The sequence below is a fragment of the Lathyrus oleraceus genome, chromosome 1 (genome assembly GCF_024323335.1).
Source record: "Lathyrus oleraceus cultivar Zhongwan6 chromosome 1, CAAS_Psat_ZW6_1.0, whole genome shotgun sequence".
NCBI classification, from domain to species: domain Eukaryota; kingdom Viridiplantae; phylum Streptophyta; class Magnoliopsida; order Fabales; family Fabaceae; genus Lathyrus; species Lathyrus oleraceus.
In genome coordinates this window covers 172,667,283-172,739,371 of record NC_066579.1, presented here as the reverse complement: position 1 = coordinate 172,739,371, position 72,089 = coordinate 172,667,283, and the positions used below count along the sequence as shown (strand labels likewise).

The window sequence follows — 72,089 nt, the reverse complement described above, 5'->3', positions numbered from 1 at the left end:
AGCTGACGACGTGCCAAAACGGGGTTGTAACTAATCCCACCACATGTACCAAGAAGAGGTACATTGGAGAATTCACCATAAGAGTCGATAATCTACACACCATCGTATACACGGTTGTACCAAAAGATATCATCATTAGTGAGAGACATAAGTCTCATGGACCACCGTAGACATCCCTTGTTCTCCTTGAAGGCGACCGTCTGCGGTAAGTGAGAAATAAACCACATATACAACAGAGGCAAACAGCACACAATGGCACCACCACCCTTTGCATTCCTCATATGCAAAGAAAAATAAGTGTCACCCAACAGAGTCGGAACGGGATTAAGAGTAGAGAAAATCCTAATAGCGTTCACATCCACAAACTTGTCGATGTTGGGGAATAACACTAACCCATAGATGAGAAGTACAAATATGGCCTCAAAGGCATCCTCAATCATGGCCTTCCCATACATAGTAGCTTGAGTAATGAGGAACTCAGAAGGGAGACCTTGAATTCCACCTTTGGTAGTCATATGAGCACCAACCAGAGATTCATCTATATGCAACATATCAGCTATCTCTAGAGAAGTAGGAATACTCTCCAAGCCACTGAACGACAACTGGTCTAGGATGGGTATACCCACAAGGTAGGCATACTCCTCAAGCGTAGGCAAAAGTTGAAAATCCGGAAACGTGAAGCAACGGTACAAGGGATCATAGAACTGCGCCAATACACTCATCAACTCTTCATCCACCTGAGTAGTCAGAAGAGGAAGAAGCTTCCCAAAACGAGCCTTGAAACCCAAAGGATCTAATACATATGATGTCAAATTCCTTAGCTCTTTCAAATCAGGTTGTCTGAAGTTGTACTTCTTTGTATTCCTTCTTTGTCTTTCCATGTCTGAAAATTTGCAAATAGACCTCTTAAGTTCCTTGAAAATTTCTTATTGTTTTGATGATATGGATGCAGATGGGTGCATGAATGCATGAATGAAACAATCACACTCAAGGATCAAGCAAAGCACACCAAACAAAGGTCCTGGGATGGATCATATCATCTTTAATATCAATCATCCATTTTGGTGGATTATGGTTTACACCTTATCAACACCCAAGTTCCATTGATATTAAGGATATATGAACGGATCAACCATGAATCAAGGGTTTGTTGCAAGTCACGAGCATGGAGTCTCGGTTGAGAACCACCCAAAGGGAGTATACTAGGGTTTAACTTGCCAATCATGTTCTACAAGAGGTTCCCATAGTCATCATCCCATCTTTCGGATATTATCAGAGAAATGACTACTCGTATTCCAAAAATATTCTCAAGAGAGACTCTTATGAGTGTAGTATCGCGTAACAATCGTATCAAATCTGACACTTGAACGACTTTCGCACTACATCCTAAAAATAGGCCAAGATGGGCTTGGTATACTAAGGTCCTTGGCTTCTAAGGTCTACATTGGAAAGAGTAATGTCTAACCACAACTACTTGTGTGACATTATTGATCCCAACATGACCTCCACCAAGTGAATGGACTTGCAAGTCAACTTGCTAAGGAATAACTCCACACAAGTCAACAAGACTATGCCATTCTCCTATCCTAAGTGCACTCAAGTTCGGGTATAGAACTCATCTCACAAAGATCAACAAGCATACAAGGAATTAATATTCAAGCAATTCAATCATTACATACAATACAGTAATCCCAAATTGCACAAAAAATATGTCACAAAATAATATACAATACAATACAACAAAATATGAAAAGTAGGCAAAACCCACTAGGCTAATGAATCCCCAGCAGAGTCGCCACTTTTCTATAGCGGGGTATTCGTTACCATTAGAGATATTGACTAAATCCAAGGTAAACCATACAAGTCGAGTCGCCACCGGACTTCTATTTATCCAAAGGAATGGTTAGAAAGCGAACAAAAACCTAAAAGTTTTGTTAAATCAAAAACTAGTAAAAATGTCAGAGATCTGGGTAAGGGGGTTGGTTATGCAATGGGAAGGTTTTAAGCACCCAAAACATCCTAGGTACTCCTAGGGAGCCCTTTTCATACTGGTTGTAAGGTTGGTATTTTGTGAAAAATTGTTTGTGCAAACATGATTGAAGAGATGAGAAAAGAATCTACAAGTTTATTTACATTTTGTGTTTGGATGGATAAACCCATTGCCTACGTACCATCTTAAAAAATATTAGAATCAAAACCTCGTAGTTCAGGGTAAAAATCTCAAAACAAGTTGGTGAATTGATTGGTCCAAAACCCTTAAGGTCTTTTGTTATCCAAGGGAGAAAACTCAACCTAAAAAAAACCACAAATCCACCATGTGAGGATAGCTTCAACATGCTAGTGAGGGGTTAACCCTATAATAAGCATGGAAGACTCATTGTCCATCACTAAGGATGTAGGTGAGTATTATATCTACCTCAAGGAAAACTCAAACCTAACAGCTAGAGGTTATAAAAGAATTTGATTAAAAGAGTGGTCATTGAAACCATAAAAAGGCATTTGAATGGGTTATATTTACCAATGAAAAGTATGTACAAAATATGGTCAAAGTTGATTTAAGAGTTCAATTCAAAATAAGTGTTATGAAAAGGAAGTTTGAAAATCAAAAGCATAATGCTTAGGTTTCTAATGTTTGAAAACAAATGTTAATGTTTGCACAAAAGTTTTGGCTTGGGTTAGAGTGGAGGGAAGAAGAAGAATGGCTAAAGTCCTAATCATACAAGAGATAAGGGATAAGAAACAAGACCACAAATGGAGTTCCTCTCTTGAGATCATATTGATGATCCAAGTAGCTCCCATCCTTTGGAATGTGCAAGCAAAATAATAGTAAGCTCAAGCAATCAAGCACACAATCAATTAAGCTCTTGGAAAGTTCCTCAATGGCTCTTAGATCTCTCTCTCTCTTAGAAGCTCATGGCAATGGTTCCTCACTTTGGCTCAATTTGGAATTCCTAGCACAAGAACACACACATCAAAAAGTTCTATCATCAAACAAAGAATGAACAAGAAGGAGTTTAGAAATTGGTCCTTTCAAAGTCCTCTTCAACATTTATAGCACTCTAAAGGCCCAATGCCTAGTTGCTCTTTGACTTTCATAGCACTCCAAAGGCTCAATGCCTAGTTGCTCTTTGACTCCACATTTGCATAGGGAAGGTCCTAAAGTCTAAGTCCAATTGTTCATTTCTTTGCATTTGGTCCACAACAAACAAAACAAAATACAAACACAATGGTATATACACAATTATGTGCTCAAGTGAGCAAAAGGCAAATTGCATTAACATAAACATGTGCTCAAGTGAGCAAAGGAAAAGTCAAATGAATAATATGTACAAGTGAGCAAGGTCAAACCATAAAACACAGAAGTGAGATGAAGATTGGAAATCAAGAAATAAACAAAATATTTTTGGCATTTTTAATATTTGAAAATAAACTTGAATTAAAATATTAAAGAAAGGTCAAACTTCAAATTCACTTCAAATCAACTTTGAAAAGTCCAAGTGAATTATCCCAAGTTCAACAAGGTCAAACGAAGTTTGACAAAAAATTTCAGCATTTTTAAAAGTCAGAAACTATTTTTAATCAATTAAAAATGAAGAAAAATAACCTAATTGAACTAAAATCTCAAATAAATCTCAAATCAATTAATAAATTGATGAGAATATTTTTCATAGATCTATCATCATTCAAAAAGGTTGAGAAAATATTTTTGTATTTTTTGAATATCAAAAACTATTTAAAATGAATTAAAAATTACCAGAAAAGAGAAAATTATTAAAAAATAGCAAATGATAAAATAAAATAAAAATTAAAAATCATTTTTAGAAACTAGAAATTAAAAGAGAAATAATGCAATTGGTCCCATATTTTTTTGACCAATAATAAAAGAGATATGAATTTTTGAAAATGAGATGGAATTAAAAAATAAAAATGGAAAATTCAGAAATTAGAAAAAACCACATGCGTTGGATGGATCCTTATTAATTGACGTGGAGGATCTAATGGCAATGAGCTACGCGCGTACCATATTCCAAGGTCAATGAGAAACATAATGAATTAAATAAAGTCATAAGATCTGATGGCTATGATATAAACTGGAGATCAGATTCAAGGGCTCACAATTGATCTGGCAATGAGACGGTGGCCAGCGCCACCGTCTTCTCCGGTGAGCTCCGGTGAAGATAAAAAAACACAGAGTTTCAAATGCTAACTAAAATGAACGATCCAGGCACCATTCGAAAGGTGAAGTGATGTACATCACTCCTATGCCACTCACTTCCACTCTAGATTCCTATTAAGAGAGAAATCAGAGATGGAAGTTTGGTGGTGTTCAACTGAACTTGCTTGATTCCAACAATTAAACACACAATAATGATGCCTCTATAGAGAGGACTTCAGACAACACAAGATCAAGGCAAATGGAGCAATGTATGATAAGATTCGAAGCAAAATTCAGTGGAGCAAAACCTTTGGATTGTGAAGAATTGAGTCACTCTCTTTGGTTCCTTTTGCAAAGAGAAGCTTCAATAGATCAAATGATGAAGGTCTAGGAACTTTAGATCTGAAAATTCAACCAAATGCAATTGAATTTCAGATCTGAATTTTTGGAGAAAAATGGAGTTGTTCCTTTAGGTATGGTTAGGGATTCAATCTTGCAGCAATTCAGGCGCCTTCAGGTTGGAGAATTGTGAAGGTAAGGCATGGTATTTATAGATGGAAAGAGCTGAATGCATGAGCTAACTCGTGTGCGTGACCAATGGATTTTGCATTGCATGGGCTTGTGTGAGCATGTGGAAGGCCCAATGAAGGCTGAAATAACTTGTTGAGTTCATGTGAAATGCAAATGGACGTGTACATTAAGTGTAATCAGCTCATGCATGGCAATTGAAATAACTTTCACAAAATGCACTTAATTCTTCATGTCTTCGAAAATGGTGCTTCCAAACTCCAAATGTTACCTTATGAGTAATGGTTAGAAAGTTTGTTGCATAAGGAACAAATGCTATGTTGATCAAAATTCCAATTGGGCCTTGAAAATTAGTGAAATTTGAGCTTGAAGTGTAGGGTGCAAAACATGCATATGTGAAGTTTCCAAATTTGGCCAATGTTCAAGCCCTTCTGTCTCAATGATGCAAGCTCCAAATGATAAAATATTCAACTAAAAGTTGTATATCTTTTCAAGACAATCAATTTGGACTTACATTTTGCATCAGTTGGAGTTTTAGTGAATAAGTTATGGGCACTTGAAGTTGGACTTTTTCACATTTCAATGCATTTGGTCCAAAGTGACCTATAATGTTTTGCATTATCACATGTATTTCTTTTAAGATTTTGCAATTTTTCTCAACATAACATTTGAAGTATACACAATAATATTTCGAATGAATTAAGTCTCATCCCAAAATCATGAAAAATGAATGAGTTATGTTCTTGGTAAGTTGACCCACAATTAGGGTTTCAATCAAAATGACCTATAATGTCTTGGAATGGAAGATGATCTTCCAAGCTTCAAATAAAATTTTGATGAACATGAAAGTTGTTCATATTGTCCTTCAGAATATTTTTTATCTTGGGATCATCTTCATTTTACCAACACATAAAAAGTTAGGTCTCAGTGCATTTCAAGATAGTCAGATGAATTGACTGATCAATTTCTCAAGTCCACAACTCATATCTTGATGAATTGAAGATTGAGGGCACTCAAGTAAGTTCAAATATTCATGAAATGATGAACTAAATAACTTCCCTTGATTGTATTTGACCATGGGTTGAGGTTGCTTCAAGAGCAAGGCACAGTTGATGATCAGATTAATTAGGGTTTCCTTGGGAAACAAACCTCAAACCCCTTGACTTGCTTTGATCAAAATGATTAATTGAGATACTTGGGAGGCATATTTGATGGATGAGAGCTTTGGGAACCATTTCCATGCTTGCTTTCATCTCCTTTTGACCATATCACTGCACAAAGGATCTCCTAGAAGCTTTGGATCTTGTGACTACTCAAGCTACAAACAAGAAATGTTAGTGACATATTTTTGTGATTTTGGTTAGTAAATAAAATGAGAAAAGCAATAATATACAATTCAAGAATGCTTGGTGATCTCAAACCAACTCACAAGAGGTCCCGCCCAAAGGTAAGGAGCCAAGATGCTCATGATCCTTGAGGCTTTGCAAATGCAATGCTATGATGCCATGAGGGATCTTGGGGCCAAAATTGGGGTCTTACAATTAGCACCTAAATTTTTATTGCTCGGGCTCAGATAGTTGTGACTTCTACATAAGTCCAATTACGATTGCTTAACATAGAGCTAAATTTTGACCCTAAAGGCATAATATTCTAGTAAGTGAGATTGTAAGTCTCTCATCTTTCATGGTATTATGTGGAAACTTGGGATTTTTCCCTTCCTTTGGAAGATGTCTTGGTTCAAGGATTCATGCTTGTGAATAGATGGTTGAGTGTTCTCCAAAGAATGACTTAACCAATTGAAAAGAAAAACACCACTAACATCTAATCAACTAACATTTGACTAACTTGTATTAATATTGCTCTTAAATTCAAGTCATTCACTTTCTGCAATTTAAAATTCAAGTCATTTACTTTATGCAATTTAAAATTCAAGTCATTTACCATTCATTTGTCCTTTACATAGCATTTAATTTGTTTATGTTTATGTCATTTTCACTTTGCTCATTTGAGCCTTATATTGTGATTGTATATATTTGGTTGTGTACTTTGTTTGTATTTGGCTTAAGACCTTAAAATACTTAATAAACCACAAAATACCTAAAAAATATTTGTGTGTACTGTTGGATTTGATATGAGCTTTTGGACTTAGAATTAGCTAACATTCCATATGCAAAAGGACTTGGCCAATGCCAATATTTATGGGACCAAGTTATTGTGATTTGAGCTTTCATCTGATGCAAGTATTGGGATCCACTTGAGTTTATCTGCCACATGGTCTTGATGTAACTGTTATTTTGATCTCATGATACACCTTATTCTGAGCAAAAATCAAGAAGTATTTCATCTGATACATGAGAAGACTGTCAGTTATGGATCTGCTTGCTTGGATGTGGTCATCTTTATTTGATACCTTGCTCTTCATATTACTAATTTATTGCTGATTATTGCCTGAGTCAAAGTCCAAAGGGAAAGTGGGTTTTCTATATGACATTCTTGTCTGTTGGATTGCATCCCATTGGTAAGATCTTTTCAAGTCTTAACTTTTAATTTTATGCTTAGGATTAGTCTCTTCATCTCCTCCCACTTCTTAAATTTCAAAATCTTTCCCCCTTTTTAAAAAATTTCTTTGCTTGTGATTTCAAGACTTAGACTTTATTGCAAATTAGAAACTTTGGCCTTATGTCATTGCCTTTTTAAACTCTTTTCCGTTATCAAACTTGTAAATGAACTTAACTATATTGACTTAAAAATTTCAAAAGACAAAATGAACTAACACTCATTCAAACTTTTGGGCCTTTAATGCCTCTTTTAAATTTGAATTTTGATTAAAATCAATCCACTCATTTTGAAATTGATACCACGAACTACGATGTTTTGATCCATCATTTTTATGTTGGTACGTAGGCACAAGTCTAAAGGTCTTGTCAAACACAAAAAATATAATTAATGAATTCTTTTCTTATCCCCACACTCTATTTATTGCAAACATCTTTTATACCAAAAACACATACACACATAAAAAAGGGCTCCCTAGGAGTACCTAGGACACTTTGGGTGCTAACGTCTTCCCTCTGTGTAACCAACCCCCTTACCTGTAATCTCTGGCATTTTATTAGTTTTGATTTAAAAAGTTCTTATCTTTGGGTTTAGTTCGTACTTTTCCCTTTTTTCTTTGGAAACAATAAAAGCACGGTGGCGACTCTGGTTTTATTGGCGTTAAGTTTATCCATAGCTTAATGGTCAAGAATTTACCGCTATAAGCGGAAATTGATCTCTTTTTTTAGGAAACAGGCAACCACCTGTTTTGTTACGTTGGCGTAAGAAGCGACTTATACCCATTTGGTAAAATAATCAATTTCTACTAGAATGAAGCAATGGCCGTTAGAGGTTTTAGGCTTTATGGCACCAAGCATGTCAATGCCCCACATTGAGAAAGGCCAGGGTGATGTCAAGACATTCATTAGCGTTGGCGGCACATGCACTTTGTCAGCATAAATTTGACACTTGTTACATTTTCTAGCATAGTTGAAACAATCATACTCCATGGTCAACCAATAATAACCAGCTCTCAAAATCTTTTTAGCCATGGCATGCCGATTGGCATGAGTCCCAAAAGATCCTTCGTGAATCTCTTTCATTAACAAGTCTGCTTCATGTCTATCCGCGCATCTGAGCAAAACTATGTCGTGGTTTCTCATGTATAACACATCATTGCTTAGGAAGAATTTGGATGATAACTTCCTCAGAATCTTTTTATCCATGGTTGTAGCATTTGCTGGATACTCTTGATTTTGTAGGTAGTGTCTGATGTCATGAAACCAAGTTTTTCCATTGGTTTCCTTTTCAACCAATTGACAATAGATTGGCTCAGTTTTACGCTCTATTTGGATGAACGGTGCTTCATTATGAAATCTAACTTGGTACATTGAGGCTAACATATCCAGAGCGTTAGCTACTTTATTTTATGTCCTTGGGATATGACGGAAAGTGACTTCATCAAAGTATTTTATCAATTCCACTATGTATGCACGATATGGGATCAACTTGGTATCAAGGGTTCCCCATTCACCTTTGACTTTGTAGATTACCAGGGTTGAGTTTCCACACACATCAAGGATCTTAATTTGGAGGTCAATTGCAGCTTCAATTCCCAGGATGCACGCCTCGTATTCTTCTATATTGTTTGTGCTTTCAAAACACAACCTTATTGTGAAAGGAGTATAGCCACCATTTGGATTCATCAAAATAACTCCCACACCATGACCCATGTAATTGGAGGAACCATCAAACATTAGTTTCCATCGAGATCCTGATTCAGGTCCTTCGTCAGGGCTTGGGATCTCATAATCTTTTATAGCCATAATATCTTCATCAGGAAACTCAAACTTTAATGACTCATAGTCTTCAACAGGTTGGTGTTCAAGGTAGTCAGACAACACACTTCCTTTTATGGCCTTCTGGGTTACATATTGAATGTCATACTGAGACAACAACGTTTTCCAACGGGAAAGTCTTTCGGTTAAAGCAGGCTTTTCAAAAATGTACTTTATTGGATCCATCTTGGAAATCAACAAAGTTGTATGACATATCATATATTGCCTGAGACATTTGGCGACCCATGCTAGAGCGCAACAAGTCTTCTCCAAGTAATATCTGGTTTCATAATCGGTAAACTTTTTGCTCAAGTAATATATAGCATGCTCCTTTCGGCCAGTTTTGTCGTGTTGTCCTAGCACGCATCCCATAGACTCTTCAAGCGCAGTCAAATACATAAAGAGAGGCTTCCCTTGAACATGTGGAATCAGGATAGGAGGCTCTTGCAAGTAATTTCTTATTTTCTCAAAAGCTCCTTGACAGTTAGGATTCCATTCAACTGCTTGATCTTTGCGAAGCAACTTGAAGATGGGATCACACATATTAGTCGTATGAGAGATAAACCTGGAGATGTAGTTCAAACGTCCAAGGAAACCTCTGACTTCTTTTTCGATACGTGGAGCAGGCATTTCTTGTATTGCTCTAACTTTGTCTGGATCTACCTTAATTCCTTTCTGACTAACGATGAAGCCAAGTAATTTTCCGGATCGAACACCAAATGTGCATTTAGCAGGGTTTAAACGTACTCGGAACTTTCTAAGGCGCTCAAACAACTTCTGCAAGTGGTTCATATGGTCCTCTTCATTTTGAGATTTAGAGATCATGTCATCGACATAAACCTCAATCTCTTTGTGCATCATATCATGGAAGAGAGTGATTATCGCTCTTTGGTAGGTTGCCCCCTGCATTCTTGAGACCGAAGGGCATGACCTTGTAGAAATATGTTCCCCAAGGGGTGATGAACGTGGTCTTTTCCATATCATCAGGATCCATCTTGATCTGATTGTAGCCTAAGAATCCATCCATAAAGGAGAAGACAACAAATTTAGCAGTGTTGTCTACCAGAGTGTCAATGTGTAGTAGAGGGAAGTCGTCATTTGGACTAGTCAACTTGTCTACCAGCATCAAATTTTCTTTTGACCTCTTCACGGATCTTCAGAGCCATGTCTCGTATTGTTCTTCGGAGTTTCTGCTTCACTAGAGGGTATTCTGGTTGAAGTGGAAGCTTGTGCACAATAATATCAGTGTCTAGACCTGGCATATCCTGGTATGATCATGCGAACACATCTGCAAACTCTTGCAACAGCTTGACCGGTCTTTCTTTGATGCTTGCCCCAAGCATGGCTCCAATATTGACTTATTTCTTCTCTTCCTATGTTCCATGGTTGATTATCTCCACCGGCTATTGATATGGATGGAGGGCTTTGGACTCGTGCTTGAGCAGCCTTTCCAATTCATCGGGGATATCACAATCTTCCTCGCCCTCTTCTTCTGCTTGGTAGATAGGGAACTCAAAGTTATGAGAGGGAGTAGAGTCATTGTATTCAATGGGTTTATTGATTATTCTACATGTTTTTGAATGATTTCTTTTTATTAAAAGTGGAAAAAATGCAAAAGGAAAATGTTTTTTTTTGTAGTTTTTGAAAATATTGCCATTTTTTGAAAAGAAAACAATAAAACTAACAACGAGAATTTAACAAAATGCCTTTTATTCATCATGATGATTTTGAAAATGAAAAGAGGCCCTACAACATGATTTGTTACTCTTGGGAAGAGCTAAGTATTTAGAAACCAAAGGAAAACAACAATTACTTTGATATAGGAATGACTTCAGGAATTTCAATTGTTTCCCAATTGGTCAAAGTTGCTTCACACTGATACACCAGATTTGTCATGTCTTCATCTTCACTGTCCACTTCAACTATGTTGACTTGATCACCATAGACATGACCTGCATTGAGGAATACTTCTTGAGTGCTTCGCATACGATCCTTTGTAGGTACTAAAGAAAAATTGCGATCCAAAACGCAACGGATTTTTTTTTCCTTTAATGATCCTTACGAATGGGTATGATCAATGATAAAAACCGTTACCTTTTGTGGCGATTAAAACCTTTGATGCAGATCTAAGGAGTGATCACAAGCGTTGAATGGTGATAACGCCTCTACTCAGTCTACACGAACGGGTTCCTTCAATCTCAGTGTTAGATGCTATAAATGAAGGCTTTGAGTGAGTAAGAGAGAGAGAGAGAGAGAGAGAGAGAGAGAGATGAAATTTCATCAAGTCAAATGCTTCTACACAAGGGTTCTATTTATAGAACCACTTGTGTGGGTTGCAAGCTAAAAATCCCGCTTAAGTGTATGTGGCTCATATCTTATGGTATACCGAAAATCACTTAAGCGTGTGGTACCTTACCATATTTCATATTTTACTTTAGTTCACTGTACCTTACGATGTTCTACAATTCACTTAAGTGCATCGTACCTCACGGTGTTCCTTAGTTACTTTGTCTCTCATCAATCCGTCCTTTTGTGTGTGACCCTGTAGGTTTTCGCGATATTGACAATTATATTAAATCACGTATTTAACATAATAAATAGTGAGTGGTATCTAGCAACACATCACTGCTACCCAAGACACGAAAATGTCATGTGATGTGACAAATCCCTTTTTGCGATAATATTTATGTGTACAATTACCCTTTTTTCCCTTATGTCTATATTGAACACAAGGCATAAACCGTGTCATCCTTGTCCAATTCAATATTGGGCCCTTAGACATTTATCCTATTACACAGGATGGGCAAATTCCATCTAGGTCACTCATGTCCCTCAACATGCTTCGTGGAGTACCCATCAACTGTCTTTATGGTCATCCACTTACGGACAATGTTTGATCAGTAATAAAGCACTCGACTCTACATCTAGGGTCCATAGTGGTTTCAAATCGAAGGGTGGTATACACCATTATCACCATGAGAATAAATTATGACACTTTGCATAACATTCTATGTAGTATTCTCATAGCGGGTCAATCCAGTATAAATATTACTCCTAATATTCATACCTATGTTTAAAACTTGATAACTCCTTATCCATGATCCATGAGATGTGATCATTAGTCTATATACATAATAGTCTTAATGCTTTAATGTTATCCTACTTCACAACAAAGCTCGATTACGGATACTTTAAGAATAATGTGCTTATGTTTAATGGGATCTCATGATCAAGTCACACTTGATACATTAAACGGACTAGTTATTCTAGGGATTTTATTAAACAAACATAATAAATAAAAAGCCTTTGATTATCAATAAATAATTCGATACAGGTACCAAAAGTATTGGCCTCTAGGGCTTACACCAACAATCTCCCACTAGCACTAGAGCCAATCAGGCATACCCATAATACTTATAGATCTAGTATGGCCATCATGCTTCTACTGTACAAGAGGCTTTGTCAGTGGGTCAACAATATTGTCAAGTGTAGGTACTCTATATATTTCCACATCTCCTCTATATATTATCTCTCGAATGAGGTGATAACGCCTGAGTATGTGTTTGGATTATTTGTGAGATTTAGGCTCCTTAGCTTGTGTGATAACACCATTGTTAGCACAATAGAGATCAATGGGATCCATAATGCTAGGAACTAGGACAAGTTCACTAATGAACTTTTTGATCCAAACAACTTCCTTTGCTTCACTTAAGGCAACAATATACTCGGCCTCGGTTGTAAAATCAGCAACTGTATCTTGCTTTGAACTTTTCTAGCTCACAGCGCCGCTGTTTAAGCATAACACATAACCATATTGCATCTAAAGTCATACTTATCAGTCTAGAAGCTAGCATCAGTGTATCCAAGAATGAGTCCTTAGTCCTTCTCAAATACTTAAGGATATTCTTGACAGCTACCCAATGAGCATCGCCGGGATCAGACTGGTACCTACTCGTTGCACTTAAAGCATACGAGACACCTAGTCGAGTACATAATATGGCATACATGATAAATCATATTGCAGATGCATATGGAATCTTATTCATGCGATCCCTTTCTTCCTTAGTTGAAGGGGATTGTATTTTTGATAAACACATGCCATGTTGCATAAGTATGAATCCTTTCTTGAAATCATGCATATTAAAGTGTCTCAGCACTTTATCTATGTATGTATTATGACTTAGGCTAAGCATTTTTTGTGATATATCTCTAGATCCTGATTCCTAATATATAAGTTGTTTCACCTAGGTCCTTCACAGAAAAACATTTTCCCAACCAAGTTTTTACTTGTTGCAGGGTAGGGACATCATTTCCAATGAGTAATATGTCATCTACATATAATACCAAGAAGACGATCATGCTCCCACTAACCTTCTTGTAGACACAAGGCTCATCTTCATTCTTGATGAATCCATATTGTTTTATTGTTTCATCAAAACGAAGATTCCAGCTTCTGGAAGCTTGCTTCAATCCATAGATTGATCTCTATAACTTGCATATCTTTTGGGCTTCTTCTGGTATGTCGAATCCCCCAGGTTGTGTCATGTACACATCCTCAAGAAGATTCCCATTAAAGAAAGCAGTTTTAACATCCATCTGCTATATTTCATAATCATGATATGCATCAATAGCAAGTAAAATACGAACAAATTTAAGCATTGCAACTGGTGAAAAGGTTCCATCATAGTCAACCCCATGAATTTGTTTATATCCTTTTGCAACCAATATTGCCTTATAGGTATGTACCTTACCATCCATGTTAGTCTTCTTTTTGAAGACCCACTTGCATCCTATAGGTTAACTCCTACAGGAGGCTCTGCCAAGGTCCAAACCTGGTTTGTGTACATGGAATCCATTTCAGATTTCATGGCTTCTAGCCACTTCTCAGACTCAGGACCAGTTATGGCCTCTTAGTAGGTCACAAAATCATCTTGATCCATGAGTAATACATCACCTTAATCAGTTATGAGATATCCATATCTCTCAGGTAGGTGACATATCCTGCCTGACCTACGTTGGTCTTGTTCTACTTGAGCAGGTTGATCTTCCATAACTAATTATGTTTCCTGCTTTAATTCCTCCATAGGTGTATCAATGCTTTGTTATTATTGAATTTATTCAAGCTCTACTTTCCTCCCACTGATTCCTTTGGAAATAAATTCCGTTTCTATGAAGACTCCAGTGCGAGTGACAAACACATTTCCCTCAGAAGGATTGTAGAAGTAATACCCTCTTGTTTCTTTAGGATACCCCACAAATAAGCATTTGTCAGATTTGGGCTCAAGCTTAGTTGAAATTTGTCGTTTCACATAAACTTCGCAACCCCAAATCTTCATGTAAGACATATGTGGTTTCTTACCACTCCATATCTCATATGGTGTCTTCTCAACCTTTTTGGGTGGAACATGGTTAAGTGTGCAAGCTGTTGTCAATAGTGCATGTCCCCAAAAGGAGTTTGGAAGATCGGTGTGACTCATCATGGATCGGACCATGTCTAACAAGGTTTGGTTTCTTCTCTTAGATACACCGTTCCATTGGGGTTTTCCATGGGGAGTAAGTTGGGATAGAATCCCACACTCTTTCAGATGATCTTTAAACTCTAGGCTTAAATATTCACCACCTCGATCTAATATAAGAGTTTTAATATTCTTACCTAGTTGGTTTTGTACTTCATTCTTGAATTCCTTTATTTTTTCAAAGGACTCTGATTTGTGTTTCATTAAATACAAATAACCATATCTACTGAAATCATCAGTAAATGTGATGAAGTACTGAAAGCCTCCTCTGGTTGGTATGTTCAGTGGTCCACATACATCAGTATGTATGAGGGCCAAAATATCATTAGCTCTTTCACCTTTTCCTATGAATGGAGACTTTTTCATCTTTCCAATTAAACAAGATCTGCATGTCTCATATGATTCATAATCAAAAGAGTCCAAGAGTCAATCTTTATGGAGTTTGGAAATGTGTTTCTCATTTATGTGGCCTAATCGACAATGCCAAAGGTAAGTTGAATTTAACTCATTAGGTTTCATCCTTTTAGTATTAATGTTATAAATAGGCATTTCAAGATCAAGGACATATAGTCCATTGTTCATTTGTGCAGTAGCATAGAATATATCATTCAAATAAATGGAGCAACAATTGTTCTTTATTATGAATGAAAAACCAAACTTGTCCAAACAAGAAACAAAAATAATATTCCTACTAATTACAGGTACATAATAACAGTTCTCTAACTGAATTATTAAACCACTAGGTAAAGTCAATACATAAGTTCCTACGGCTAAAGCAGCAACCTTTGCTCCATTGCCAACTCGTAGGTCAACTTCACCTTTTGCCAAATCTCTACTCCTTTTTAGCCCCTGCACATTGGTATAAATGTGAGAACCGCATCCAGTATCTAATACCCATGATGTAGAAGTAGATAGATTAATTTCAATAATAAAAATACCGGAAGTTGAAGTCTCTACTCCATTCTTCTTATCTTCCAAGTACTTCGGGTAGTTTCTCTTCCAATGTCCAGTCTTACCACAATGGAAGCAGGTGTCATCCTTTGTTATACCTCCACTAGGCTTCAAATCAGGAGCAATGGGTTTGGGTTTGACAACTTCCTTGCCTTTCCCTTTACCACCCTGCTTGGTGGGCCATTTGTTCTGTTTCTTTCCATTTGCGATCATCAAAATGGACTTCCCTTTTGACTTCAGATTCTGCTCATCAGTTCTTAACATGCCTAGCAGTTCTGGAAGAGTTTTGTCCATATCATTCATGTTGAAATTAAGGACAAATTGAATGAAGCTCTCTGACAATGATTACAAGATCAAATCAGTCGCAAGTTCCTTTCCGAGGGGAAAACCCAACCTCTCAAGGTTCTCCACATACCCAATCATCTTGAGCACATGGGGACCTACAGGGGCTCCCTCAGCTAACTTACCTTGAAAAAGGGATTTTGAAACTTCAAACCTTTGATGCCCTACTTGCTCTTGATAAATCATCTTCAGGTGTCCAATCATATCGAACGTTGTCATGTTCTCATGTTACTTTTGCAACTCCAAGTTCATGGTATCTAGCATGAGGCAAGCAGGTTCATTGGCATCATCGACATTCTTCTTATAAGCATCTCTTTTTGCCTTAGGTGCAGAACTAGGAGGTTTCTCTTTAGGAACAGGTTCCTCCAAGACATACTTCTTTTTATCATGCTTGAGGATAATCCTCAGATTTTGGTGTCAATCCATAAAATTTGTCCCAGACAATTTTTATTTATCAAGGATTGATCGTAAAATATTGTTAGAGGTGTTTGTTGTCATGGTAATCTACATGAAAAATATGAAAATATAAGTATCATTAAAATAACATATTTAATTAGGCCTTTAATTAAATATGCTCCCACTATTTTACTCAAAACAAATGACCCTCACCATTTGATTCGAAAAATAGCCTTGGAATATTTTCTAGTGGGTCAAGATCCACATTACACTTTGTTTTAAATCCGCTTAGGCGGATTACACAAAACTAGGTTATTTAGGTAGGAGTTCCTTCCAATTGTATCTAATACAACTTTCAAATATTTTAGTTGGGTGAATAACTCCTTATTTTAATCCATCATATGGATCATTTCCAACTCTTGCTTATAAACATATATAATCTTATTATAATTTGTATAGTTAAAAGTTTGACCCATTATTTTAGCAATTGGATATTACAATTATCACATCGCATCTTACTAATATAGAACATGCACCTCGCTTAGGCGAAACCTACATTATTCAATATTAGTCTTGATGAGTGCTAAAACTTGGAAAGCACAAACCTAATATTTAATTTGAGGGAATTTGCAATTATTTTGATCTCACCAGCTTATTTATCATATCAATCGTCTCTCACATGCATCAACATACATTCACATGCATCAACATACATACAAAATGAAACAGTTATGGCCCCTAGCGCAATTGTTCTCCCAAGCCAATGAGAGAACCTAAGCTAACCTAATAATGATATAAGCTTCTCCAAGCAAGATCTTAAAGGTTGTCCTCCTTTGATATTGTATTCTTCTCTTTCTTCATAACATTACATTACATAAAAGAAACTCGTTTTACATACGAGGGAATGAGATGAGAAAAGAAGTTACATTAAGAGACTAAAAGAGAGGCATGATACGCAGGCCGTATTTTAAAATCCCAAAAAGAAAATAAAGGAAAACTAAGGCCATAACTAATACTTTAAAGCACAACTCTTGTGTAGTCACAACCCTAATCACATAACTCTTTGACAGCATAACCCTTGTACCGTCATGAACCATAATGCAGCAATTTCATATCGTCAAACACACCTCGATTGATAATTCAGTATGATTGATCAACATGTCATTGCTTCACCATACTAATGTCGGATTCCGAAGCAAATGACCATTGGTCGCTCAAAGGAATGGCAATCATTAAGTGTTTGAATGAACGAAATAGAAACAGTATATCATATATACCATATTACGCATAAGAATTACTTATATCATATATATAAATTGATCGATCTCATTTGTGAAACCTATGGACGATCGATGTATCGCTGCTTCACCATACTAACATCGGATTCCGAAGCATAGTCAACATCAATCATCCAAATCATACACACATGATGCCAAATTTAATTACTCGTTTATTATTTAATTCATTCTTTCTTTTAATCGTATTAATACAGAAAATATATAAAATAACCAGCTATCAGATGCATGGTTTCATAAGTGGCTCTGATACCACTGAAGGAAAATAGCGATCAAAACACAGTGGAAATTAATTTTTTTTCCTTTAGTGATCCTTACGAATAGGCATGGTTAGTGATAGAAACGATTACCTCTTGTGGCGATTGAAACCTTTGATGCAGATCTAAGGAGTGATCACGAGCGTTGAATGGTGATAACGCCTCTACTCAGTCCACACGAACGGATTCCTTCAGTCTTAGTGCTAGCTGCTACGAATAAAGAGAGAGAGAGAGAGAGAGAGAGAGAGAGAGAGAGAGAGAGAGAGAGAGAGAGAGAGAGAGAGAGAGAGAGAGAGAGAGAGAGAGAGAGAGAGAGAGAGAGAGAGAGAGAGAGAGAGTCAAATTCTTCTGCACAAGGGTTCTATTTATAGAACCACTTGTGTGGGCTGCAAACTAAAAATCCCACTTAAGCGTATGCGGCCCATATCTTATGGTATACCGAAAACCACTTAAGCGTGTGGTACCTTACCATATTTCGTATTTTACTTAAGTGAATTTTACCTTTCGATGTTCTACAATTCACTTAAGTGCACCGTACTTTATGGTGTTCCTTATTTACTTTATCTCTTATCAATCTGTCCTTTTGTGTGTGACGTTGGTTTTCGCAATATTGGCAATTATATTAAATCATGTATCTAATATAATAAATAGTGAGTGGTATCTAGCAACACATCATTGTTACCCAAGATACGAAAATATCATGTGATCTAACAAATCCCTTTTTGTGATAATACTCGTGTGTATAATTACCCTTTTGCCCTTATGTCTATATTGAACACAAGGCATAGACCGTGCCATCCTTGTCCAGTTCAATATTGGGCCCTTATATATTTATCATGTTACGCAGGATAGGCAGATCCCATTTAGGTCACTCATGTCCCTCAGCATGCTTCGTGGAGTACCCATCAACTATCTGTATAGTCATTCAGTTACAGACAATGTTTGATCTGCAATAAAGCACTCGACTCTACATCTAGGGTCCATAGTGGTTGCAGGTCTAAGGGTGGTATACACCACTATCACCATGAGAATAACTTATGACACTTTGTATAACATTCTATGTAGTATTCTCATAGCAGGTAAATCTAGTATAAAAATTACTCCTAATATTCATACCTATGTTTACGACTTGGTAACTCCTTATCCATGATCCATGAGATGTGATCATAAGTCTATATACATAAGAGTCTTAATGTTTTAATGTTATCCCACTTCACAACAAAGATCGACTACGGATACTTTAAGAATAGTATCCTTATGTTTAATGGGATCTCATTATCAAGTCACACTTGATACATTAAACGGACTAGCGATTCTAGGGACTTTATTAAACAAACATAATAAAGAAAAAGCCTTTTATTATTAATAAATAATTTGATACAAGTACCAAATGTATTGGCCTTTAAGGATTACACCAACAGGTACCGGGGCTTCTTCTTTAGTAGATGGCTTGTACCCTAAACCGAAACGGTCTTTCTTCATGTTGATGTCAATTACTTGTTCCCGACCTTCAGGACTCCCATTCTCAATAGTTGTTGTTGATTCTTAGTGTTGGCAACAATTTTGGTAAAACAAAGAGTGTGAAATTCTAGTAACAGACTATCGATGTCACACTGGATGTTATGACATCCAATTCTGCGCAGACAGGAATGATGCAGAACGTAAATGTAAAGGGCAGTAAATAACTCAGAGAATTGTTTACCCAGTTCGGTGACAAACACACCTACGCCTGGGGGCTACCAAGCCAGGGAGGAAATCCAATATAAGAGGTATTAATTCAGGACTTAAACCAACTATTTAATCCTATCACTTAAGACCTACCCAATGCAATTTCAATCTACATTAAGACCTGAGTTCCTACTCACTCCCCCTCAATCTCCATAATGATTACAACCTTTAATAAGTTTAAACTCAATGGTGAAGTTATACTTCAAACAACTCTTAATTGTGCTTAAAAGCTTTAATCAATAAACACAACAGTCATGCTTACAAGCTTAGAGTGACACAACAATTACAACTCAATGAACACCCTAGTCCAATGCAAACATCTAAGTGATAGTTGCTTGGCTCACAAGTAAAACCTAATACAAGACACAATAAAACGTACAGCAAGAAAATACAATGATGTATTTAATTCTTCACACTTCAAACCCCTGAGTTGCTGAAAGTAGGATTGCCATCCTTTTATAATGTAGCACTTGGGCCTTGTACTTGTATTTCCTAAAATTAAGGTCAAGCAAGTTAACCTAATTTCCACACATTAGGGTGCTAACAAATAGGCTATATGCTAGGCCTCTTAATTGTAGCACAGTTGTTAGTTTCCTGGATTTTAGCTCAGCTGTAAGATTCCTGAAAAATAGCCTGAGATAAATACTTAATCATAACATAAAAACTAACTAGCCTACACTTCAGCATATGTTGTCAGGAATGTATGTCATAACATTCAGTTTGACATCCAGACAATAGGCTATATGCTAGTTTTCTTGCTCGGCTGTTAATTTCCTGAAAACCAGCCTGAACTAAATACTGAACTATAACAGAAAAACTAACTAGCCTATAATTCAGTATTTGTTGTCAGGGATGAATGTCATAACATTCAGTTTGACATTCAGTAAATCCTGTATTAGCTAATCCTGCAGCATACTCCTCAAGCATGTCATGACATCAGTCAAGACATCAGAGTACAGTAAGTGTTTTAACACAAAATGCAGCCAATCAAAAACATCTACAAACTCCCCCTTTGGCAAATTTTTGGCTTAAACAACTTGGCATCACAACAGAGTACACAGCAACAGAAAGCACACATCCAAGCAGAGAATCAAATTAGCTAAAACACTCAGCACACATAGAAGTTAAACTTCAACCAGCAGCAGCACAAGTAGATAGTAAACAGCAACACACTCAGCACACATAGAAGTTAAACTTCAAACAGTAGCAACACAAGTAGATAGCAAACAACAACATAACCTCTTGGTTAGAGGATCTTCAACTTCAAACAAATCTGTTCAAACAAATCTGTTCTCCTGGGGTACAGGTGTTACTCCCCCTTTTTGTCAAAAATGTTGCCAAAGCAACACTTCATATTACAGACCAACAAAAATAAAATTACAAGCAATTTTCAGAAACACAGGCAATGTTTTTACTTCACGGTTTCAATCAAGAATACACACTCTTGATCTTGCTTTACAGCTTTGATCAAGACGACACCCGCTTGATCTTGTTTCACAGCTGTGATCAAGTAGACACACACTCTTGCTTCATATCATATGCCATGACTTTGTGTATGACAACTTGAAACACTCCTGCATGAACATGTTCTTTAACTCCAGCAGGTACATAGGATATCTCACATAACATCTTGTGAACACACTTGTTGCAAGTGAAATAACTATTATCTGTTGACCAATCAGAGCACACTTTCAATTGTTTAATAATTTGAGATATTAAACAATACATTTCTAACATCCTTAGTTGCTATAATTCCTCAGAGAGACATATTCCCAACTTTCCCCTTAAATTTTCAAACTGAGTAGCATCCAAAGCCTTTGTAAATATGTCAGCAAGTTGTAGTTCAGTTGCTACATGTTCCAAGGTAATCACTTTGTCTTCTACCAGATCTCCTATGAAGTGATGTCTAATGTCAATATGTTTGGTCCTGCTGTGTTGGATAGGATTCTTTGAAATATTGATGGCACTGAGATTGTCACAGAACAATGTCATGACATTCTGAGAGACATTGTACTCCGTCAGCATTTGTTTCATCCATACCAGTTGGGAACAGCTGCTTCCAGCTACTATGTACTCAGCTTCTGCAGTAGATAATGATACACAGTTCTGTTTCTTGTTGAACCAAGATATGAGATTGTTTCCCAAGAAGAAACATCCTCCAGATGTGCTTTTTCTGTCATCAGCACTCCCAGCCCAATCAGCATCACAATACCCAGATAAGATAGGCTCAGAGCCATGAGAGTATAGCATACCATAATCACAAGTCCCATTGATATACTTGAGAATCCTCTTGACTTGATTTAAGTGACTCACTTTGGGTTTTGCTTGGTATCTAGCACACACACCAACTACATAGGCAATATCAGGTCTACTGGCAGTTAGATATAGTAGGCTACCTATCATGCTTCTATACAAGCATTGATCAACACTAGAACCTCCTTCATCTTTAGTTAACTTTAAATGAGTAGGTGCGGGAGTTCTTTTGTGACTAGCATTATCCATACCAAACTTCTTAAATATGTTCTTGGCATATTTGCTTTGGGAGAGAAACATAGAATCTTCCATCTGGTTAACTTGCAGTCCAAGAAAATAAGTCAATTCCCCAACCAAACTCATTTCAAATTCAGATTGCATCTGGTTAACAAAATGTTTCACCATTTTATCTGACATTCCACCAAAGACAATATCATCCACATATATTTGGGCAATCATGATTTTGCCATCTTCATCCTTCACAAGCAAAGTCTTATCTATCCCTCCTTTTCTGTAACCATTAGTAGTCAGAAATTTAGTCAGCCTCTCATACCAAGCTCTAGGAGCTTGCTTCAACCCATACAGCGCTTTCTTCAACTTGTACACGTGTTTTGGTAGATTAGGATCACTGAACCCTTTAGGTTGTTCCACATAGACTTCTTCATTCAAGTATCCATTTAAAAAGGCACTATTCACATCCATTTGGAACAATTTGAACTTCAGAATGCAGGCAACACCTAACAACAACCTTATTGACTCAAGTCTTGCAACAGGTGCAAAAGTCTCATCAAAATCAACCCCTTCAACTTGAGTATACCCTTGTGCCACTAGTCTTGCTTTATTCCTAGTGATTACTCCTTTCTCATCAGACTTGTTCTTGTAAATCCACTTGGTACCAATGATGTTAGTCCCTTCAGGTCTTGGAACTAACTCCCATACTTCATTCCTTTTAAACTGCTCCAGTTCATCTTGCATAGCATTGATCCAATATTCATCAGTCAGAGCTTCTTTCACATTTTTAGGCTCAACCTTGGATACAAAGCAGGAATTTGAGCTATTCTCCCGTGATCTGGTAATCACACCACTATTGGGATCTCCTATGATAAGATCCTTAGGGTGTTCTTTCTGAATCCTGATAGAAGGCACCTTGTTGGATGCTTCTAACTCAAGTTTAGGAGGAGTATCCTGCACATCTTTAGTCTTGACTGGTATTTCTGTTGAAGTCTCAAGGAATGTTCCAACATCCTCTATGACATTGGATTCTTCATCTTTATCATCAACAATAACATTTATGGATTCCATTAGGACATTAGTTCTGGAGTTGAAAACTCTGTATGATCTGTTGTTAGTAGAGTATCCCAGGAATATACCCTCATCACTTTTGGGGTCCATTTTTCTTCTCTGTTCACGATCTGCAAGAATGTAACATTGCTTCCAAAGATATGAAAGTACTTCACAGTAGGTTTTCTGCCTTTCCAGATTTCATACAGAGTGGAAGAGGTTCCCTTTCTCAAGGTAACTCTGTTGTGAACATAGCAGGCTGTATTCATAGCTTCAGCCCAAAAGTGCATAGGAAGCTTCTTTGCATGAATCATAGCTCTAGCAGACTCTTGAATAGTTTTGTTCTTCCTTTCAACTACTCCATTTTGCTGAGGAGTAATAGGTGAGGAAAACTCATGACTTATTCCTTCAGATGAGCTTATCCATGGTCACTTCCATGGTCACTTCTTATTCGGATAACACTACTATCCTTTTCTCTTTGGAGTCTTATGCATAGATCTTTGAAGACATCAAATGCATCTGATTTTTCTCTGATGAAGCTTATCCATGTGTATCTGGAATGGTCATCAACAACCACATAAGCATATCTCTTTCCACCAAGACTTTCAACCTGCATAGGTCCCATTAAGTCCATGTGCAAAAGTTCCAGAGTTTTGGATGTTGTAGGATGTCCAAGCTTAGGATGTGACATCTTGGTTTGCTTGCCAACCTGACATTCTCCACAGACTTTTCCTTCATCAATAAGCAGCTTTGGGATTCCTCTAACTGCTTCCTTGGATATGAACTTCTTCATTCCTCTTAAATGAAGATGTCCAAGTCTTCTATGTCATAGCTTCACTTCCTGTTCTTCCTTGGCTAAGAATCACATTGAGGAGTAGTTTGAGACTTTAGGTTCCCATAGATAGCAGTTATCTTTGGATCTGGATCCTCTCATAACTTCCTTATTTTCTCCATTTTTCACAACACATTCTTCCTTAGTGAACTGTACATTGAAGCCTTGATCACATAGCTGGCTTATGCTGATGAGATTAGCAGTTAGTCCTTCTACTAACAACACATTATTCAGTTTTGGAACTCCAGGATTGTCCAACTTACCAACACCTTTGATTTTTCCTTTAGCTCCATCACCAAAGGTCACATAACTAGTAGTATGAGGTTGTATATCTACCAATAAGTTACTCATCCCAATCATATGTCTTGAGCAGCCACTATCAAAATACCAGTCTTCTCTGGTAGATGCCCTTAGAGATGTGTGAGCTAATCTAGCAACCCATTGTTGTTTCTTGATGCCCTTAGATGCCTTCTGCTTAGGTCTGACTTGAGGGGTCTGGTTAGGATAACCATGCAACCTGTAACAGAAGGGTTTTATGTGACCACATCTACCACAGTAGTGGCATCTCCATCTTTGAAATTTCTTCTTTTGATGGTTAATCCTCCTGTTTCCCTGATGTTGTGACATTGGTTGTGACTTCTGCTTGATTTTCTGAACTTCAGCCTTTGAGCTTTTGAGTTCAGTTGAGGATTCCTTAACAAAGCCTAACCCAGACATGGTTCCTGAGTTCTGTCCCACCTTTAGAATCTCTTCCAAAGTGTCAGTTCCTTTATTCAGCATTCTGATTGATTTTGTCATTTGATCTACCTTAGAGGTCGGCAAGGTTATCTCACCATTTAGACCATCTATGACTGTCAGATGCTTCTTCTTCTCAGCTTCCAGCTCCTTGATGAGTTTCTTCTGCTTTTCTCCTTGTATACACACTTCTACACTTTTGACACATAGCTCTTTATATGAAGTAGCAAGTTCATCAAATGTAAGTTCATCTTCACTCGAGTCATCATCAGAGGCATAGACACTAGTTAGTGCAGTGACATGTTTAGCAGATTCTCCTTCAGATTCACTCTTAAAGTCTCCCTCAGACTAGGTGACAGAAAGTCCCTTCTTGTGCATCTTGAGGAAGGTAGGACATTCAGCTCTAATGTGTCCAAACCCTTCACATCCATGACACTGGATTCCCTTGCCTTGGTTGAACTTTTCTTTAGATGTTGATCTTCTATTGATGTCAGACGAAATGTACTTGAAATTTGGTCTACCTTTTTTATCAATCTTCCTTATGAACTTGTTGAACTGTCTTCCAAGCATGGCTATAGTGTCACATCCGCAAAAAACAACCGGCGGGAAAAACAAACAAACAGAGCCGCCATCGTGCGTTATTTATCCCAAAGGAGGGAAAGGAAACGCTCGAAGTAAACCTGGAAAGGAAATGGTCTTACGACCGGAGACGCAAGGATCGGGAGTCGGTTACGCAAGGGGAAGGTATTAGCACCCCCTCACGTCCGTCGTACTCGACGGGATCCACGCTCAGAAGAATAGAATAAGGTTGCTAAATAACTGCTCAAAAGAATGCACACACGCTGAAATCAAACACAAGTGAAAGACGGAAGAAGGGGACTCGGCAGGATATCGCATCCTGGTCCTACGTAGTTTGTCAGACACAAACATCAGAGTCGACGTAGTTCGGGGGTATGGGAAACGGCTCGATAGGAGATCGCATCCTATGCCTACGTATCTCATCTGGAATGAGAATCATAGCTACTGTAGTTCGGCTAACGCACACCGAAACAAAACACAACACAAAGACGCTGAGACGTCAGAAGAAACACACAACAGGAAATGGAGTGCCAATCAATGGACTTACATCCAACTCCTCACAAAACAAACAAACAGGAAACCGAATGCCAATGGCTGGACTTACATCAGACTTCAAACACACAAACACCCACAGGAAACTGACTGCCAATCGCTGGACTTACGTCAGACTCCACACGAACAAACACCCAAACGGGAAACCGAATGCCAATCGCTGGACTTACATCAGCCTCCACACCCACACACCAGCGGTTAACAAACAGACAAGCTAATAGGGAGTCTGGAACTCGAGCCTAATAACTGTCAAGCAAACACACACAAAAAGAAAAGGTTGAAAAACAAAAAGGGTGCCCGGAGAGATCTCGCACGATCTCCTGCCTACGTACCTCATCTGGCATGAGGAGCAAGGCAACGTAGTTCCCCTTAACAGGGGAGAAACTTCTATCCTAACCAGAGACTGGGAAATGACAAACTAAAAGGGAGACTGACTCGAGCCTAATAGTTATCATGTAATCCACAATAGTCCTAGGTTGAGGTTTCTAACAAGAGCTTGACTCACACAGGCAGTGAGTCAACTCAAGTCTATCCCTACGTACATTCAACTTCCTCGAAAGTTGATCATACGACTCCTACAGAAAGGAGATGAAAAGCAAAACAGATAAACATCAAAAGCAGTCAGCACACACTATACACAACCAAGGGGGCTCAAGCAAGGTTGGGCTTTAGTCAAGGGGTCATATCGACCTTGACAAACAAGCCAGATACTGAAATGGGTAGTCAGACTCTTAACCTCTAACATTGAGAGTTAGGGTGAGCAGATGAAATGGAGATGAGGGTTATGCCTCAAAGCTCTTAACCCAGGCCTGGGTGAGCTTGAATCAAAGAATGTGTGGGAATCCAGAATGTGGGTCTCTATTCTACATGACTTGACACAACAAGATTTTGGGTTTTTATTCAAAGCGCATCAACACAGGGTGTGAGCAAGATGAATGACACAACTGAGTAGCAGGGGATGGATTGCACATCCCTTTTATCTGCCAATGCCTCTTCACTTATGAGGTCTTTAAATGTACAAGGCACAAAGATAAACAACCACAAACATTGCCTCTTAAGGAGGGCTTCAGACAGGTGTCTGCCAAAATAACATGACAGGTCTTCCAGACTACATGAAGTTAAGGAAGTTACCTAAGTGGTATGCCAACCACAAGCCAAGCAAAACAACTCAAATAATGAGTTAAAGCGGCTAAAGTACCTGTAAGAAAAGCTAAAACAGTCAATATTTACATTCAGACAAACAGACAACAGTCAATAGATCTCAACAGACAGACAAGTCCAATATACACAATGAGTAAGCCATAAGGCAAACACTCAAATGAATTATCATCAAAGCCTACAAAACAAACAAATGTTAGCAAACAATAACAAATGGCCAAGCTCAAATGAAGAAGCAACATCAATCATGGAGATGCATACTTGAACCTGAAATTCACAACTCAAATGTGAGTACAAATCCCTAGGGCAAAGCCTAGGGTCAAAAGTGAAGAAGAAATTCAAAACAGAAGCTAAAAATCAACATGAATAATCCTTAATCAATCATGAACATGTCCTAAAAAGGACCAAATCAAAATCATCAAGCAATGTCATCATTCAACCAAGAGAAGGCAATGCACACAACATGATCATCAATTGGACACACAAGATGAGAAAATGCACATTAAATCAGAAATGGCTCAAACAATTCTGGAAATTTTCATGAGCATTCAACACATCAAACACAATTAGCATACCAAAAATTGTAAACAGAAGAGATCAATTGATATGGAAATGAAAATTATCAAATAGGACATCCAATTGTGTGACATGCATTGTCACACCATATTAACATGTACATAAAACAGGGATGGAACATGAGAAAAATACCAAACCAAGCCTAAAATGTCAATCAACATGTTAAGAATCCTCATGCAAAATTTCATGGCATTTGGATCAATATCAAGCATTTCACAATGGAAAGAACAAGGCAATGTCTCAAAAGTATACATGTTTACATAGTCTAACACAATTCAAAATCCAGCCAGGCACAATTCCAGATATTTGCATAAAAAAATAGAAGACAATCACATGATCATGTAGCAAAAAACCATGGATTATTTGGATCATCTTTCAATTTATTATGAATTTTCAAAGTTACAAAAAATATTTGACATGAACATGATCACACACATGGAAAATGGAGGGAAATGTAACATGTTGAAATTAATTTGAAAAATGGAGGCGCCAGGAATCGAAGTAGGTTACAATTTAAATGAAATGCACTGAATAACAATTTGCCTGAGCCAGGAATCGAAGGAGGTGCGTCCAAAACGCAAAGCTTCATTAAACGACGTGGCGCTACAGTGGCAGTCAAGGCTTATGCGGATGGAGTCAAACAAATTTGGACCAAACGTTTTGCTATGTAAGCGCGCATGTGGACGTCTATGTGGCAAAACCCTAGTGCCAGCCTCATCCATAACCAGACGGCGGCGGCTAGGAGGAAACAACCGTCTCCTTCATGGAGACGGCGGAGCAACAACAACGCTCAACACGAAATTTTCCAGAAACATGAAAAAATTACATCAAATTAAAGCTCATGCAACGTACATCATAGATCAATCAATAATTAAGCCAAACAAGCCATGGATTAAGAGATTCGAGCAAAAACATTCTAGATCTACAAACTTAAAACTCACATATCTCATGCAATATTCATCCGTTTTTAACAAATTTTATATCAGTGTAACCAGCATGAAAAACTCTACAATTCTATGCACATAAAATCATGAATTATGAGATTCGAAATTGGACCAACCTGGAATGGCAGTGATCGAAACAGTGAGTTCAAGGCCTCAAAAGCGTGTGAATCCACTCCTTTACTCTTGTTATGAAGTCTTGTGAATGAATTGAGGCTTGGAGATGCTTGGATCTAGCTCAATTTGCACTTGTCATTGATGTGTTCTTGAGCTTCACATGCATGATTCTGGTCCAAATTTGATGATCCAAGGCTTGATCTATACTAAATCCACACCAAAGAACAAGAATATGGAAGAATATAGCAAGGTTATGTGGAGAAAATTTGAATTATGATTGAGAGAAAAAAATGGAGGGAAAAAGTTCTAGATCTAGAAATGGTGAAAAATCTCCAAATTCTGTTATGCTTTGGTATTTATATGATCTCCTAATCATGCTGAAAAACTTAATTAAGCTTGGTTAATTGTGATTAGCAAAAACAAGGTGTATGACCAAAAATGACATTTTGCATGGTGCATGGAGCAATCCCACGTGAACAGTGCTACATGGCTGATCAATTCCACTTAAAAACTTCCAATTAACACAATGACAATGGTGATTTGTTCCCATGATGCACCAATTTTGAATTTATGAATTTCCCTCCAAAATCTTCATGAATGTGCATATGATCATGTGTTCAAATTTCATGCAATGTGATGAATGATTTGGAAAGTTCATGTCATGAGAAGAATTTGGCAAAAAGGAGCACTCAATTTGGAGTTATGAGTCAAAAGTTATGCCCTTTTAAAGTCCCATGCACACTTGACAATGATTTGATCATATATCCTCAACCATTCATCATAAATTCATGATCTTGGACTTTTTGGAAATGGGAGAGAGAGATCTTCAACTTTCATGTTGGACAAAAATTCATTGGAAACTTCCTTGATGATTAAAAATCAAGTTGAATTTGAACCAAAACCTTTCCATTTTTGGAAACTTTCAATTACAGGTCACTTTCCTTTTTTGGAAAGTTTTGATCTGACCTCAAATTCTTCAAGATATGCATTTGACATGACAAATGAACCCCCTTTGAACATGAATGAGATGTTGAAACTCATTTCTCCACCTCATAGCCTTCAGTTGACTTTCTATTGACTTTTTGGTTGACAGATGACTTAGAAGTGCTCTGATCAGCCTGAGCCTCAACAACTTGAGGAAATGGCTCCAAAATGAACCCTAGCTTGTACAAGCTCAATAAAATCAATATGAGGATCTCCATCTTAATAAAGACTCATCTCCTTGAGAATCCCTGGTTGGGAGAATGCCATTGATTAGGGTTGACCAGAGGTCAAAACCCTAATCCTAAAGAACATGATCAGGCACAATGAACCCCTTTAGGATGACATAACCATGATGATGGTGACATATCCTTGCAACCAAGATAATGCTCAACCTCCTTGAAGGACCAAGAAACCCTAATTGAAGCACAAACCCTCAGATGGCTAGTGATCAATTTATGAGACCTTCAAGCTTGAATCTCTTCACCTCTCTCTCTCTTGAGGAAGACTTAGGAGAATGACTTGTCTTATCCACATGATATTCAATATGCAATGACTAATGCCCTAAATATGAAATGCAATATGCTAAGCTAGTCCCAAGAGAGGAGGGCAAATTTTGAGGTGTTACAGCTGCCCCTATTCAATCCATTGTGAACCTGTCGATATGAATAGCCTCGGCTTTCAGATGATCAGGGTGAAGAGTGATTGAATACCAAGAACAGACAAACAATTTGCGCTCCGATGGGAAATAATTAACCATGCCTGTCAGAATCGGCAAAGAAGTGATCTTAAAAGAAGAATCTGTCTGGTACGGAGAAAGTCGGCCTGAATACCGAAAAGGAATGTTGACCTGGATACCAAAATAAATGGTAACACAGGAATACCCATGGCCTGAATGCCGCATCTGCTGGGGATTATTAACGTCGGTCTGAACACCGAGAGATTGGCCTGAATGCCCGAAAAACTGGCCTGAACACCACTTCGGTCTGAATACCGCTTCGGTCTGAATACCGGAAAACTGGCCTGAGTGCCACAAGTACTTCGACCTGAACGTCGGAAACTTCTTTGATCTAATTATCGGAAATCTGGCCTGAGTGCCACAAGTACTTCGACCTGAACGTCGGAAACTTCTTCGATCTGATTATCGGAAACTGGCCTGAGTGCCACTAGTGCGTCGACCTGATCGTCGGAAACTTCCTCGATCTGAAAATCGGAAACTGGCCTGAGTGCCACATTGGTCTGAATACCGGACAACTGGCCTGAACGCCACATCAGTCTGAATACCCGAAAAACTTGTCATGCCTGTCAGCATCGGCAGAAATAAGGGACAGTGATAAATGAGGCGGCACGCGTGCCAACGACCCCTGCTGGGGATAACAAGCCATGAGCATGCTATCCTCTATTCAACCCTAGCAAACGAACAATTTGCGCTCAGCTGGGGATTTTTCACTTTCTCTTTTTTTGTTGCTTTGGACCCCGAAACTTCTCTTGATTTTTATTTCCATCCCCGCCCGACAGAAACTCTTCCTCCAATATCACACTACTGGGGAATATTGTTGATTCAAAATCACGACGCTGAACTCCTCAGAGTAACATCTTCACCCTCTGGCGACACCAATCCTCAAACAGTAATCACGACTTGGGACTAATTTATGCTTGCAATGCTTATGCATGACGATGATTTTTTAGCGTAATGCTCTATAATCATGGAAATGCTACGCAATTAGCTATGCAATATGCTATGCTTATCTAAATGATGAATGCATAAAAAGTGTCCCCCTCAAGGGACTCTTCTGAGGAGCTCGAGGCACTCTGCTGAGAAACCCGATAACACTCCAATCTCCACCCTGCTGGGGAATAGCACTGCTGCTAGGGAAAAGAAAACCCTCGCCAGGGATGACCTCCACTGAACCCGATCCGCTTGGGGGACTTCGCTGGGGAAGCAACCACCCACACACCCTGCGGGGAAAACAACAATCTTTGACTTGCTGGGGAACTAACAAGCTCCGCTATGCTAGAGGAAACAGCTACCAGCAGACACCTCCATCGGGGAAATAGCAACCTTCAGGCCTGGCTGCTGAGGAACACCGATCTCAAACCTGCTGGGGAGATAACCATCCCGACCCTGCTAGGGAAGACACAGACCTTGAATCTGCTGGGAAGGTAACAATCCCAACTCTGCTTGGGGAAATAATGAAAGTCTGGCACAAAACACTCGTCGACTCGTCGAATCATGGCATTCACCATCTAAATCCAGTGTCAGCTTTCCACTTTTGAGAACTCCCAGACTCGTCTGGACTTTTCTGATTCATCACCTTGTATTCTCGACTGCTCCGTACTCTACGGAGAGAGAACTCCTTAGATTGGTACAAACTTTCCAATCCTCAGACTTTGAAGAGTCTTCTTGATTAACCCTCCAGGATCGTCGCACGTCTCTCGTCGTCTTTTCACCATTCTTCAATTCATTCGTCCCTGATTGGACTCCACGGGGATCCTTTTGTCAAAAAGGCTTCACATCACAACCTGCAAGTGAGTGAAAATATCTAACCGCACCTGCAAAAGAGATCGTTAGATAAAAACGTGCCCCAGGCGTGCCAAAATTTCAACACTTAGGTCACTCAACCTTCCGAATAAGATTTCAGGCTTTCATTCTTATGAACATGCATTGGAAGGGACCTGTATGTCTTAAAATGAAAAGATTTTTTATCAAAAATAACTGGATGTTTTTGCAATCAAAGCGGTAATGAAAACAAAAACAAAATTATTTGACTGAATATGCATTTTATTTGATTGAAAAAGGTGGCTCAAAACCGAGCAATACACAGGAAGCAATTCCTGAAAAGAGGTAATCGCGCACAAAAGGAAAATCTATCCTAATGGCAATGTGAAAACCGTGATCTCATCGAGTTCCAACTCGGTTACTGTTAGATACCCAAAAGTGCTTATTTGAGCTATCAAATATGGGTATCTTTCACTCCATTTCCTTGCTAAAATGTCGAAACCACCTTTGTTTCAGATGAAATGCAATGCAATGATAATCTATCTTGGTACCTTTGATTTGTGTGTTATTGTGCAGGAAGTAGGCATGAAATAATAGAAAATGAAGACACAAGAAATGTGGCAAAGGGATCAAATGAAACAAGCATTCATCAGCTGCCTTGCTAGGCGAGGGCTGTGGCGAAGGACTCGCTAGGCGAGCGTCCAGCGAGCATCCAGCGAGAAGCTCCAGTATTTAACAGAGGCAAACATCACCACACTCGCTAGGCGAGCTTCCAACGAGGAGTGTGGCGAACGCGTCCAGACTTGGTGAAAAGCGCAGCCAGCACTCACTCGCTAGGCGAGCCATTAGCGAGCTCCCAGCGAGCATTCCAGTAGCAAAACCTCTCAACCTCGCTGGGGCGAAGGTTGAAGTGTGTCCTTCGCTAGGCGAAGGTTTTGTTCGCTAGGCGAACATGACAGTCTGGGAAAGGCTGTTTCTCTGGGCGCAGGTGCCTCAATTAGGGGCTCGCTAGGCGAGCCATTCTGCTCGCCTAGCGAGCATGACAGCCCAGTAGCTGCTCTATAAGTAGCAAGTGCCACTTTTTGGAGCCATACCTAGTTTTTCACACTTTTGTACTTTTGAGAGATATTTTACAGCATTGTTCCAAGAATCTTTTGTGACCTAGATTTCATTTCTCTTCATCTCTTAACCATCTTTTACAAAAAAGAAAGTGGGTTCCCATCCAATCTTGATTATTCGACTTGGATGTTGATCAACCTTCTTCCGAAACTTGTCGACCAAGCTACCATGAAAATGAGTAGCTAAGTCCTCCATTTGTCAAGGTTAGATGTAGATGATCATTAGCTTTGTGTGTAAATGTAAGGATCTTCATTTGTAAACTCTTTAATGGTGAATATATGATGAAAACTTTGTTCTTATTCAAAACTCTTTGTGTTGGTTTATGATCGAGAGATGTTTACCAACTCTTAACCTAGGTTTTCATCCAAACTTGTTTGTTAGCTAGAGATAGTAATGAATGATTTTGTTCACCATAAGGTTGAACCAAAAAGTTGTCATTTTGATAGATTGTGTTAGAGATAAACAATGGATCAAAATGGGAAAACTCACAATGTGTGTTAGAGATAAACACATTGGGAGGACTTTGTGAAATAATTTATCATCTAAAGGAGTTTATAAGTTTGTTGATCGAACATATACATGCAAAGTGATCGTCGAACCCTAACTTTGGCAATATTTCTCAAATATTCAAACCAAAACTTTTACCGCTTTTTATTACACTTTTATGCAAGATACCGTGACAAATACCAAAACCCCATTGTTACCTTAAGCAAAGAAGTAAAACAACTGTCGAAAGGCGGTGATATCTTACAATCCCTGTGGATACGATAACAAAAACCCGACACTTAAGATTACATTCAGCAAAATGGCGCCGTTGCCGGGGATTATCGCTTATGAGCTTAAGTCCGTGATTGAAAGCGGGCTAAAGTCGGGGGCTCGTGTGAATTGTCCCCTGGCTTTCCCCTGCCTAATCATGAGTTTGTGCATACAAGCGAGGGTGCGGCTACCTTCTAGGGGTCAAGTAAGGATCCCGCCACCCATTGATGACAGGTATGTGGCCAAGTATTGCAGGGCAAAGAATGTTAGAGGTAGTGCAGCTGCAGTGGGTACCCGGGCTTCTGATGGTCCTGGTACTTCTACTCCTGGACCAGATCCTTACCTGCAAGCTGTCTGTGATTACAACTGGGACTGGATGGCGGCTACGCAGCGTGCCATGATAGATATGCACGATTCTATGCAGCGGTTACAGCTGTAGGGAAGTGACCCCACCGGTGCTCATTCATTGATGACGCGTGAGCAGTTTCTGCTTAACGCTAACTGGCCTGTGGACAGGCCTGTGTATGGTGAGGGGGCGGGTGCAGGAGCGTCTTCTGGTGCTGCAGATGATGATGATGATGATGAGGCTACCGGTTCTGAAGCCAGTAGTGAGGAAGGTTCTGAGCCCTTGGAGGGTTAAGTTATTGTATTTTTCATTTTTTATGTTTATTTCTATTGTATTTTCGGATTGCTGTATTTTGATTTTGGCTTTGTACTTTTGGGGTGTTTTGTCCCCCATGAACAATTTTACATTTTGAAGTTATTGTTATTTATGTTTTTAATTTTGTTTGTTTTAATAAATTTTTGGTTGATTGAGTGGCAAACCTTCTAGATTGGTTGCTCCTCAAAGAAGTATCCAATGAAGGTGCATCCGAGCTTGGATGGCAATGATAAGAATAAACAAGTGAATAAGGCTAAGGTACATGGTTACCTCCGGCTAGAATTTTAGAATGCACTAAGAACTTTACTCTTTTTTGTAATTGAGTATTGTCTTTTTGCAACATAATTGAATGAATGTTTCATCTAGGACTTAAAACCACAAATTGTGAGGAAACCTCCATTGTACACTTAAATGCTGGATTCTAATAAGTTTTGTTGATTCATTTGATTCATGCTTTGTCTTTTATTATTGTGAATATGTGGAAGCAATTAGAAATGATCAAGGCACTTGTTTTCTATCGAGCACAACCAGTTCCAAATACGACTTACCTGTGAGCATAGAGAGTATTCGTTAACCCCTTTGAGCTTAAACAGTTGAATCTCAGCTTGAAATAAAGCGAGATTTCAAAAATCTTTTTTTTTTTACAACCCGGAAAATCTTGATTATTGTTCTTTTGCCGTAAAAAGTTAAGAGCATTCACTTAGGGTGAGTAAGAAATTAGTTGGGGAGAACGAAAACGAGAATCAGTAAGTACCACAACTCTTGTAAAACCGAGCAAGCATAAAAATATATATATATATATAGAAAATATAGAAAAGAAACATCTGTTTTGTAAATATGATGTGAAAGAAAAGAACAAAAATAGAAAGAATGAAAATGAATGCTTGCTTGGAAGAAAAATAGTGAAAAATAAAAATTGAGTTGTGAAATAAGAGTTGTGAAGATTTCAAATGAGAAACAAATGGAACGAAGTCGAGATGTGTGAATAATGTACAGTGAATGTCTCTTTTGCATCGGCAATTTCGTTTTCAATGGCCTTAGAAATGACCCTTGTTTGTTAACCTGACCAAGCTTCAACCGAAAATCCCTTAGTGATCTTCGTGCTTCCACATTACCATATTTATAATTGTTAGACATTGTATGAATCGAATTGATTTCTTCATTATTTGTTGGAGAGTGAGATTATTCCCGCGGTTGCAAACGCGTAAATTCTTCATTCCTTATTCGAAGAGGAGAGATAGGGTGATTCATTCAGAATAATATTGTAGTAGATAGATAAATATTTCGCATTGCTATTAAGTTTTAGTTCTTGTGTATTATTTTATTCGAACCGTTGGAAACTTGTATATGCTGATTCGCTTGTGTTTGAGCCGTTTTATCCAACTTCGGAGAAACCATTTTCTTAAAGCAAATCCTCTTGTCCTTCAAGAGGCATACTTTGCTTGAGGACAAGCAAGAATCTAGTTGGGGAGAGTTGTTAGATACCCAAAAGTGCTTATTTGAGCTATCAAATATGGGTATCTTTCACTCCATTTCCTTGCTAAAATGTCGAAACCACCTTTGTTTCAGATGAAATGCAATGCAATGATAATCTATCTTGGTACCTTTGATTTGTGTGTTATTGTGCAGGAAGTAGGCATGAAATAATAGAAAATGAAGACACAAGAAATGTGGCAAAGGGATCAAATGAAACAAGCATTCATCAGCTGCCTCGCTAGGCGAGGGCTGTGGCGAAGGACTCGCTAGGCGAGCGTCCAGCGAGAAGCTCCAGTATTTAACAGAGGCAAACATCACCACACTCGCTAGGCGAGCTTCCAGCGAGGAGTGTGGCGAACGCGTCCAGACTTGGTGAAAAGCGCAGCCAGCACTCACTCGCTAGGCGAGCCATTAGCGAGCTCCCAGCGAGCATTCCAGTAGCAAAACCTCTCAACCTCGCTGGGGAGAAGGTTGAAGCGTGTCCTTCACTAGGCGAAGGTTTTGTTCGCTAGGCGAACATGACAGTCTGGGAAAGGCTGTTTCTCTGGGCGCAGGTGCCTCAGGTGCCTCAATTAGAGGCTCGCTAAGCGAACCATTCTGCTCGCCTAGCGAGCATGACAGCCCAGTAGCTGCTCTATAAGTAGCAAGTGCCACTTTTTGGAGCCATACCTAGTTTTTCACACTTTTGTACTTTTGAGAGATATTTTACAGCATTGTTCCAAGAATCTTTTGTGACCTAGATTTCATTTCTCTTCATCTCTTAACCATCTTTTACAAAAAAGAAGGTGGATTCCCATCCAATCTTGATTATTCGACTTGGATGTTGATCAACCTTCTTTCGAAACTTGCCGACCAAGCTACCATGAAAATGAGTAGCTAAGTCCTCCATTTGTCAAGGTTAGATGTAGATGATCATTAGCTTTGTGTGTAAATGTAAGGATCTTCATTTGTAAACTCTTTAATGGTGAATATATGATGAAAACTTTGTTCTTATTCAAAACTCTTTGTGTTGGTTTATGATCGAGAGATGTTTACCAACTCTTAACCTAGGTTTTCATCCAAACTTGTTTGTTAGCTAGAGATAGTAATGAATGATTTTGTTCACCATAAGGTTGAACCAAAAAGTTGTCATTTTGATAGATTGTGTTAGAGATAAACAATGGATCAAAATGGGAAAACTCACAATGTGTGTTAGAGATAAACACATTGGGAGGACTTTGTGAAATAATTTATCATCTAAAGGAGTTTATAAGTTTGTTGGTCGAACATATACATGCAAAGTGATCGTCGAACCCTAACTTTGGCAATATTTCTCAAATATTCAAACCAAAACTTTTACCGCTTTTTATTACACTTTTATGCAAGATACCGTGACAAATACCAAAACCCCATTGTTACCTTAAGCAAAGAAGTAAAACAACTGTCGAAAGGTAGTGATATCTTACAATCCCTGTGGATTCGATAACAAATACCCGACACTTAAGATTACATTCAACATTTACACCCCATATGTCCTCAAGACTCTCCGTGCTTTCTGCCTTCTGAACAAGACGCTTCTGACTGCTCCCTACCGGGGATTATCCATGTCATATCCAAAGTACAAACGATCATGCCAGACGCAGTTGTCCGTTTCATTCCCTCTTTTTCCTGGACCGCCCTTTCGGGTTTTCAGTCCACCGAGATACCTTTTTTTGCCCAAGTCGCCCTTGTGGGGTTTTCGACTTGCCGGGTGTACAATTTTTCCATTTTTATCCCTAATTTTTGCCTGAACCTTTTTTCTCTTTTCTCGGTTCGCCGGGATGCCCATTTTTGCCTGGACTATTTTATTCTTTTCGTCCAGCGGGTCTCTTTATACGAAGTATTTTTTAACTGCGTCCGCATTCACAGGGGATGGAAAGTCCTCGCCATCCATGGTCGTTAACAACAAGGCTCCGCCAGAGAAAACCTTCTTGACCACGAACAAACCTTCATAATTGGGTGTCCATTTGCCCCTTCGATCGTTTTGAGGAGGAAGGATCATTTTCAACACCATATCGCCTACATGGTATACCCGAGGTCGTACCTTTCGGTCAAAAGCACGCTTCATCCGCTGCTGGTACAACTGCCCATGGCAAATGGCCACCAGTCTCTTTTCCTCATTCAGGCTCAACTCTTCGTACCGAGTCCTTATCCATTCAGCCTCTTGCAATTTTACGTCCATCAGGACTCTCAAAGAGGGAATATGAACCTCAACTGGTAGCACGGCTTCCATTCCATACACAAGCGAGAAAGGCGTTGCCCCAGTAGACGTGCGCACCGAGGTTCGGTACCCATGCAACGCAAACGGCAACATCTCATGCCAATCCTTATAGGTCACGACCATCTTCTGCACAATCTTCTTAATATTCTTATTAGCTGCCTCGACCGCCCCATTCATCTTCGGACGATAAGGAGAAGAATTGTGATGCTCAATCTTGAATTCCCGGCACAGTTTTGCCATCATCTTATTATTCAAATTAGAACCATTATCAGTAATGATTCTCTCAGGAACCCCATATCTGCAAATGATGTCTCTCTTCAGGAACCTGGCCACGACCTACTATTAGAAAAAATTGGTAAAAGCTGTTATATTTTATTCATCAGCCTTAGCTGGTTTACATAGTGAAGATACAATAATTACAATTTATTTTATCCTTAATTGAGAATAAAGAAAAATAAAGGTAGTATTAAAGACAATAATAAAATCGGAAATAATATATTTTCCAACACCCCCCCCCCTCAAGTTGGTGCATAGATATCTATCATGCCCAACTTGTCTATCAAATACTCAAAAGTAGGCCTTGCCAAGCTTTTGGTCAGGATATCCGCAGTTTGTTGACTTGAAGTCACGAAGGGTAGACATATGATTCCCGCATCTAACTTCTCCTTTATGAAGTGTCGATCAATCTCGATATGCTTGGTTCTGTCATGTTGAACTGGATTGTGAGCTATGCTAATAGCAGCTTTACTGTCAGAGTACAATTTCAATGGAAGCTCAGTTTTCATCTTAAGTTCTTCTAGGACTCTAAGGATCCATAATCCTTCACAAATACCTTGAGACATAGCTCTAAACTCGGCCTCTGCACTACTCCTACAACTCCTTGTTTCTTGCTCCTCCATGTCACAAGAGTACCCCAAACATAGGTACAATATCCAGATGTTGATCTTCTATCTGTGACTGAACCTGCCCAATCGGCATCGGTGAAGATAGACACATTTTTTTCACTAGTCTTCTTAAAAAATAATCCTTTTCCAGGATTTCCCTTCAAATATCTCAGTTTCCTATATACTGCCTCAAGATGTTCCTCGAAAGGAGAATGCATAAACTGACTCACTACACTAACTGAGAAAGCAATATCAGGTCGGGTGTGTGACAAATAAATCAATTTTCCAACCAATCTCTGATATCTCCCAGTATCAACAGAAACATTACCTTCTCCCCAAAGTTTAGCATTAGGATCCATAGGGTATCTGCAGGACGACATCCACTCATTCCTGTTTCTTTCAACAAGTCTATAATGTATTTCTGCTGTGAAACCACAATACCATTTTTTGATCGAGCAACCTCCATACCTAGAAAATATCTCATGAATCCCAGATCCTTGATTTCAAAGTCTACTGCTAATTTCTCTTTTACTCTTGCCATTTCCACTGTATCGTCTCCAGTAAGGACAATATCATCAACATAAACAATCAGGACAGCAACTTTCCCATCGTGGGAGAATTTTGTGAACAAGGTGTGGTCAGCCTGTCCTTGTATATACCCTTGTTTCTTCATGGACTGAGTGAATTTTTCAAACCAAGCTCTAGGGGACTACTTTAATCCATACAAAGACTTATTTAGTTTGCACACATTTGATCCAAATTTGTTTTCAAAGCCAGGAGGAATGTCCATATATATTTCTTCTTCTAGATCGCCATTAAGAAAGGCATTCTTAACATCTAACTGGTGCAAAGGCCAATCCAGGTTAGCAGCAAGAGACAAAAGAATTCTGACAGTGTTCAATTTTGCAACAGGAGCAAATGTCTCTGAGTAATCTATACCATAGGTCTGAGTAAAGCCTTTAGCCACCAAGCGAGCTTTGTACCTTTCAATTGACCCATCTGAATTATACTTCACAGTAAACACCCATTTGCATCCAACTGTCTTCTTGCCATCTGGTAGTGGCGTAACACTCCAAGTTTTGTTCTTTTCTAGAGCTTTCATCTCCTCAAGTACAGCTTCCCTCCACTTTGGAATTTCTAGAGCAACCTGTACACTTTTTGGAATTTCTACACTAGATACCATGTTAAGAATGTGTGGTTTGGGCCTAACTCAACCCTACAAAACCGGTTGGTAGAGTGAGGACTGCCTCCATTTATAAACACATGTTCAGACCATATATTATCCGATGTGGGACTCTTAACACACCCCCTCACGCCCAGGACTGGACATCTGGAGCATGGAAATAAATGGTGGGTGGCCCGATAGCGGAAACCATAGTAGGTGGCCCACCGGATCTTAGACAAGGCTCTGATACCATATTAGAAAAAATTGGTAAAAGTTGTTATATTTTATTCATCAGCCTTAGCTGGTTTATATAGTGAAGATACAATAATTACAATTTATTTTATCCTTAATTGAGAATAAAGAAAAATAAAGGTAGTATTAAAGACAATAATAAAATTGGAAATAATATATTTTCCAACACCTGCTTCGTCACGTTTGCATAAGAGGCTGTATCCACCCACTTGGTGAAGTAATCAATAGCCACTAATATGAACCGGTGCCCATTCGAAGCCGTAGGCTCAATCTTTCCGATCATATCAATGCCCCACATAGCAAACGGCCACGGAGATGACATCAAGCTCAACGGATTTGGAGGCACGTGCACCTTGTCAGCATAAATATGCCATTTATGACACTTCCGCACGAAATTGAAACATTGGGCCTCCATTGTCATCCAATAATAACCAGCTCTTAACAGCTTCTTCACCATTGCATTCCCACTGGCATGGGTACCAAACGACCCCTCGTGAACCTCTTTCATCAATTGGCTTGCTTCTTTGTCATCGACGCATCTGAGCAAGACCCAATCAAAATTCCTCTTGTACAAAACCCCATCCTTATTCAAGTAGAACACCATGGCCAACCTCCGCAGAGTCTTTCGGTCCTTCTTGGATGCTCCCTCAGGATACTCTTGGGTTTCCAAATAGCGCTTGATATCGTAATACCACGGCTTCTCATCATCAGGCGCTGTATCAACAGCAAACACATAAGCCGGTCTATCCAGACGTCCCACCTCAATACTAGGGAACTGATTCCACCACTGCACCTTGATTAAGGCGGCCAGAGTAGCCAAAGCATCTGCCAAAGGATTCTCTTCTCTAGGCACATGATGCAATACCACTTTGGTGAAAAACATCAACAATCTCCTCGTATAATCCCGGTATGGAATTAAATGAGATTGATGTGTATACCATTTTCCGTTAACCTGCTTCACAACCAAAGTTGAATCTCCATATATGACAAGGTTCTTGATCCGCAAATCAATCGCCTCTTCAATCCCCAAGATACAAGCTTCGTATTTAGCCACGTTGTTGGTGCATTCAAATGTTAGCCGGGCAGCAAAAGGAATGTGGGATCCTTTCGGCGTAACCAAAACAGCACCAACTCCACTACCGTTCACGTTAACGGCCCCATCAAACATCAGAATCCATTTGGATTCAAAGTCGGGCCCCTCCTCCGGGATTGGTTCCTCACAATCTTTCGATTTGAGAAACATGATGTCCTCATCAGGGAACTCAAACTTCATCGGTTGATAATCCTCAATGGGTTGCTGAGCGAGATAATCAGACAATACACTCCCCTTTATCTCCTTCTGAGAGGTATACTGGATATCGTATTCAGTCAAAATCATTTGCCATCTCGCAACCCGCCCGGTCAATGTTGGCTTCTTAAAAATATACTTGATTGGATCCATCTTGGAAATCAATAAAGTGGTATGAACCAGCATATATTGCCTTAGTCGGCGAGCAGCCCATACCAAAGCGCAGCAAGTTTTCTCGAGCAGTGAATATCTTGTTTCACAGTCGGTAAACTTTTTGCTAAGGTAGTATATGGCATGCTCTTTTCGACCAGACTCATCATGCTGCCCCAGTACACACCCCATAGACCCATCGAGGACTGTCAAGTACAAAAGTAATGGTCGTCCCTCCACAGGAGGCATCAGAATCGGAGGCTCCTGCAAATACTCTTTTATCTTTTCACATGCCGCCTGGCAATCATTATTCCACCTGACCGTTTGATCTTTTCTCAATAACTTGAATATGGGTTCACACGTGGCTGTTAGGTGAGATATGAACCGTGAAATGTAGTTCAATCTACCTAAGAAACCACGAACCTCTTTCTCTGTTCTCGGTTCAGGCATTTCTTGTATTGCTTTCACTTTAGCAGGATCAACCTCGATTCCTCTTTCGCTTACAATAAACCCCAGCAACTTACCGGACCGTACTCCGAAAGTGCACTTATTCGGATTCAACCTCAGTCTGAATTGTCTCAGCCGGTCAAACAACTTGGCCAGATCTACCAAATGCCCCTCTTCTGTTTGGGACTTTGCTATCATGTCATCAACATAGCATTCAATTTCATGATGAATCATATCATGAAACAAAGTCACCATGGCTCTCTGATAAGTAGCACCGGCGTTCTTGAGACCAAACGGCATCACCTTATAGCAGAAAGTGCCCCATGGTGTGATGAACGTTGTTTTCTCCATATCATCTGGCGACATTTTGATCTGATTATAGCCAGAAAAGCCATCCATGAAGGAAAACACCGAGAACTGAGCCGTATTATCTACCAACACATCAATGTGAGGTAATGGGAAATCATCCTTCGGGCTAGCTCTGTTCAAATCCCGGTAGTCCACACACATTCTCACCTTTCCATCCTTTTTCGGCACCGGTACAATGTTCGCGACCCAAGGCGGATAATTAGTGACAGCGAGGAACCCAGCATCCAACTGTTTCTGAACCTCCTCTTTAATTTTCATGGCCATCTCAGGTCGAGTTCTGCGCAACTTCTGTTTCACTGGAGGACAATCTGCTCTCAACGGTAGCTTGTGCACAACGATATCGGTATCCAACCCTGGCATATCCTGATAAGACCAGGCGAAGATATCAACATACTCTTTCAACAAGGCTACCATTCTGCTCTTGACATTCACCTCCAAAGCAGCCCCCACTTTCACTTCCTTTCTGACCTCGTCGGTACCCAGATTCACAACCTCAACTCGTTCCTCGTGCGGCTGAATCACCTTCTCCTCTTGTTTCAACAACCTGGCTAATTCCTCCGGCAGTTCACAATCTTCTTCGCCTTCTTCTTCGGCATGATAGATCGGATTGTCGAAGTCATATGAGGGTGTAACAGGATTGTTATCAATGAGATCCGGAGAAAGATCGCATCTGCATGAATGTTGATTCATGCACTGCTTTAGAACCGGAGCGAAACAATTTAAAAGAAGAATGAAAACAAACATTGCCATTTTTATTTTTGTTTTTATTAAACTGCAAAAATAAATGAAAAACAGGGAACACCGCTTTTAATTGAAAAACATCCTTTTATTTATGATGCAAATATTGCAAAATGAAACATGAGGTGGCCCTTACAATGAACCAATACATTTCGGGCAAACCGTATGGCTTTCATGCAGACAAAATTGAAAAACATGAAATATTACTCTTCACGTAGAGTGACAGTGATGATCTTTTCGGCCTTCCAGTTCTAGACTTCCATCCCTGGTACGCACGGTTTTATCCATTGATCTAGCTCACAGTCACTGTCAACTTCTTCACCCACCATACAGATGTGATTTGGATCCAGCATTCCAGCACTGGTGAACGTGAATGACGTACGACGTCCTCTGCCCTGTCCAGACGAGCCTCGGCCCGGCTGATAACCAACCCCAAATCGGTCTTTCTTGGTGGCGATGTCCATCATCTTCCCCCAACCTGGAGCTTCTCCATTCTTCACCACCTCGGCAGCCTGCTTGTACGAAGAAATGGACGGCTTCTCCTCTTTTTTGGCAAAAAGAGCATTCTCCACCTTGACGGTTTTGAACGCTTGACTTGGTGTTTCAACAATTTCACCGTCCATTTCAACATATTTGAACGATGATAGGTGGCTGACGAAGATGTCTTCTTCTCCACAAACGGTGACGACCTACCCGTCCCAAATATACTTCAGTTTCTAGTGCAAAGTCGAAGTCACTGCCCCAGCAGCATGGATCCACGGCCTACCCAACAAGCAACTGTATGCCGGCTGAATATCCATGACATAGAATACAGACTTAAACACCTCAGGCCCGATCTTCACCGGGAGCTCCACTTCCCCAAACACAGCCCGCTTCGAACCATCAAAGGCTCTCACTACCAGGTCAGTGGGCCTCAACACCACTCCTTCGCAATCCAGCTTTGCCAAGGCTTTCTTAGGCAACACATTGAGTGACGAGCCAGTATCAACCAACACGTGCGAGAGCACGGCTCCTTTACACTCCATTGCAATGTGCAATGCCCTATTATGATTCCGCCCATCTACAGTCAGATCCAGATCAGTGAAACCCAGCCCATGGCTGGCATTGACGTTTGACACCACCGTCTCCAACTGATTGATTGTTATCTCCTGGGGAACATAGGCTCTCTTCAGTATTTTCAGCAAAGCCTCCCTATGCCCCTCGGAGCTCAGCAATAAGGACAAGATTGAGATCTTGGATGGAGTCTGTTGCAAATGGTCAACAAGCTTATACTCTGACTTCTTGATGATTCTCAAAAATTCTTCGAATTCATCATCAAGTTCTCTTTCCGCCCCACCAGGCGTCGGTGTCACCACAGGAGTACCCTCATTTACCACCTGCTTCCCTCTTGCCCTGGCTAAAGCCTCGGCCTTATCTTTCTTTTCTCTCTCTCCATCCCCACCCCTCAAAGCTTTAGGTGCAAACAACCTTCCACTGCGAGTGAAACCACTGGGTCCGGCATTATCCACCTTTGAAACGGTGGTTTCACCCACGGTCTGATCATCCAACTTCTCTCCATTACAGTAAACCTCTCCACCATAATGCCACGGCACGGCGTCATCTTTGTCATAAGGAATAGGCCCAGGTACCGTGATAGTAACTGGAGCCGCATCTGCCAGCGTTGACAAATCAACCGGGTCGAAGTAAATGGTTATGGTGGAGATATCTTCCTTCACCAAATCAATTTTCTCAAATCTGAGGCTTCCCTCACCCATCAGCCTCTGGACAGCCTCCCTCAATAAAACACATCCATCAGGAACAATGGTGCACGCAGCACAACGATCATCACAGCCCGGAAAGACCCCATTCTTCAACAATTGTCTCTTGACCTCAACCAATGGAGTCTTCAACTGATCTACATTCATCAGCCCAACAGTTCTACCATCCTCTGAAATTGCATTCACCCCCATTTGACCATGCGCAGGCATGGGATTAGCATTCACATTTGGAGATGGAGAAAAATTGATAGCTTTAGAATCCACTAAGTCCTGGACCACATGCTTAAAAGCTTTACAATTTTCTACATTGTGTCCAGGACCACCTGAGTGGAATTCGCACTTGGCGTTCTCATCATAACTGGGAGGCCTCTGATCGGGTCTCACTGGAGCCAAGGTTCTCAGCTGAACCAACCCCAAGTCTTTCAACTTCTTCAACAGGAATGAATATGTCACAGGTGGCCTATCAAATTGACGATCAGTCATTCGCCCTCGCACCTGATACCCGACCCTCTGCGGTCTCTGTTGAAATGGCTATCGTTGTTGTTGTGGTTGTTGTTGTTGCTGTTGTTGATTATTAGCAGGAATAGTTACCGCAGTAGTGTGCTGGTAGTAAGGATCCCTACTCTGTCCTCTTTGGGCATACACAGCACTTGTATCACCCTCCATCTTTCTCTGGCCATTCCCAAAGGGCTTCTTCAATCCAGACGACGAAGCACTACCCTGTATCTTCCCCATCTTCAACCAGCTCTCAATTCTTTCTCCAGCCACTACAATGTTAGCAAAGTTAGTAACTAGGCATCCAACCATCCTCTCTGCAAACGTCCCCTGAAGGGTACCCATAAACAGATCAAACATTTCCCGATCCACCAGCGGAGGTTGAACTCTGGCATCCAACTCCCTCCACCTCTGTGCATATTCTTTAAACCCCTCATTAGGCTTCTGAGACATACCCTGCAGCTGAGTACGACTAGGAGCCATGTCAGCATTAAACTGGTATTGTTTAAAGAATGCATCACCAAGATCCTGCCAGCTCTTGATGTCAGAAGACTTCAACTTGGTGTACCATTCCAGGGATCCTCCAGACAAACTGTCTTGGAAGAAGTACATCTAAAGCTTCTGGTCCATTGTATAAGCAGAAATCTTTCGAACGAATGCCTGGAGGTGAGTTTCCGGGCAAGAACTCCCATTGTACTTGTCAAACGCAGGCGCCTTAAACTTTTGTGGGATCACAATCCCCTCAACCATCCCCATGTTCGACATGTTAACAACCCCCGGAGTAGCATAACTTTCAAGAGCCCTGATTTTCTCTGCCAGCACCTGAATCTCTCTGTTTGGTGGTTGAACACCGTATTGCCCTAACTGTTCATTCAACATGGAGAACTGATCCGCTTCTTTGTCTTCCTCTCTATCCTCCTCAGCCCCGAAGAAAGGAGGAAACAGGCTATCCTTCAGATTGTTACCCATCGGACCTGGTCCACCGCCTGTGGCAACACCGAAACCACCTCCATTATTTATCACTACACCAGCAGTAGTTTTCTTTCTGAGATCTCCTCCATCCCTAGAACCCCCAAGGCCATTGTTGGACACCCCTTCCTAATTATTACCATTGTTGGCAGCTGAAGCCCGCTCGAGCTTCTCCACTTTATCAGCAAGGGCTTTTTGTCCCACGGCGAACCCTTGCATGACATTGATCAGTTCACTCATTTTCTCCTTCAGCTCGAGAATATCTGCGTTGGGTAGATCCATCAGCCTGGATGTGTTGCGTCTAGTAGGGTATCGGTGCGGACGTGATGCGTGCAAAGGAATGATTCTACGTGCGCGAGCAATGATTCCTGAAACAATCAAGCATGTTAGAAACCGACACCTGCAAAATAGAAGACAAGTTATTATGATTAATGCATGAATGCAATATCTATCCATATGAGGAACACTCTGTCTTTCAATCCTGGTTTCATCGAGACAAATAATAATTTGACAGCAACATTCTGACATCAATCGTCTGATTTTGCCAATCCAAGCAGAGAATTATGATTTAGCAAAGATATCACCCAACCATGTGTGTGTGACATGAGTGTGCAGAGAGAAGCAAATAAAGCTTGAAGATCAATCATTGAATGATAATAACCACTGTATATCAAAAGTGCACTACACGTGCAAGAGTCATACATCAGGCTGATACAAATCAAATACAATTCTCCAGAATCAGAAATAAAATACAAGCAAGTGAATTCCGTCAACAGGCCTGACGGCAATCCAACATATGATAACAAAAGTCTACACCGAAGGAGGTCCCACAGAGGGCTCTACATCATCAACCATCCTGGTAAACTTCACGGCGAACCTGAGCTCAGTGTTCTCCTGCTGCAATCTTCCTATCTCCTTCTGGTGAATCTTCATCTGTCTGAAATAATGATCCCTCTCAGCAAGATAGTGATCTCTCTCAGCAATAATCTTCGCTTTCTCAGCTTTCCATTCTATGGCAAGGACTTTAGCTCGGGCATCTCTCTGATTCTTCTCAAGGATCTTCCTCCTCTTCTCATCTTCAATTTCCCTCAAAGCTCTAGCCAACTTTTCCTTGGTAATGTCATTCTCCTTTGTAGACGACTCTAACGCTCGGCTGATCTTCCGATAATAAGCGGTGTCTACCTCAAAGCGCTTCACCTCCAGAGCATGTCTCTTATCCTGATCTTCTATTCTCCCTTTGATTTCCTGATTAGCCATCTGAATCCTAGCAACACTCATCTCCAATTCAGTCTTCTCTGCTTGCAGCTGATCTCTGGCTTTCTTCATCTCAAGGAACTCTTCCATGCTGACAGAAGAACATGGCCCCTTAATCAATGGACACCAAGGATCACCCCCAGGAAATGGTAAATGTGTGAACTCAATCCTCTTCCTAAGCCAATCATCAAATGGAGGAAAATATCTGCTATTGACCTTACCAAAAGGAACCTTGCCTTTCCTCTGAATGCCACGCCACTCATCAGACACTTGCCTCAACCGTGTCGGATTACCCTCAGCCGGGAAGTAGAAAGACTCCTAAATCTCTCGCTCGAGAGGAGGAACCTCCATGGCATACCCCATTTGTCTCCTAAGAAGCGTCGGGTTGTAATTAAGACAACCTTGAACTCCTATGAGAGGCACATTGGGAAAGCTCCCACAACTGTAAATGAAGTCTTGTCCAGCCATACCATTGTGAGTCCAAGCTATGTCCTTGGCTCGCAAACCCATCAACCTGATTGACCATTTGACAGTAGGATCAAGAAAGACAAAGGCACCTCTGGAAGGCAAATACCCCATGAACCATTTGTACAACAACTGAGCACAACATCGGATCAATCCCCCACGCCGCTTCTCGTTCCGATTATGGACCGAGTAATAGACATCTCCAACTAGGGTAGGAATAGGATTCCTCTGAACGAATACCCGAATGGCATTAATATCCACAAAGTTCTTCTGATTAGGGAACAGGATGATTCCATAAATGCTTACAGCAATCAAAGCACAGACAGCCTTCCAATCACCCAAAACAGCATGCTCCTTGGCTTTAGCCTCCAGGAAACTCAGATGAAAACCAGGCAACTTTCCCTTCTCCTTCAAACCCCCCTTAGTCACCTCTGGGCTCAAATAAAGAGCACGAGAAATCTCAACAGCATCAGGTTCTTCCTTAGTGACATAAAATAGAATCTGGTCCCTGATCTGAATACCCAGAATGCTGGCATAGTCCTCCATCAAAGGTCCCAACAAGTAATCCGGGAAAACAAAGCATCTCAAGCCCGGGTCATAAAACTGGAGAAGAGTATGGATGGCACTCCTATCTGTATCTGTAAGCCTGAAAACCACCTTCAGAATACCACCGTATGCCTCACGAAACATCCCCACATGGTCAGGTGTAATCAATGTTATCATATCTCTCAGCACACCAATCTCTGGATCGAAGAAACTGTAGACGACATCGTCTTTCAAACCGGTCCTCATGTCTGGAACAAAGAAGTCTCTCAACCAGGATCTCGATCAAGAATGTCCCCTGCATATGGATAAACATGTGTTAGATGCGGATAAATGAAAAATGTGAATGATGCGGATGCATGAATGCAATGCACTGAGCCATCCTCCAAGTCATCTGAACATCCATTGCACTGAGTTACGGTCTCTGAACTGATCACAACCATCTGAGGTACTGAATAACCACAAATCCAACTCGGGAGTTCCGAAATAAACGGAACTGAAGGATATATCACCATCATCACTGGGAAATCACTGAACTGATAACCACAAAATCATCTGCACCAACCCAGGGAATCCTGAAATAAACGGATCCCCACTGATAAATACCACGGACAGAACTCCGACGTCTCAGAAATAAATCCATAAATCTGACTTATAAATAGAACTCTGATCAATAACTGAACCATTAGTCACCATCAAAGTCACCATCAGAACATGCATCTGTAAGAATCAACCCTCCCCTCACAGGTGAATTCTAATCAGGTCATCCTAAGGCGGATAATGATCTCGACAATCGGGCAAAGATACTCAACGGGTTTGCCCTTTCGGGTGTGCCGCTGCAGCTCTCATAAAATCGTCTAAACCAAAGATCCGGGAAAGAACGGTCACCGAAGTCACCCTCTTAGATGAGGTAACTCAACCAAAGTGGATACTCCACAAAGGAATAGCTCTCTCAAAAGAACCTCGTCCGGCTTGTGGTATGTCACGTCGCCAAAAACATGTTGACCTAACATAAGAGGCAACATGAGACCACATTAATCCTAGGTGTATACTCGGGCCTGGGTTTTAGCCCCACTCAGAACACCCACCCCAAATCAGAGGAACCAACCTGTACAGATTCATCACAATGATAGTATGATGCATGCAAACATATATGCAAATAATACAAAATAATAATCATAAATGCAATAAATAGAGCAGCACAAGCAACCTAAACTACCCTAGAGAGTGCTAGGAATGAATCGCTCAGGGAAGATGGACCAGCAAGAGGTCAACAATTATTTCCCCAGCAGAGTCGCCAGCTGTCGCATCCGCGAAAAACAACCGGCGGGAAAAACAAACAAACAGAGCCGCCACCGTGCGTTATTTATCCCAAAGGATGGAAAGGAAACGCTCAAAGTAAACCTGGAAAGGAAATGGTCTTATGACCGGAGACGTAAGGATCGGGAGTCGATTACGCAAGGGGAAGGTATTAGCACCCCCTCACGTCCGTCGTACTCGACGGGATCCACGCTCAGAAGAATAGAATAAGGTTGCTAAATAACTGCTAAAAAGAATGCACACACTGTGAAATCAAACACAGGTGAAAGACGGAAGAAGCGGACTCGGCAGGATATCGTATCCTGGTCCTACGTAGTTTGTCAGACACAAACATCAGAGTCGACGTAGTTCGGGGGTATGGGAAACGGCTCGATAGGATATCGCATCCTATGCCTACGTATCTCATCTGGAATGAGAATCAGAGCTAGTGTAGTTCGGCTAACGCACGCCGAAACAAAATATAACACAAAGACGCTGAGACGTCAGAAGAAACACACAACAGGAAATGGAGTGCCAATCAATGGACTTACATCCAACTCCTCACAAAATAAACAAACAGGAAACCGAATGCCAATGGCTGGACTTACATCAGACTCCAAACACACAAACACCCACAGGAAACCGACTGCCAATCGCTGGACTTACGTCAGACTCCACACGAACAAACACCCAAACAGGAAACCGAATGCCAATCGCTGGACTTACATCAGACTCCACACCCACACACCAGCGGTTAACAAACAGACAAGCTAATAGGGAGTCTGGAACTCGAGACTAATAACTGTCAAGCAAACACACACAAAAAGAAAAGGTTGAAAAACAAAAAGGGTGCCCGGAGAGATCTCGCACGATCTCCTGCCAACGTACCTCATCTGGTATGAGGATCAGGGCAACTTAGTTCCCCTTAACAGGGGGGAAACTTCTATCCTAACCAGAGACTGGGAAATGACAAACTAAAAGGGAGACTGACTCGAGCCTAATAGTTATCATGTAATCCACAATAGTCCTAGGTTGAGGTTTCTAACAAGAGCTTGACTCACACAGGCAGTGAGTCAACTCAAGTCTATCCCTACGTACATTCAACTTCCTCGAAAGTTGATCATACGACTCCTATAGAAAGGAGATGAAAAGCAAAACAGATAAACATCAAAAGCAGTCAGCACACACTATACACAACCAAGGGGGCTCAAGCAAGGTTGGGCTTTAGTCAAGGGGTCATATCGACCTTGACAAACAAGCCAGATACTGAAATGGGTAGTCAGACTCTTAACCTCTAACATTGAGAGTTAGGGTGAGCAGATGAAATGGAGATGAGGGTTATGCCTCAAAGCTCTTAACCCAGGCCTGGGTGAGCTTGAATCAAAGAATGTGTGGGAGTCCAGAATGTGGGTCTCTATTCCACATGACTTGACACAACAAGATTTTGGGTTTTTATTCAAAGCGCATCAACACAGGGTGTGAGCAAGATGAATGACACAACTGAGTAGCAGGGGATGGATTGCACATCCCTTTTATCTTCCAATGCCTCTTCACTTATGAGGTCTTTAAATGTACAAGGCACAAAGATAAACAACCACAAACATTGCCTCTTAAGGAGGGCTTCAGACAGGTGCCTGCCAAAATAACATGACAGGTCTTCCAAACTACATGAAGTTAAGGAAGTTACCTAAGTGGTATGCCAACCACAAGCCAAGCAAAACAACTCAAATAATGAGTTAAAGCGGCTAAAGTACCTGTAAGAAAAGCTAAAACAGTCAATATTTACATTCAGACAAACAGACAACAGTCAATAGATCTCAACAGACAGACAAGTCCAATATACACAATGAGTAAGCCATAAGGCAAACACTCAAATGAATTATCATCAAAGCCTACAAAACAAACAAATGTTAGCAAACAATAACAAATGGACAAGCTCAAATGAAGAAGCAACATCAATCATGGAGATGCATACTTGAACCTGAAATTCACAACTCAAATGTGAGTACAAATCCCTAGGGCAAAGCCTAGGGTCAAAAGTGAAGAAGAAATTCAAAACAGAAGCTAAAAATCAACATGAATAATCCTTAATCAATCATGAACATGTCCTAAAAAGGACCAAATCAAAATCATCAAGCAATGTCATCATTCAACCTAGACAAGGAAATGCACACAACATGATCATCAATTGGACACACAAGATGAGAAAATGCACATTAAATCAGAAATGGCTCAAACAATTCTAGAAATTTTCATGAGCATTCAACACATCAAACACAAATAGCATACCAAAAATTGTAAACAGAATAGATCAATTGATATGGAAATGAAAATGATCAAATAGGACATCCAATTGTGTGACATGCATTGTCACACCATATTAACATGTACATAAAACAGGGATGGAACATGAGAAAAATACCAAACCAAGCCTAAAATGTCAATCAACATGTTAAGAATCATCATGCAAAATTTCATGGCATTTGGATCAATATCAAGCATTTCACAATGGAAAGAACAAGGCAATGTCACAAACGTATACATGTTTACATAGTCTAACACAATTCAAAATCCAGCCAGGCACAATTCCAGAAATTTGCATCAAAAAATAGAAGACAATGACATGATCATGTAGCAAAAAACCAGGGATTATTTGGATCATTTTTCAATTTATTATGAATTTTCAAAGTTACAAAAAATATTTGACATGAACATGATCACACACATGGAAAATGGAGGGAAATGTAACATTCTGAAATTAATTTGAAAAATGGAGGCGCCAGGAATCGAAGTAGGTTACAATTTAAATGAAATGCGCCGAATAACAATTTGCCTTAGCCAGGAATCGAAGGAGGTGCGTCCAAAACGCAAAGCTTCATTAAACGACGTGGCGCTACAGTTGCAGTCCAGGCTTATGCGGATGCAGTCAAACAAATTTGGACCAAACGTTTTGCTATGTAAGCGTGCATGTGGACGTATATGTGGCAAAACCCTAGCGCCAACCTCATCCATAACTTGACGGCGGCGGCTAGGAGGAAACAACCGTCTCCTTCGTGGAGACGGCGGAGCAACAACAACGCTCAACACGAAATTTTCCAAAAACATGAAAAAATTACATCAAATTAAAGCTCATGCAACGTACATCATAGATCAATCAATAATTAAGCTAAACAAGCCATGGATTAAGAGATTCGAGCAAAAACATTCTAGATCTACAAACTTTAAACTCACATATCTCATGCAATATTCATCCGTTTTTAACAAATTTTATATCAGTGTAACCAGCATGAAAAACTCTACAATTCTATGCACATAAAATCATGAATTATGAGATTCGAAATTGGACCAACCTGGAATGGCAGTGATCGAAACAGTGAGTTCAAGGCCTCAAAAGCGTGTGAATCCACTCCTTTACTCTTGTTATGAAGTCTTGTGAATGAATTGAGGCTTGGAGATGCTTGGATCTAGCTCAATTTGCACTTGTCATTGATGTGTTCTTGAGCTTCACATGCATGATTCTGGTCCAAATTTGATGATCCAATGCTTGATCTATACTAAATCCACACCAGAGAACAAGAATATGGAAGAATATAGCAAGGTTATGTGGAGAAAATTTGAATTATGATTGAGAGAAAAAAATGGAGGGAAAAAGTTCTAGATCTAGAAATGGTGAAAAATCTCCAAATTCTGTTATGCTTTGGTATTTATATGATCTCCTAATCATGCTGAAAAACTTAATTAAGCTTGGTTAATTGTGATTAGCAAAAACAAGGTGTATGACCAAAAATGACATTTTGCATGGTGCATGGAGCAATCCCACGTGAACAGTGCTACATGGCTGATCAATTCCACTTAAAAACTTCCAATTAACACAATGGCAATGGTGATTTGTTCCCATGATGCACCAATTTTGAATTTATAAATTTCCCTCCAAAATCTTCATGAATGTGCATATGATCATGTGTTCAAATTTCATGCAATGTGATGAATGATTTGGAAAGTTCATGTCATGAGAAGAATTTAGCAAAAAGGAGCACTCAATTTGGAGTTATGAGTCAAAAGTTAAGCCCTTTTGAAGTCCCATGCACACTTGACAATGATTTGATCATATCTCCTCAACCATTCATCATAAATTCATGATCTTGGGCTTTTTGGAAATGGGAGAGAGAGATCTTCAACTTTCATGTTGGACAAAATTTCATTGGAAACTTCCTTGATGATGAAAAATCAAGTTGAATTTGAACCAAAACCTTTCCATTTTGGGAAACTTTCAATTATAGGTCACTTTCCTTTTTTGGAAAGTTTTGATCTGACCTCAAAATCTTCAAGATATGAATTTGACATGACAAATGAACCCCCTTTGAACATGAATGAGATGTTGAAACTCATTTCTCCACCTCATAGCCTTCTGTTGACTTTCTGTTGACTTTTTGGTTGACAGATGACTTAGAAGTGCTCTGATCAGCCTGAGCCTCAACCACTTGAGGAAATGGCTCCAAAATGAACCCTAGCTTGTACAAGCTCAATAAAATCAATATGAGGATATCCATCTCAATAAAGACCTCATCTCCTTGAGAATCCCTGGTTGGGAGAATGCCATTGATTAGGGTTGACCAGAGGTCAAAACCCTAATCCTAAAGAACATGATCAGGCACAATGAACCCCTTTAGGATGACATAACCATGATGATGGTGACATATCCTTGCAAACAAGATAATGCTCAACCTCCTTGAAGGACCAAGAAACCCTAATTGAAGCACAAACCCTCAGATGGCTAGTGATCAATTTATGAGACCTTCAAGCTTGAATCTCTTCACCTCTCTCTCTCCTGAGGAAGACTTAGGAGAATGACTTGTCTTATCCACATGATATGCAATATGCAATGACTAATGCCCTAAATATGAAATGCAATATGCTAAGCTAGTCCCAAGAGAGGAGGGCAAATTTTGAGGTGTTACATATAGCTTCTGATATGCTTTCATCACCTCCAATATTTCCTTCTTCTGAATCCTCTTCAGTATTTGATACAAAAGTTATGCTCTTGTTTTTCTTTTCAGCATTCTCACACAAGCCCATTTCAAAAGTTTGGAGAGAACCAATAAGCTCATCAACCTTCATATTGCAGATATCTTGAGCCTCTTCTATAGCAGTAACCTCCATGGCAAATCTCTTGGGCAATGATCTGAGAATCTTTCTTACAAGTTTTTCTTCAGACATTTTCTCTCTTAAGCCTCCAGAAGTGTTGGCAATTTCAAGAATATTCATGTGGAAGTCATGAATAGTCTCATCCTCTTTCATCCTCAGATTTTCAAACTTAGTGGTCAGCATCTGGAGTTTAGACATCCTCACCTTGGATATACCTTCATGAGTTGTTTTGAGAGTATCCCAAACTTCTTTAGCCAGCTCACAATGATGCACCAGTCTGAAGATGTTCTTATTTATCCCATTGAACAGTGCATTCAAGGCCTTAGAGTTTCCAAGGGCTAATGTCTCTTGCTCTTTGTCCCACTCTTCTTCAGGAATTTGCATTATGATTCCATCTTTACCTGTCTTCGTTGGATGTTCCCATCCTTTGTTGAACGCTCTCCAGACCTTGCTATCCAGAGACCTCAAGAAGGCTATCATACGAGGTTTCCAGTCATCATAGTTAGAACCATCCAGCATGGGTGGTCTATTTGAGAATCCTACATCCTTGTCCATGGTACTAGAAAGTAACGTCCCTAGATCTCACCTAGAAATTAACAGGCAGGGTGCCTGCTCTGATGCCAATTGAAATTCTAGTAACAGACTATCGATGTCACACTGGATGTTATGACATCCAATTCTGTGCAGACAGGAATGATGCAGAACGTAAATGTAAAGGGCAGTAAATAACTCAGAGAATTGTTTACCCAGTTCGGTGACAAACACACCTACGTCTGGGGGCTACCAAGCTAGGAAGGAAATCCACTATAAGAGGTATTAATTCAGGACTTAAACCAACTGTTTAATCCTATCACTTAAGACCTACCCAATGCAATTTCAATCTACACTAAGACCTGAGTTCCTACTCACTCCCCCTCAATCACCACAGTGATTACAACCTTTAATAAGTTTAAACTCAATGGTGAAGTTATACTTCAAACAACTCTTGATTGTGCTTAAAAGCTTTAATCAAGAAACACAACACTCACGCTTACAAGCTTAGAGTGACACAACAATTACAACTCAATGAACACCCTAGTCCAATGCAATCATCTAAGTGATAGTTGCTTGGCTCACAAGTAAAACCTAATACAAGACACAATAAAACGTACATCAAGAAAATACAATGATGTATTTAATTCTTCACACTTCAAACCCCTGAGTTGCTGAAAGTAGGATTGCCATCCTTTTATAATGCAGCACTTGGGCCTTGTACTTGTATTTCCTAAAATTAAGGTCAAGCAAGTTAACCTAATTTCCACACATTAGGGTTCTAACAAATAGGCTATATGCTAGGCCTCTTAATTATAGCACAGTTGTTAGTTTCTTGGATTTTAGCTCAGCTGTTAGATTCCTGAAAAATAGCCTGAGATAAATACTTAATCATAACAGAAAAACTAACTAGCCTACACTTCAGCATATGCTATCAGGAATGTATGTCATAACATTCAGTTTGACATCCAGACAATAGGCTATATGCTAGTTCTCTTGCTCAGCTGTTAATTTCCTGAAAACCAGCCTGAACTAAATACTGAACTATAACAGAAAAACTAACTAGGCTATAATTCAGTATTTGCTGTCAGGGATGAATGTCATAACATTCAGTTTGACATTCAGTAAATCCTGTATTAGCTAATCCTGCAGCATACTCCTCAAGCATGTCATGACATCAGTCAAGACATCAAAGTACAGTAAGTGTTTTAAAACAAAATGCAGTCAATCAAAAACATCTACAGAGTGTTCACAAGATGTTATGTGTGATGTCTTAACATAAGATATCCTATGTACCTGCTGGAGTTCAAGAACATGTTCATGCAGGATTGTTTCAGAATGCCATATACAATGCCATGGCTTCTGATATTGGATGTACCTGCTGAAGCTTAAATGAATGACATGTTCATGCAGGATTGTTTCAAGATGTCATACACAAGGTTATGACATCTGATATGGTTGTACCTGCTGGAAGTTATAAAAGGAATTATTGAATTATGCAGGATTTTTCCAGGATGTCAGACCCGATGTCATGAAATCCTGTACACAGAACATTCAGTGTGAATGTCTGGTGTTTTGTGATTGCACAATTAATGGCAATCTATGTATGATTGAAGATCTGATTAGTTTGCGCATTCAATCATGGATTACAACCTGATTTACTTATTTTCCAAGGAGATCTAACCAGCTGTTATAAAAAGATTTGATTGGAAAATAGATTTAGGGTTTTCAAGATGTCCAAGCCCAGCTGAATGCTTCTATAAAAAGGGACTTAGAAAACCTGTTTTAGAACACAACCAATACTGAGCGAAATATAGTGAGAGAGCTAGGGTTTATGTCTGTTTAGTCGTGAGAATTGTAAGCCATTCAGGTTATCTTTTGATGATTGAATTGGACTGATTTGTGGTTGTAATTTGTCACTCTAAAGCTGTTAAGCAAGAGTGTGTGTCTACTTGATCAAAGTTGTGAAGCAAGATCAAGTGTGTGTTTTCTTGATCAAAGTTGTGAAGCAAGATCAAGAGTGTGTCTTCTTGATTGAAACTGTGAAGTAAAATCAAGAGTGTGTTATTGAAAAGTGTTTTCTTTTCTCAAGGGATTATTTTTTAAGATCACGGGTGTGATTGTAAGTAAGTGAGTGGGTTCTCATATCTAAGAGTGCTTAGGTAGAAATTGCACGGGTAGAGATTAGGTGAGAAAGACTGTAACTTGTTGAAGTGTACGGAGAGTCTTTGAACTGATTTTATTTTAGTGAATTTCCTTCTTGGCTTGGTAGCCCCCAGATGTAGGTGAGTTGGACCGAACTGGGTTAACAATTGCTTGTGTCTTTTGCTTTACCTTTCTATATCTTTCTTCTGTTAGTGTAATTCAGATATTAGTGTCGTGACATTACATTCGACATCTCATATCTGATACCAGAATTTCAATTGGTATCAGAGCAGGCATCCTGCTCTGGTTTTGGGTGAGATCTAGGGACAATACTTTCTGGTACAATGGAGAGAGATAGAGGATTTGTTCACAGGCCACCAATTTTGGATGGTTCTAACTACGACTATTGGAAACCTCGAATGGTCGCCTTTCTAAAATCTCTTGATAACAAGGCTTGGAAGGCTGTGTTGACAGGCTGGGTGCACCCTTTAGTTACTAAAGAGGAGAAGCCACTGCTGAGAAAAAACCTGAAGAACAATGGTCCAAGGAGGAGGATGACCTAACCCTTGGAAATTCTAAAGCATTGAATGCCATCTTCAATGGAGTGGACAAAAACATCTTCAGATTAGTAAACAATTGTGAAGTAGCTAAATATGCTTGGGACATTCTCAAAACCACTCATGAAGGCACCTCTAGAGTGAAAATGTCCAGACTACAGCTGCTCACTGTCGCATCCGCGAAAAACAACCGGCGGGCTGAAACAAAAACAACACAGAGCCGCCACTGTGCGTTATTTATCCCAAAAGAGGGAAAGGAAACGCTCAGAGTAAACCTAGGAAAAAGCATGGTCTCGCAACCAAAGAGAAAGGGTACGGGAGTCGGTTACGCAAGGGGAAGGTATTAGCACCCCTCACGTCCGTCGTACTCGACGGGATCCACGCTCTAAAAGAAAGAAAAGGTTGCTAAACAAACATCACACACACACACACTGAAGACCACACAGGTGGGGTTAAGAGGAGGGGGCTCGCTAGGATATCGCATCCTATGCCTACGTATCTCGTCTGGAACGAGAATCAGAGCTGCCGTAGTTCGGCTCACGCACGCCAAATAAGACACACACAAACACGGGCAAACATGGAACCCGAATGCCAATCGCTGGACTTACATCGGCTTCCGAACCAAACAAACACAATCAGGATACGGACAGCCAATCGCTGGGCTTACATCCATATCCTGACACACAAGAGAATTAACAAGCAAACGCACACAAAAAAGAAAAAGGGTGCCCGGAGAGACCTCGCACGGTCTCCTGCCTACGTACCTCATCTGGTATGAGGATCAGGGCGACGTAGTTCCCCTGAACGGGAAAAGAAATTCCAACCAGATACAAAGGGAGACACACTACTAGGGAGCTGTACTCGAGCCTAGGTGTTATCATGCATCATTGCCCTATGTTATGGTTTCTATCCTAACTTGCACAGGTAGCAAGCTAAACCTAAACAGGAAACACAAAACACACATGCTCAATCAAAATAAAGCAAACATTCACATAGCACACACTATATCCAGTCAAGTGAGGCTCAAACAAGGGTGGACTGCCGAGGCAAGTCAACTGTACAGGGTAGTGTTCGCTCTTAACCCTGACATTGAGAGTCAGGGTGAAGCAGATGAAAGGTGAGTGAAGATTAGACTTCACAGCTCTTATCCCTGGCCAGGGAGAGCTTCAGACAAAGGAGCGTGGGTTCAGAATGGAGGAACCCTTCTACACTCAAGACTCAGACTCAACTGTACAAATGTACAAGATCTTGGGTTAATGTCCCAATGCATCAACACAGTGGTGTGAGCAGAGGGACGACTCCACAGAATAGCGGGGGATAGATTACATATCCCTTGGGTTTCGCCAATTGCCTCATAGAGGTCTTTACCTGCTTGGGGACAAAAGTAAACAATCACAAACATCGCCTCTTAAGGAGGACTTCAGACAGTTGCCTGGCTAAATAACAAGCCAGGTCTTCCAGACTACATGGAGACAAGAGAGTCTACCTCAACTGGTTTATACAACCAAGCAGCAGCACAGCAAGTTCTTAAAGAACTAAAGCGACTATGGTACCTGGAATCAATCAAGCACAGTCAGTATTCAGACAAACCAACAGTAAACAGCAAATGTTAATCTGTACAGTCAAACACAAGTTAATGCACACAAGTGCAAGCCATGAGCTCAAACTCAAGCATCAAACCCTACAACACAAAGTCAATGTTAATCATAAACAACATCAAACAAACTCAATTTAATCAACTTGCATTTTCCTCCTTAAGGCTTTTGCATCTCAACCTGAAAATCCAAACCAAACATGAGAAACAAGACCACTAGGCCAAGCCTAGGGTCCAAAGGAGATGAAAAAAATCAAAACAGCAAGTTAAAATTATCCAAAATCACATTCAAACAATTTAGAAGCAAATGCAATTGGTCCCATGCTCATATCAATCACCATTATCACTTTACGCACAAAATAGCATCAAACATGCAATTTGCAATCTCAAAAGACCAAACAGCAAGATCTCAATCAAATCCATATCAAAACAAATCAATAAATTCCACAAAAATTCCAACCTAACCAGAACACATTCAATGAGTAGCATATCAATTTTCAGCTCATTTGGATCAATGGAAGTATGGAAATTAAATTCATAAAGTTCAGACAAGTTCAAGCAAGCCAACACATTGTATCCAAACAAGTATCAAATTCCAAAAATCATAAATCAGTGACAACACATGATAAATGAATGGGATCAAAACCACAATGACCTATAATGTGTCTACAATGCTCATACCAAATTTCACACTCATACAATCAATAACCAGAATTTCACAAAGCAAATGGTAACATGTGTCACATGGAATCAACAAAATGACCAAACAGAGGGAAAAATTCCAATCAAATAGGAAATGCCATCAATAAATCCAGAAAACTTCACATGTCATCTCAACATACATATGCTCAATCTTGCAAAAAATTGGTTCAATTCAATGTCCCTAAGCAAGGCAAATAAAATCATGAAGTTCACAATGCTTGGTGTGACACAAATTGTCACACCTCTATTCAAAAATTCATATCTCCTCAACCAGGTATCCAAAAATTACAAACTACACATCCAAATCACCATCAAAGAGTCCAGAATATGCACAAAAAATTTCATCCATTTCTTTGAAAGCATCAGCATTTTATGAAAGATATGGCAAAGCATGTACAAATGTGACACATTCAAACAATCCTTAAGCATTTTAATTTTTTACGCGTGCACAAAAATCACAAAAATCATGATTAAATTCTACACATTATAAGGATCATCATGAAAAAAACCTCACTCAATTTGGATAAAAAATGAAGCTCCTATGAATTTTTGAAGTTCAAGCATCAAAATGAAATAACAAATGAAAAAGAAAATGAAATAATATTAATAATTATTGGATAATGGCATTTTCGTAATACTAAAGAGCCAGGCCAAAACGGCGTCGTCTCAATTAAACGCCATGGCGCGTTCCTATTGGATGCTGGCCGCGGGAAACAAGTTTTTGAATCAAGGCAAGGGAATTTTGGATCAAACACGGCCTGGCTCTCGTTCTTCAAGCGTTCATCTCCAGAATTTGCAGAAAATGAAGAACAACAAATTCTCACCAAATTCAACAAACTTATAATCATTAGAACCGTCTTCCAACAAGGATTAAGGATATGTAAACGATTTCTCCTAATTCTCAACATAGCAACGGGATCGATCCAAAAAAGAAATGCATATCAAACTTCAAATTCATATTTCTCATTCAATTCTCAACCAAATCAAAAACTATAAACATCATGATAATCTACATTCAAAGACCTACAAAAGCCATATAATGATTCAAACAATCGAAGAGTTCGAGCATTTACCTCTTGGAGATGGCAGAGATGAATTCTTGTGTTTCCTCGTGCAAAACTTCAAAACAGATGAAGATCAATGCTTAGGAAAGTGATTACAACCAGTAGTTTAGCTCAACACAGCTTCAGCTTCGAGAATCATCAAAATGCCATGGAAATGCAAGCTTTGGACAGTTGGAATTCTTCACTCTTTGGCCACGAATTCAATGAAACAGTTCTTCCTCAAGGTTTATGGAGCATGGATCCACGAAGAATGAACAAGTTTGGTGAAGAATTGTGATGAAATTGATGAAAAAAGTGTGTTGAAGTTTTGAAGAATTTGAGAGGTTTTGGAGGGAAATTCTGTTATGATTCTTGGAGAATGAAATGTCATTACCAATTCTGTTATGATTAACAACTTATACTCACTCCTTAATCCACTTTGTTAATCACAATTATCAAAATTGGCTTGATTAGTGAAAATGAGTTTCTTAATGCAATGTCCAAAATGACCTTCTCCAATTAACCAATGTGACAGCAAAATGACAGTTCACACAACTTCTATTTGGCATTTGGAGTGTGTTGGAAGTGGTTTCATGTGCATATCTCTTGTATTTCTCAAAATCACATGTTCACACCAAAAATTCAAAAGAGTCCACTTGAAATTTGACTTTTTGCCTTGACCATTTTTGATGAAATTTGATGATGCATCATGAAAGTACATGTGAAATGGGGTTTGCTCAAAGAAAGATCATCCAAATTGGACATTCCATGTGAAAGTTATGCCACTTTGAATTTAGGCATTTTTGGAAAATGAAGGGACCATAACTTGTCAACCATACATGGGAAATTCAAGTTCTTGGACTTTTTGGAAAGGTGAGAGCAAGATCTACAACTTTCATGTTGAACAAAATTTCATTTGAAGCATTTTTGGACATGTAATTTTGTGGTGAAAAACTTTCCATTTTTGGAAACTTCCATTACAAGTCACTTTCTATTTTTGGCAACTTTTTGTCTGACTTTATTTTCTTCATTCTTGATGATTGAAATGTCAAATGAAACTTGTTTCATCATGAATGAAGTGTATCAAGCCCTCTCCCACCTCCAAATCCATAAAATCAAGCACAGTTGACCACAGTTGACTTTTCTGATTGATAGATGAATCTGGCTATGCACTGATCAAGTTGAGCCTCAAACTCCTGATGAAATGGCTCAATGATGACCCCCTAGCTTCCATAAGCTCAATATAATCACACTATGATCCCCACATCCATTATAGACCCCATCTCCTTGCCATGCCCTGATTGGCCCAATGCAGATGATTAGACTGATTAGGGTTGACCAATGGTCAAAACCCTAATCTCAAAGTATCTGATCAATCTCTTGAATCTCTTGGATGATAACAAGACCATGATGATGATAATGTATCATTTCAACCAAGACGAAGATCAATCTCCTTGAGAATCACAAACCCTAATTTGGACCACCACCCTCAGATAGTTAGTGACCAGTCCATTCAATCAATGAAACCCTAGCTTGCATCATGACCTCTTCATCTCCTGATCAAGACTTATGAGGATGACTTGCACAATTTAACCACATGATATGCAAGATGCAATGCCTAATGACCTGAAATGATATGCAAAAATATTATGCTAGTCCCAAGAGAGGAGGGCAAATTTTGAGGTGTTACAGCTGCCCCTATTCAATCCACTGTGAACCTGTTGATATGAATAGCCTCGGCTTTCAGATGATCAGGATGAAGAGTGATTGAATACCAAGAACAGACGAACAATTTGCACTCTGATGGGAAATAATTAACAATGCCTGTCAGAATCGGCAAAGAACACAATCTTCAAAACAAAATCCGTCTGGAACGGAGACAGTCGGCCTGATCACCGAAACAGAATGTCGACCTGGATACCAAAATAAATGGTAACATAGGGATAACCATGGCCTGAACACCACACATCCGCTGGGGATTATTATCTCTCTTCTTTTTTTTTTATACTTTTCTTGAACCCCGAAATTTCTTTATTCCTTTTTTTCATTTTCTTGAACCCCGCAATTTTCTTTCGCGCAAATGATCCCAGATCACTGCATTTGAACCCCATTCTCCTGTTTGCCAAAAACAATGAACCCCATTCTCCAGTTTGAACCCCAGTCGCCTGACGATTACTTGCGATCGCCATTGTGAACCCCATCTCTAGAAAACACCTCGTGTCTCCTTTTCTCCATTTGAACCTCAATCTCCAGAAAATGCCTCAACACTTCCCTTTCTCCGTGTGAACCCCGATCTCCAGAAAATGTCTCAACATTTCCCTTTCTCCGTGTGAACCCCGATCTCCAGAAAATGTCTCAACATTTCCCTTTCTCCATTTGAACCCCGTTCTCCCATCTCTCGTGATAATTCCGCTGGCAACGTCGGAAATAACACCCAACCACTCTGAGGGCGACATATCAGAGGGAACACCTTCACAAAAGGAAGGTAACATGTGCATCTCTTCCTCAGAAGACACCCATAACGACCTCTGCTGGCCTCCGCCAAAGTCTTAGGTGACACATGAACAGAAGATAATCCTGAGGACCTCATCCCGGATATAATCTTCATCTCCAATCTCCCTATGAACCCCGCTCTCCAGAAAATGTATCAACATTTCCTCTTCTCCAGTTGAACCCCAAAATCGCGCTGATCGCGTAACGTCCTTCGATTTTACTTCCATCTCCGTCCGACGGAAAAAATTTCATTCAGTATCGCACTACTGCAGAACATTGTTGATCTGCCATCATGATGTTAAACTCCTCAGAGTAAAACCTTCACCATCCGGCGAAACCAAAACTTCAAGCGGTAACCACGGCTTGAATTGCGCTGATCGCACAACATTTCCCATCTTTGCTCGACAGGAACCAATTCCTCTAGTATCGCACTACTGGGGAAGTACTGTTGATAAAAAAACGGTGCCAAACTCCTCGGAGCAACATCTTCACCCTCAGGCAGCCACTTCTCAAACGGTAACCACGGTCTGAGACTAGCTCATGCTTGCAATATGATGCATGATTGATTTTTCTGCGTAATGCTCCATAATTATGGAAATGCTACGCGATTTATTTTTCTATGCAACATGCTATGTTTATTCTACATGATGAATGCATAAAAAGCGTCCCCCTCAAGGGATTCTGCTGGGGAGCACGAGACTCTCCGTTGAGGAACTCGTCAATACTCCGATCTCCACCCCGCTGGGGAATAGCACTGCTGCTGCTGGGAAAAGGTAACCCTTGCTGGGGAAGAACCTTCTTTGCACCCAATCCGCTCGGGAAACTGCAGGGGATAAGAACCACCAACACTCTGTGGGGATACCACAGTCTTCGACTTGCTGGGGATATCAATCCCGACTCTGCTTGGAGAACCCTCACATATACCTGGCGACTTCACTGGGGAAATGCTCACAGATAGCTCTGCTGGGGAAACAGCAACCTCCAGGCCTGGCGACTGGGGAAGCATCGATCTGACACCTGCTGGGGATTTGGTCCTCCTGACTCCGCTTGGGATATACATCCCGACTCGTCTGGACCTTTTCTGCTCCATCATCTTGTATTCCCAACCGCTCCGCGCTCGACGGAGAGCTAACTCCTGGGGACTATACAGACTTTTCAATTTTCAGACTTTGAAGAGTCTTCTTGATTAATTCCAAGGGTCGTCGTACGTCTCGACGTATTCTTCACCATTCTTCCATTCATTCGTCCCTGATCGGACCCTGCGGGGAATTTCTACAGACTTTCCAATCTTTCGATTTTGAAGAGTCTTCTTGATTATCATTCAAGGATCGTCGTACGTCTCAACGTCTCTTCGCCGTTCTTCTATCTCGCTTATCCCTGATTGGACTCCATGGGGATTTGTTTTTCCATCACAACCTGCAAGTGAGTGAAAATACCTAACAGCACCTGCAAAAGAGATCGTTAGATAAAACCGTGCCCCAAGCATGTCAAAGTTTCAACACTTGGGTCACTCAACCTTCCGAATAGGATTTCAAGCTCTCAATCTTATAAACATGCATTGGAAGGGACCTGTATGTCTTAAAATGCAAGATTCTTTATCTCAATAATCGGATGTTTTTGCAATCAAAGCGGTAATGACAAACAAAAACAAGAATTATTTGACTGAATATGCATTTTATTGATTGAAAAGTGTGTGGCTCAAAACCGAGCAATACAAAGGAAGCAATTCCTGAAAAGAGGTAATTGCGCACAAAAGGAAAAATCTATCCTAATGGCAATGTGAAACCCGTGATCTCATCGAGTCCCCACTCGGTTACCCCCCATATGTCCTCAGACTCTCCGTGCTTTCTGCCTTCTAAACAAGACGATTCCGACTGATCCCTACCGGGTATTATCCATGATGCTTTAACCAAAGCGCAAACGATCATGCTAGACGCAGTTGTTCGTTTCAATCCCTCTTTTGCCTGGACCGCCCTTTCGGGTTTTCAGTCCACCGGGATACCCCTTTTTGCCCAAGTCGCCTTTTCAGGTTTTCGACTTGCCGGGTGTACAATTTTTTCATTTTATCCCTAATTTTTGCCCGAACCTTTCTTTCTGTTTTTTGGTTCGTCGGGATGCCCATTTTTGCCTGGACTATTTTATTCTTTTTGTCCAGCGGGTCTATTTACACGAAGTATTTTTTAACTGCGTCCGCATTCACAGGGGATGGAAAATCTTCGCCATCCATGGTCGTTAGCAACAAGGCTCCACCCGAGAAAACCTTCTTGACCACGAATGGACCTTCATAATTGGGTGTCCATTTGCCCCTACGATCGTTTTGAGGAGGAAGGATCCTTTTCAGCACCATATCACCCACGTGATATACCCGAGGTCGTACCTTTCTGTCAAAAGCACGCTTCATCCTTTGCTGGTATAACTGCCCATGACAGATGGCTGCTAGCCTCTTCTCTTCAATTAGACTCAACTCTTCATACCGGGTCCTTACCCATTCCGCCTCTTGCAATTTCACGTCCATCAGGACTCTCAAAGAGGGAATCTGAACCTCAACCGGTAACACAGCTTCCATTCCATATACCAATGAGAAAGGAGTTGCCCCAGTAGATGTGCGCACCGACGTTCGATACCCATGCAATGCAAACGGCAACATCTCATGCCAGTCTTTGTAGGTTACCACCATTTTCTGCACAATCTTCTTTATATTCTTGTTGGCTGCCTCAACCGCCCCATTCATCTTCGGACGATAGGGAGAAGAATTGTGATGTTCAATCTTGAATTCCCGGCACAGTTCTGTCATCATCTTATTATTCAAATTAGAACCATTATCAGTAATGATTCTCTCGGGAACCCCATATCGGCAAATGATGTCTCTCTTGAGAAACCTGGCAACGACCTGCTTCGTTACGTTCGTATAAGAGGCCGCTTCCACCCACTTGGTGAAGTAATCAATAGCCACCAATATGAACCGATGCTCATTCGAAGCCGTAGGCTCAATCTTTCTGACCATATCAATGCCCCACATAGCAAACGGCCATGGAGACGACATTAAACTCAACGGATTTGGAGGCACGTGCACCTTGTCTGCATAAATCTGGCATTTATGACACTTCCGCACGAAATTGAAACATTGGGCCTCCATCGTCATCCAATAATAACCTGCTCTCAGCAACTTCTTCACCATTGCATTCCCACTGGCATGGGTACCGAACGATCCTTCGTGAACCTCTTTCATCAATTGGCTTGCTTCTTTATCATCAACACATCTGAGCAAGACCCAATCAAAATTCCTCTTGTACAAAATCCCATCCTTATTCAAGTAGAACACCATGGCCAACCTCCGCAGAGTCTTTCGGTCCTTCTTAGATGCTCCCTCAGGATACTCTCGAGTCTCTAGATAGCGCTTGATATCGTAATACCACAGCTTCTCATCATCAGACGCTGTATCAACAGCAAACACATAAGCCGGTCTATCCAGACGACCTACTTCAACACTGGGAAACTGATTCCACCACTGTACTTTAATCAAGGCAGCCAGAGTGGCCAAAGCATCAGCCAAAGGATTCTCCTCTCTAGGCACATGATGCATCTTCACCTTGGTGAAAAACGTCAACAATCTCCTCGTATAATCCCGGTATGGAACTAAATGAGATTGATGCGTATACCATTTTCCGTTAACCTGATTCACAACCAGAGCTGAATCTCCATATATGACAAGGTTCTTGATCCTCAAATCAATCGCCTCTTCAATCCCCAATATGCAAGCTTCGTATTCAGCCACGTTGTTGGTGCACTCAAATGTTAGTCGGGCAGCAAAAGGAATGTGGGATCCTTTCGGCGTAACCAAAACAGCACCAACACCGCTTCCATTCACGTTAACGGCCCCATCAAACATCAGAATCCATTCGGATTCAGGGTCAGGCCCCTCCTCCGGGATTGGTTCCTCGCAATCTTTCGATTTGAGAAACATGATGTCCTCATCAGGGAATTCAAACTTCATCGGTTGATAATCATCAATGGGTTGCTGGGCGAGGTAATCAGACAATACACTCCCCTTGATCGCCTTCTGAGAGGTATACTGTATATCATATTCTGTCAAAATCATTTGCCACCTCGCAACCCGTCCGGTTAATGCTGGCTTCTCAAAAATGTACTTGATTGGATCCATCTTGGAAATCAATAAAGTGGTATGAACCAGCATATACTGCCTCAGTCGGCGAGCAGCCCAGACCAAAGCACAGCAAGTTTTCTCGAGCAGTGAATATCTTGTTTCACAGTCGGTAAACTTTTTGCTAAGGTAGTATATGGCATGCTCTTTTCGACCAGACTCGTCATGCTGCCCCAATACACACCCCATAGACCCCTCGAGGACCGTCAGGTACAGAATTAACGGTCTTCCCTCCACAGGAGGCATCAGAATCGGAGGCTCCTGCAAATACTCTTTTATTTTTTCAAATGTCGCTTGGCAATCATTATTCCACCTGACCGTTTGATCTTTTCTCAATAATTTGAAAATCGGTTCACACGTGGTTGTTAGGTGAGATATGAACCGTGAAATGTAGTTCAATCTACCTAAGAAACCACGAACCTCCTTCTCTGTTCTCGGTTCAGGCATTTCTCTTATTGCTTTTACTTTGGCAGGATCAACCTCAATTCCTTTTTCACTTACAATGAACCCCAGCAATTTACCGGACCGTACTCCGAACGTGCACTTATTCGGATTCAACCTCAGTCTGAACTGTCTCAGCCGGTCGAACAACTTGGCCAGATCTACCAAATGCCCCTCTTCTGTCTGGGACTTTGCTATCATGTCATCAACATAGCATTCGATTTCATGGTGAATCATATCATGAAACAAAGTTACCATGGCCCTCTGATAAGTAGCACCGGCGTTCTTGAGACCAAATGGCATCACCTTGTAACAAAAAGTACCCCATGGTGTAATGAACGTTGTTTTCTCCATATCATCTGGCGACATTTTGATTTGATTATAGCCAGAAAAGCCATCCATGAAGGAAAACACCGAGAACTGAGTTGTATTGTCTACCAACACATCAATGTGAGGTAGCGGAAAATCATCCTTCGGACTAGCTCTGTTCAGATCTCGGTAGTCCACACACATTCTCACCTTACCATCTTTCTTCGGGACTGGCACGATGTTTGCAACCCACGGCGGATAATTAGTGACAGCAAGGAAACCAGCATCCCATTGCTTCTGCACCTCCTCTTTGATTTTCATCGCCATGTCAGGTCGTGTTCTGCGCAACTTCTGCTTCACTGGAGGACAATCTGTTCTCAACGGTAGCTTGTGCACAACGATATCGGTATCCAACCCTGGCATATCTTGATAAGACCAGGCAAAGATGTCGACATACTCTTTCAATAATACTACCAATCTGCTCTTAACACTTTCCTCCAAAGCAGCCCCGATTTTCACCTCTTTCTTGACCTCGTCGGTACCCAAATTCACAACCTCAATCGGTTCTTCATGCGGCTGAATCACCTTCTCCTCTTGTTTCAACAACCTGGCTAATTCCCCTGGCAGTTCACAATCTTCTTCGTCTTCTTCTTCAGCATGATAGATCGGATTGTCGAAGTCATACAGAGGTGTAACCAAATTGTTATCAATGAGATCCGGGGAATTATTTTTTGAAGTCGGAACGAGACAAATCAAAAAGGGAAAAATGAAAACAAACATTGCCATTTTTATTTGTTTTTTAAACTGCAAAAATAAATGAAAAACAGGGAACACCGCTTTTAATTGAAAAACATCCATTTATTAATGATGCAGAAATGTTGCAAAATGAAACATGAGGTGGCCCTTAATATGGACCATTATGTGTCGGGCAACACGCATGGCTTTCATGCAGATAAAACTGAAAACAAGAAATATTACTCTTCCAAACGAGCGACAGTGATGATCTTTTTTAGGCCTTCCAATCTCCTGGTACGCACGATTTTATCCACGACCCCAGTTCACAGTCGCTGTCAGTCTCTTCCCCCACCGCACAGACGCGATCTGAATCCTCAGCAATTGCACTCACCATCGCCTGACCATGTGCCGGCATGGGATTGGCATTCACGTTGGGAGATGGAGCAAAGTTGATTGCTTTAGAATCCACCAGGTCTTGGACTACGTGCTTAAAAGCTTTGCAGTCCTCTACACTGTGCCCGGGAGCACCCGAATGGAATTCACATTTGACATTCTCATCGAAATTGGCTGGCCTTTGATCAGGTCTCAAAGGTGCCAAAGTCCTCAACTGTACCAGCCCCAGATCCTTCAACTTCTTCAATAGGAAAGAGTATGTCACAGGCGGCCTGTCAAAATGCCGATCATTCATCCTCCCCCTGACTTGATATCCAGCCCTCTGAGGCCTCTGCTGGAATGGCTGACGCTGCTGTTGCGGTTGCTGCTGTTGTTGTGTAGGCTGATTGTCAGCAGGAATAGTTACCGCAACGGTGTGCTGGAAGTAACAATCCCTACTGGGTCCTCTTTGAGCGTAGACCGCACTGGTATCACCCTCATTTTTACGCTGACCGTTCCCGAAGGGCTTCTTCGATCCTGATGACGAAGCATTACCACCCTGGATTTTCCCGAGCTTCAGCCAGCTCTCAATTCTCTCCCCAGCCACCACAATGTCGGAAAAATTTGTGACGGGACAACCCACCATCCTTTCAGCAAAAACCCCCTGCAGGGTACCCATGAAGAGATCAGACATCTCTCTGTCCACCAGTGGAGGTTGAACTCTGGCAGCCAACTCCCTCCACCTCTGAGCGTATTCTTTAAACCCCTCGTTATTTTTCTGAGACATACCCTGCAGCTGGGTACGACTCGGAGCCATATCAGCGTTGAACTGATACTGTTTAAAGAAGGCATCGCCAAGATCTTGCCAGCTCTTGATATCAGAAGATTTCAGCTTGGTATACCATTCCAGGGAGCCTCCGGACAGGCTGTCCTGGAAGAAGTACATCCACAGCTTTTGGTCCATGGTGTATGCAGAGATCTTGCGGACGAAGGCTTGAAGATGAGTTTCTGGGCAGGAACTTCCATTATATTTGTCAAATGAGGGCGCTTTAAACTTCTGTGGGATCACAACCCCCTCGACTAGCCCCATATTTGACATGTTGACAACCCCAGGAGTGGCATAGCTTTCCAAAGCTCTGATCTTTTCAGCCAGCAATTGGATCTCCTTATTCTGTGGTTGGGCACCATACTGGCCAAACGGTTCGTTGTGCATGGAAAACTGATCAGCTTCTCGGTCCTCCCCTCTGTCGTCATCAACCCCAAAGAATGGCGGGAAAAGACTATCTTTCATATTGTTGCCCATTTGAACAGGTTGACCACCAGTGGCAGCACCAAAACCACCGGCATCATTCACTATACCCACGGTCGTTCTTTTTCCACCATCTCTGGAACCACCCAGCCCCTGGTTGGAGACACCATCTAGGTTAACACCGCTGTTGGCAGCTGAAGCCCGCTCGAGCTTCTCAACTTTGTCAGCCAGCGCTTTC

General features: G+C 40.4%; 1 protein-coding gene across 1 annotated transcript; it reads right to left on the bottom strand.

The window, feature by feature from the left end:
• Positions 1–39,094: 39,094 nt before the first annotated feature.
• On the bottom strand, positions 39,095–39,855 carry LOC127097735 (uncharacterized mitochondrial protein AtMg00810-like). The gene is made up of 2 exons (XM_051036236.1): positions 39,511–39,855; positions 39,095–39,382 (listed from the first exon to the last, which is right to left on the bottom strand). Exons 1-2 carry the CDS (start codon positions 39,853–39,855, stop codon positions 39,095–39,097), a joined length of 633 nt encoding a protein of 210 aa, XP_050892193.1.
• Between the last annotated feature and the right edge of the window lie 32,234 nt (positions 39,856–72,089).

Coding starts and splice junctions, on each gene's coding strand:
- LOC127097735 (XM_051036236.1), bottom strand. CDS start 39,855: ATGAAGAAACAAGGGTATATACAAGGACAGGCTGACCACACCTTGTTC. Junction 39,383..39,510: donor TGCTAAACTTTGGGGAGAAG/GTAATGTTTCTG, acceptor TCTCCTTTCGAG/GAACATCTTGAGGCAGTATA.